This window comes from Nicotiana tabacum, chromosome 7 (genome assembly GCF_000715075.1).
Source record: "Nicotiana tabacum cultivar K326 chromosome 7, ASM71507v2, whole genome shotgun sequence".
Lineage (NCBI taxonomy): Eukaryota > Viridiplantae > Streptophyta > Magnoliopsida > Solanales > Solanaceae > Nicotiana > Nicotiana tabacum.
In genome coordinates this window covers 173306035-173366982 of record NC_134086.1, presented here as the reverse complement: position 1 = coordinate 173366982, position 60948 = coordinate 173306035, and the positions used below count along the sequence as shown (strand labels likewise).

The following is a 60948-nucleotide window of genomic DNA, read 5'->3' as shown; positions in this document are numbered from 1 at the left end:
CAGTTAAGGCGACTATAAATAACAGACAAAATTGGACCAAATAAAAGGTCCTTTGAAAATAAATAGAGTCAGTGTGACTTAACAACAACCAAAATCAACATAGTAAATAAACAGATACGTAAATAATGAAAACAAACACGAAGGAAAGAAAGAAAATACCTCATAACAACAGAATTATACGGACCCAGTCTTCGAAACTCTGATTCGAACACTTTGAAATCGAACAGACCTTAGTCGAAGTATTCTCAACTGAAAATACTTCGATTAAGGTCGATTAGACCTCAACCTTCTAATTAATTTGGGCAGATTCCAAGATTTGGGATTTTAGGGTTCTTGAGGGTCTGATTTAGGGCTCAACCACTTCTGGTCAGATTCGAACCAAACCAAGTTTGGTTTGGTTACGAGTGAGGTTAGGAGAGTGACTAGTGTGGGTTTGGGGTACATTGGGGTAGGTTTAGGTTATGCTCGAATCTTCGATTGAAGATTCGAGATGTTGTAGGGTGATTCGAGGTGAACAAACAACAGATCCGTAACAAGGGTAGTTAGGGGGTGCCTTGGTGTGAGTTTGGGGTTGATTGGTGTATGTTCCCGTTTGGCTCGAATCTTCAAATGAAAATTCGAGAAGATGGGGGAAGATTCGAACCACACGAATAACATATTTGGAACCGGGGTGGTCAGACGGTCCTAGGGTGTTAAGGTGGTGGTCACCGGCGTTGTTGCCGTCGGGTTTCAGGCGAGGGGGATCTAGGGCGGCTAAGGTTTGGGGGGGCATCGTCTCAGAGACGATGATGAACAGGAGGACGAGAGGGGGGTGTTTGGTTAGGGGGCTGGGTTAGGAATTCAATTTATATAGGGGAGAGGTGGTCTGATCTGGGCCGTTAGATCAGGCAAGATCGATGGCCAGGATCTCTCCACTTAAAGGAACGGTGCCATTTTGGTTTAGTGGGGATTGGGTCGGTCTCAGATGTGGATGGGTCGGGTCAGGAGGGAAAGCCTGGGAGCCATTGGATTAATAACGATGAACGGCTCCGATCAAATTCAACCATACGACGTCGTATGGTTTGCCTTTGAAATTAACTGACCGGGCATCATCAAACGGCGTAGTATTTGCCCTATACTACGTCATTTGATGGTCTTTGGGTTGACTGACCTGGGCCGGGTAAATGCTTTGTTTTGGGCCTGATTTTTTTATCAATTAAAATGGCCTAGTCCTATTTGCCTTATATTTTCAACTCTTTTCATTTTCTACTTTTATTCACAATTCTTAATTAAATTGTAAAATCAATTAACACTTTGACAATAAATATCATACAAATTAAACAAGTAGTTAAAAATCACAATCACACAAAGGCATAATTAAATGACAAAAATTATAACAATTACATATTTTCTTGTGATTTTCCTTCTTTTAAAATCAAACTATGGTTTATAATTTCCTAAATATATTATTTTTATTATTATCTTTTTATATAAACAAATGATTAATTAATTCTAAAAATGCAATATTAATTCCGGAACGCATATGCATCTACATTACCATTTTTTTGTATTTTTCCTTAATTAGAATAAAAATGAACATGCACAGACGAAATGCCACGAAAATTCAAAAATTGCATACAACAAAAAAAATTATTTGTGATTTCTTTTGGAGTAGTTCTTGTGAGGCAAAAATCACGTGCTCACAGCTGCCCCTCTTTTTCCGAAAATACGAAGAGTTTTCGTACAAAGATAAAGTGAGCGTATACGAGCGATTTTTGCCTGTTTGACTATTCCGTGTGAAGCATTTTTAAAAGATTTGACCGAACCTTGCTTCAAAGGTTTCCTACATATCCCTGGCTAAAAGGGAATCAGGTCAATGTAGTTCGGGAAGTTTTGGTAGCTGGGACTACCATGGGATTGTTGTTACTGTTGTTGCTTGCTGTTGTTACTGCCTCTCGATCTCCTTATTACACCGTGCCAAAAGAAAATAAGAAGCTAGACTAAGCTAGGAATTACAAAATTTTATCTGTCTTCCCTTGCTCTGGTTGCCTCGCTCTTGTCGGCTTGCGTTTCCTCTGGTGCCTTTCTTTCGAAAACTGCTGGGGACAACACTGGCCTTTTGCCTTTTGAGCATAAGCTTTATTCCGTTCTGTCTGCTGGGGATAACTGCTTCTTATACTAAAGCTTGTTATGCTGGAGATCTTCGTTGTACTCCCCCCGATTACTGATTTCTGCTTGATCTGGAAATGTATTCCTCTGTTCTGCAGGCGGGCTCCTGACTTCAACCTACAATGTCAAAAATAAATCGCCATTCTGCTCTTCAGGGGGGCTCCTGACCTCTTTTGAATTATATTCCCTTCTTCTCCAGGTGTACGTCTGATTGCTCATACTTCAACTGTTCTTCCTTGTTCTCCAGGTGGACGCCTGCTTGCTGACACTTCCATTGCTCTTCCTTGTTCTCCAGGTGGACGCCTGCTTGCTGATATTTCAACTGTTCTTCCTTGTTCTCCAGGTGGATGCCTGACTGCTGATATTTCAACTGCTCTTCCTTGTTCTCCAGGTGGACGCCTGCTTGCTGATACTTCATTGCTCTTCCTTGTTCTCCAGGTGGACGCCTGCTTGCTACTTCAACTGTTCTTCCTTGTTCTCCAGGTGTGGACGCCTGCTTGCTGCTTCAATTGTTCTTCCTTGTTCTCCAGGTGGACGCCTGCTTGCTAGTTCAACTGTTCTTCCTTGTTCTCCAGGTGGATGCCTGACTGCTGATACTTCAACTGTTCTTCCTTGTTCTCCAGGTGGACGCCTGCTTGTTGATATTTCAATTGCTCTTCCTTGTTCTCCAGGTGGACGCCTGTTTGCTGATATTTCAACTGTTCTTCCTTGTTCTCCAGGTGGACGCCTGCTTGCTGATATTTTAACTGTTCTTCCTTGTTCTCCAGGTGGACGCCTGTTTGCTGATACTTCATTGCTCTTCCTTGTTCTCCAGGTGGACGCCTGCTTGCTACTTCAACTGTTCTTCCTTGTTCTCCAGGTGGACGCCTGCTTGCTGATATTTTAACTGTTCTTCCTTGTTCTCCAGGTGGACGCCTGCTTGTTGATATTTCAACCGTTCTTCCTTGTTTTTCAGGTGGACGCCTGTTTGCTGATACTTCAACTGTTTTTCCTTGTTCTTCAGGTGGTCGCCTGCTTGCTGATATTTCAACTGTTCTTCCTTGTTCTCCAGGTGGACGCCTGCTTGCTGATATTTCAATTGTTCTTCCTTGTTCTCCAGGTGGACGCCTGTTTGCTGATACTTCCATCACCGGGTGTTTCCTGAAACAAATATTGTTTTTGCCCCTGTTTCAAATCAAGGAAAATCTTGTTAGTTTAAGGCATGGTGGTTAGTTGTGGCATTCTCGCTGGGGGTGGGGTTTCTCTTTGTCCTGTTTTACTGCCTTGAAGCGGTTGAAAAGACTGTTTTGTTCTCATGATTGATCCTTAACCGTAGGATCCCCAACTATTGTTTTCACTTCAAACCCTTTCAATCGTAATCATATGTCTCTCATGACATTACTGAACCACTTTTCTGATTCAACTTTTCTCACACCCATATCTTATTTTCATCCTATTACCTCCCGCCTACCATGGCCGTATTTTGCATTGTGCAATTTTGAATCTTGGTAGTATACCTTGACATTCCTTTTTATTTGCTTGGAACGAAACTTACCTCAAAAGCTTTAGAAGAGTAAGATTATTAGTGACGAAACATGACGATTTTGACAATTAAGAATGAAAAGAAAAATCCAAATTTGGATGACTGTTGGAGATAGGAATAAGGAACTTACTGATTGGAGTCACTGGCACCAATGATCAGGGTATGCATTTTGGATTAATCAGCCCAGTCTATTTAACCAATCTCCCTTTCAATTGTTTCACTTTGCTTTCCAAAATTTCCACAACCCAATTTTACTTTTTGCCAACTTACGGACCTTGTTCGACTTGCAGTGCCTTAAAGAGTTTTCACCGAAAAACCTCCCTCATTTGTTTATTTCTTAATTCTTTTTCGCCTTATGGTGCCTGCGAAGGTTTTCACCAATAAGACTCTCTTATTTTACTTTCTCTCAGCTTCCGTCATCTCATGGTGCCCGTGAGGTTTTCACCTATAAGACTCTCTCATTTTCATCGCTTTTTCTTGTTTGGACCAGAGTGTTATGAATCACCTCCATTTGCTCGACTCGGAATTTTTCTAAGATTGATCGAAAGGTCTTTTGGTATGTGGTTGGAATGAAAGGGTATCAAAAGTCAAAACAATTTTGATATGGGTTTAAAATTACAACTCTTGGAATCATTTTTCTTATTGCCAGCACAATTCTTGCCCCAGTTTCTTGCTTGGGGGTCTTTTTATGTTTTATTATATGCACATTATGCATATTATGCACCCTATGACTGAGCTGTGAGGCGCCTACGTATCCTCTTTGAGGAATCAGGTCAAACGTAGTTCACTTCTATAATTTTTTTTATTGATTCCAAAAGAGGGTAGGAAAGAAACAAATATGGCTCAAAAGGGGGAACAAAGGGTACAGTGTTTGGATAGCAGAATAAATTGCCTTCGTCATTCCAATCTTCGAAATAATGCCAAATACAAACATTCAATAACTATACCAAAGAAAAATCATGCATAATATCTCTTTACTGCATCAGAATTGATAGCCATGTCTATGCATTTTCCTTCAATATCTGTTAAACATAATGCACCATTGGACAATACTCTGGTCACAATGAACGGTCCTTGCCAGTTCGGGGTAAACTTGCCCTTTGCTTCAACCTGATGTGGAAGAATACGTTTCAACACCTGTTGACCCACTTCGAACTTTCAGGGACGCACCTTTTTGTTGTATGCTCTTGCTATTCTTCTTTGATACAATTGGCGATGACATACTGCTGCCAATCATTTTTCATCAATCAAGTTTAACTGTTCCAAACGGGTTTTGACCCATTCATCATCATCAATCTTAGCTTCGGCGACAATCCGAAGGGAAGGAATCTCAACTTCTGCAGGAATTACCGCCTCAGTGCCATATACCAACAAATAGGGAGTTGCTCCTACCGAAGTGCGAACAGTAGTGCGATATCCCAACAACGCAAATGATAATTTTTCGTGCCATTGTCTTGAACCTTCTACCATTTTCCGAAGTATCTTCTTTATGTTTTTGTTGGCTGCTTCGACTGCTCCATTCGCCTTGGGCCGATATGGGGTAGAATTGCGATGTATAATCTTAAACTGTTAACATACCTCTCTCATTAAGTTACTATTAATATTAGCACCGTTATCTGTGATGATCACCTTTGGGATTCCGAATCGACATATGATATTTGAGTGAACAAAATCGACCACAGCTTTCTTGGTCACTGATTTGAATGTTTTGGCCTCAACCCATTTGGTGAAATAATCAATGGCTACTAGAATGAACCTATGCCCATTGGATGCTGCCGGCTCAATTGGTCCGATAATATCCATGCCCCAAGCGACGAAGGGCCATGGTGCCGACATTGTGTGCAACTCGGATGGTGGAAAATGAATCAAATCTCCGTGTATCTGGCATTGATGACATTTGCGCACAAAACTGATACAATCTCGCTCCATGGTAAGCCAATAGTAACCAGCTCGGAGAATTTTCTTTGCCAACACATATCCGCTCATGTGGGGTCCGCAAACTCCCGAATGTACTTCAGACATGACAGCCGTAGCTTGTCTAGCATCTATGCATCTTAATAATCCAAGGTCTGGTGTTCTTTTATACAAAACTCTTCCACTTAAGAAGAATCCATTTGCCAACCGCCTAATGGTTCTCTTTTGATCCCCTATGGCTTGTGCTGGATATATCCTCATTTTGATATACTCCTTGATGTCGTGGAACCATGGTTCACCATCTAATTCTTCTTCAACCATGTTGCAGTAAGCGTGCTGATCGTGGACTTGAATATGCAATGGATCCACAAAAGCTTTGTCCGGATGGTGCAACATTAATGCCAGGGTAGCCAATGCATCGGAGACTTCGTTATGGATCTTTGGAATATGCCTGAACTCCACTGATCGAAACCGTTGACAAAGATCATGTAAACATTGTCGGTATGGTATGAGCTTCAAGTATCGTGTTTCCCATTCTCCTTGAATTTGATGTACTAGAAGATCCGAATCTCCCAAGACCAAGATTTCCTGGATATCCATGTCTGCAGCTAGCCTTAACCCCAAAATACAAGCTTCATACTCAGCCATATTATTGGTGCAATAAAACCGAAGTTGAGCCGTAACAGGATAGTGATACCCGGTTTCAGAAATAATCACAGCTCCTATCCCGACTCCTTTCATGTTAGCAGCCCCATCAAAGAAAAGTTTCCATCCAGGTTTTTCAATTTGCTCCATCTCACCGATATGCATTACTTCTTCATCAGGAAAGTAAGTTCTCAATGGCTCGTACTCTTCGTCAACCGGGTTTTCGGCTAAATGATCGGCCAATACTTGGGCTTTTATTGCAGTCCAAGTCACATAGATGATGTCAAATTCTGTGAGCAATATCTGCCACTTTGCCAGTCCCCCTGTTGGCATAGGCTTTTGAAAAATATATTTCAACGGGTCCAGACGCGAAATGAGGTAAGTAGTGTAGGATGACAAATATTGTTTCAATTTCTAAGCTACCCAAGTTAGGGTGCAACATGTCCTTTCCAGATGAGTGTACTTAACCTCATAAGCTGTGAACTTCTTGCTAAGGTAATAGATGGCCTGTTCTTTTCTGTCGGTGATGTCATGTTGCCCCAGTACACAACCAAATGAATTTTCCAAGACTGTTAAGTAAAGAATCAAAGGTCTTCCTGGCTCTGGCGAAACCAGCATAGGTGGGTTTGACAAGTATCCTTTTATCTTATCAAACGCTTCTTGACACTCATCAGTCCATTTGACCGCAGCATCCTTCTTCAACAATTTAAAAATACGCTCACAAGTTGTCGTGAGCTGAGCAATAAACCTGCTGATGTAATTCGACCTCCCTAACAAACTCATTACTTTAGTCTTGTTCCTTGGAGGTGGCAATTCTTGGATGGCTTTGATCTTTGATGGGTCCAACTCGATGCCTCGCCGACTGACTATAAATCCCAATAGCTTTCCAGATGGAACACCAAATGCGCACTTGGCAGGGTTAAGCTTGAGGTTGTACCTGCGAAGTCTCAGGAAGAATTTCCTCAAATCCCCAACGTGGTTGGCCTGATGCTTTGATTTTATGATCACATCGTCCACGTATACCTCAATCTCCTTATGTATCATATCATGAAACACCATGGTCATTGCTCTCATGTAAGTTGCCCCGGCGTTCTTCAAACCAAATGGCATTATCCGGTAGCAATAAGTTCCCCATGGTGTGATGAATGCCGTCTTTTCTGCATCTTCTTCATCCATTAGAATTTGATGATACCCGGCATAACAATCCACAAAAGATCCTATCTTATTCTTGGCACAATTATCGATCAAAATATGGATATTGGGTAATGGGAAGTTATCCTTTGGACTTGCTTTGTTGAGATTGCGGTAATCGACGTATACTCTAATCTTGCTGTCTTTCTTTGGCACAGGAACGACATTAGCCAACCAAACAGGATATCGAGTGACTCGAATGACCTTTGCATCCAACTGTTTGGTGATTTCTTCTTTATTTTCACACTCATATCAGTCTTGAACTTCCTCAGCTTTTGCTTGACAGGAGGCACCATTGGATCAGTGGGCAATTTGTGAACCACTAAATCAGTGCTCAAGCCTGGCATGTCGTCATATGACCATGCAAAAACATCTTTGAATTCGATGAGTGTTTTAATTAACTCTTCCCGGATCTTTGGTTCGAGGTGGACACTTATTTTAGTTTCTCGGATATTATTTGTATCTCCTAGATTGATGTCTTCGGTATCACTCAGGTTAGGTTTGGTTTTTTCTTCAAAATGAATTAACTCTTTACTAATCTCTTCGAAAGCCTCATCCTCATCATATTCTGATTCATAATCACAATATACTTCTTGAATTATTATTTCAGAATCAAATTGATTTTTAAGACTGGGCTGAGGATTCCTTATGCATGCCATATCACTAGAGCCAGCGTAAAAAGAACTGTACAGAAAAAGAAGAAAAAGAAAAGAAAACTATCAGGAATGATAATGAAAAGGAAACTGTATTTCATTGGATGATAAAAGATAACAAGGTTTGCACACTTCAAACAAACTGTAAGATAAAAATTTGGATTACAACCCTGAAGTAACCTAAACATACTGAAGGAAAATCAAAATAAACTACCAAGACTCCTTTCGAATGGGGAGAGGAGTGGCTTTCCAGTTATTAAGCTTTGTCTCTGGCCCAACGAATTGAACTTCTGTGTCGCTAGAACCTTCACCGCTTTCCACCATGTTCACATCGTCAAACAGCTTTTCAAATCTTTCAATTAATTCCTCCTCAGGATTAATCATGGATTTAGGAATTGTTGTTATCGGGTTATTTCTGGTACCGGACTTGACAAAAGATTTTGACAGATGTGGGACTGGCTTTGGAAGGACCCATACCTTCTGTTTTGGCTTTCTGGCCTTTCTTACATCTGTGAGAGTGGGTATAAATCCCAAACCAAATGTTCCCCAGTTCTCGGGAAGAGATACTGGTTGTATAATGCCTTGAAAAGATGAGCCCAAACCTTTGTCGGGTACAAAACCATTCTTCAACATTTCATAGGCTACCATGACTGATGCAGCGGTTATCTTTGGATTCAGAATGTATTTCCCCTCCGAAATTTTCTCTACCAACATTGTGTCGGAAACCTGGTAAACCCATGGTCCCTGGTCATTTTCTATTCCCTCGACCGGTACGATGGCACTGCTGTGAGCATTTAAACTGTCTTCCCCATGCACAACTATTTCTTGTTTATCTCATTCAAACTTGACCACCTGGTGTAGTGTTGATGGGACTACTTTAGCAGCATGGATCCATAGTCGACCCAACAGTAAATTATAAGAAACAACTATATCCAACACCTGAAACTCCATTGTGAATTCAACTGGCCCTATTGTCAGCTCCAGCACTATGTCGCCAAATGAATCTCTGCTTCCACCGTCAAATCCCCGTACGCAAATACTATTCTTGTGGATTCTCTCCTCTTTTATTTTCAACTTGCTTAGAGTGGAGAGAGGGCAGATGTTTGCGCTTGACCCGTTGTCAACCAACACCCGGGTCACTACGGAGTTTTCACATTTCAAGGTGAGGTAAAGAGCTCTGTTGTGCTCAGTACCTTCCACAGGCAATTCGTCATCAGAAAATGTGATTCTGTTTGACTCAAAGATTTTGTTGGCTATTTTTTCCAAGTGATTCACGGAGATCTTATCAGGAACGTGTGCCTCATTCAAGATCTTCATTAAAGCTTGACGGTGCTCGTCCGAATGGATCAACAATGACAATAATGAAATTTGAGCGGGCGTCTTTTTCAATTGTTCCACGATAGAATAGTCATGCAACTTCATCTTTCTCAAGAATTCTTCCGCTTCTTCTTCAGTCACGGCTTTCTTTATTGGTGTTGGATTATTTTTAGTTTTTCTTAACTCTTCGGGAGTAAAACATCTTCCCGAACGAGTCAAGCCTTGCACCTCACAGACTTCTTCCTTGACTTCTTTTCCTTTGTACATTACCGTCACCCGTTCGTAGTTCCATGGAATAGCCTTGTTGTTGATAACTGGTAACTGGGTTATTGGCTTGATAATAACCCGATCTACACGGGCTCCTTCCACGACTATGATGGGTTTGCTGGCCACCCCTGGTACAATAACCTTTGATCCTACCTGCTTCGTGGCAACTTTGCTTGAAGATCCCTTCTCAACTACCACAGATGGCTCATCACCATTTTTGTTCTGCTTAGGTACCGACTTCTCCTCTGCTAACTGTTCATCTGGCTTGGCTTCATGAGACCGAATCATCATGACGGTTTGTGATGGCTTCTTTGTTTCCCCATCAGCCCGTACTATTTCTATCATATTGGCCTCCTGATGGGCTGGCATTGGATTTCTGTTGATATTGGGAGTTTCGGGGGTTTGAACTTCAATTTTATTAGTATCAATCAGCTCTTGTATTGCATTTTTTAAATGCCAGCACTTTTCTGTATCATGGTCTGGTGTACCAGAACAATACTCACAGCTAACGGTGTAATCCAGATTCTTTGGAGGAGGATTTGGCAGCTTGGATTGTATTGGCCTTAGCATATCTAGCTGTCTTAGCCTGTGGAACAGACTAGTGTAGGATTCTCCCAATGGAGTAAAGGTTTTCTTTTTCTTCAACCTTTCACCCCTGAGTGCTTGATTAGGCCTGAAACCTGGTCCGAAATAGGTTCGCGGATAAGGGTAGGTACTTGGTATGACAGGAGCACACCAATGAGCGTGGGCAGGTGGCTGATTGTATGATTGCGCATGGTTGACGGAAAAATGGGGTTCCGACGGGTGATAGTAGTGTTGGGGTGAATTGTGGTGATAAGTTGGTTGGTGGGATCGATGTTGATTGTAGTAATGAGGTGAACCTCTGGATCCCGACCAAGTTCCTGAATCGACCATTGCCGCTTCCTCTCTTTTCTTCTTTCCAATTCCTCCTACTCCGCCTTGAATAGCTTGAGTAGTTGCTTTAATAGCCGAATAGCTCATGATTTTATTCGACTTGAGGCCTTCTTCCACCATACCTCCCATCTTCACCACTTCGTTGAATGATTTTCCTATCGCTGAAACCAAATGGGCATAGTAAGTAGGTTCCAAGGCTTGTAGGAAGTAATCTACCATCTCACTTTCCTTCATTGGGGGATCCACCCTTGCTGTCTGTTCCCTCCACCGGAAACCATACTCTCTAAAGCTTTCATTGTGCTTTTTCTCAAATTTTGTCAAGGATAGTCGATCTGGGATGATTTCCAGATTGTATTGGAAGTGACAAGAAAATGCTTGTGCCAGGTCATCCCAGGTGTACCATCTCCCATGGTCTTGGCGGGTATACCACTCCAAAGCCGATCCGCTCAAACTTTGACTGAAGTAAGCCATTAATAATTCGTCTCTTCCCCCAGCTCCCCGCATCTTGCTGCAAAAACCCCTCAAGTGGGCTACTGGATCGTCGTGCCCGTTGTATAGGTCGAACTTGGGCATCTTGAAACCAGCTGGTAATTACATTTGGGAACAAACATAAGTCCTTGTAGGCCACACTGACCTGCCCTCCTAACCCTCGCATGTCTCGGAACGATTGTTCTAAGCTTTTGACCTTCCTGAACATCTCTTCTTGTTCGGTATTTTTGACTGGCTTGTCAATTTCTGTTGGGAGGTCAAAACGGGGAGTAAATGAATGAATTTCGGAAGCTTTGAAAGTGGGCTCTGGGGGGTAGTATTGGTTGTCATGGGCCTGGAACATAGGCTCACTAGGAGATTTGTGGAATGTAGCCGGGGGAGGTGCTACGAAGACAGGAGTTACTGGTGGAGGAGTGTATGGAACTGGTTTAGGAGGTGGAGACTGTGGTGTATGAGAGGTGGTGCCCCAGTAGTGCTGGTAGATGGGGAAACTCGGGGATAGTTCAGTGGCATGATTATCCTGAGTTTGGGCTAGTGGTGGGGTGGAGGCAGGGTTAGCTGGGTAAGATGGGGGTGATTGCCCTGTAGACCAAGCCCGATACATCTCGGCCATTTGTTGCTTAAGTTTAAGCATCTCTTCTTTCATTTTACCGACGTCCATCTCCTCTATCTCAATACCTGTGTCGACATCCGGGATAGTCATGCTTTCGGGTATCGGTCCTTTTGATCTGGTATGATAATGATAATGTGCCAGTATACTCTTAGAAAAACTAACTGCTTGAATTCTGGAAATGAGCAAACTTGTTAGTTTTGAGAGTTTAACACATATATAATTACACGTCGAGATGCAATGTTCCTAGACAAATAACCATTTTCTATCATGTATTTGCTCGGTTGCTTGTGTCATCCCAGCTTTTCTTGATATTTCTTTTTATTGTCACTCACTCTTTATTTTATTCCTTCTTTTGATTGTGGTCGAATCTTATAGAGATTGCCTACGTATCATGTCCCCGCATGAATCAGACCTTGCGTAGTTCGGACGTAAAGCAATTGTCAACACTTTTATTTATTCTTGAAATAATACAAAGATGGAACGGACATTACATTTGGAAAAACATTATAAGAAAATGGTTTAAAAACTCGACACAAACCCAAATCAAACAAAAGACATAACTCTTAACAGCTGTGAACATGCTCCACTCCCCACTTTTATTTTCAATCATTGGATCATCCGCTCACGGTGGGGCTTGACCCGGCTGACCTCCTAGCGTACGATACATTCTTTCTAACTCCATTGCCAGATGACGGGCAAAAATAGGTGCATGCTCTATAAACCTTTCATAATCCACCCCTTGGCAATTCACATAACTTTGAGAGGTGTAAACCGCCAAATCATGGATTTGTGCCCTGAAATCTTGGAGACGTTGGTCTTGGTTTTGCAGTTGTTGTTGGTGAGTGGTGGCTATATCTCTTATACGGTCTTCGTGATCTAAAGCTGACTCTAATTGAGCTCGAAGTCTGGCCTGATCGAGTCTTGTCTGTGCTTTTTCTCTGTTGATGTCTGCGTGCTGATGTTCTCTATTGTACCTTCTCGCTTCTTCCAATTATGCATGGAGTCGAGCTTCTGAATGTATCCAACGGTCTTTCTCTTTCTTGAATTGTGACCTGTCTTCTTCGGCTTGCATTACTTGGCGTTCCTTATTATATTTGGCCTCCTCGTTTAATTGTATGATTCTTTCTTTAGCTTTGCCTAACGCTTTTCGGTTTTTGCCAAAATGGAGTCATGATCTTGCATTTTTTTAAAAGATTGGCGATGATTTTTTGATCTTTCCAACTTCTCATTGGTGTTTCAGAAGCTTTCTTCATTTTTTGAAATTGAGCGTGAAGATTTTTATTTTCACAAGCCAGACTCTTCTTTTCACCTTCTGCTTCTTGTGCTTGTAAGTCTTTCTCCAAATTGAGGTTCCTCAGACTTTCCTTTAAGGCATGAATAGTTGCTTTGTATACCTTTTCCTTTTCTCCCCAAACCAATCGTTCTTGGATTTTATCGTTAAAGGTTTGAACGTAGGGCCTTTTTATAGGCCTTCTCAGATCGGGTTCTGGTGCATCATCCACGCGGGATCGTTTCTCAAACCACCTTGCATATCCTGGATTTATCTCTCCCTTTGTAGTATCTGGAACTTGAGTATCATCTTTCAAGTATCGACATCCATTCCACATCTGCTGAATTAAAGCCTCGAGAAGAGTGGCTTCGGGGTGTAACTCGATCACTTGCATACTCAAATCCTCATCATCAGGCACCACTTGGTATCTCCCTAGTTGTCTTAGAACTCTCTGTGGCGCATATGGCTGGACGCTTCTCAATCCCAATAGCAGCAAATAACTATTCAAGGTTGACATGTGTATCATTTCTCTTACCGGGAGCCATCCCAAAGTCCACTCAATTTGACTTGCCGTTAAAGATCTTAGATGAGATACCCAGGCTTCCACCCCTTCTGGAGATTTATAATCTTTTATTCTTTCTTCATAACTCTCGATGAAATTGTCATTGCTTGGACCATACTGCATGAACTTGGGGTGATGTTGGAGATGTTCAATCATCCACATTTGCAACAAAATTTTACACCCTTCGAAGACCTTTGCCCCTGATTTACGTAAAGTCAACGCCCGATAAATGTCTGAGAGAATGATCGGGGCAAGGGTGTGATTTTCCTTGGTAGTGAGGACCTGTACGAATTTCGCTGTGCGAATATCAATTGTTCGTTCTTTGTTTGGGAAGACCATGATTCCCAAAAAAGCCACCATGAAAGCGAAGCGACGGTGAATCTGCCAGGTGTCTTTGTTCTGTTTGTTAGTAAGGCCCTTTTCATGAATTTCAAATCCGTCCGGCTTTCCGAACCTTGAATATAGGAAGTTGTAAGAACAACACCCTTTGACAACATTGCTTTTTCTGATTTGATTACTGATGTTCAGAAGACCAAAGAATCGATGCACTGAGGGAGCCTTTGGGAATATCAGATTTTGATTTCTTAAATCTCCGTCAAAACCAGCATATCCAGCTATCTCTTCTAATGTAGGAGTAAGCTCGAAATCAGAGAAGCGAAAGACATTGTGAACAGGGTCCCAAAAAGTTACTAACGCCGCAATCAAATCATCACGTGGTTTAACTTTCATAATATCTGTGAGAGTTCCCAAATGCTTAATGACCCATTTCTGACCATCTTCTCCTAACTCATGCCACCATATCTGAAGCCGAAATAGAAACTCATCTACATTTGCGAATGGTGGGTTTTGGGTAGTGCTCATTTTGTATCTACGATTAATTTTAACAAAATCAAGACTCCTTTTGAAAACAGACACTCATAAAAAGAAAATCATTTTTTTTATTTATTTAACAATTCTTCTTCTTCTTTTTTTTCAAAATGTAAAACTATTTTGGGAATTTTCTAAAACAACCCATTTTATTTCTCGGCTCTCACAATGATTTTTTTTCAATTAAGCTGGTCAACATACAAATCCGAGGCAAATGAATGCACAAGTAGCAAGTAGGATGCATCAGGATGGTCTTTTCATTTCGGGTTCACCTGTCCTAGACAGACCCAACCCCTGTGTTGAGTCTCCAAGGTCAAATGTACATGATGCAAATAGACGTTCCTACTAGGGATCTGGTACGAGGCTGAGTTATTCTAAGTGAAAAACCTGAGTCAGATTGTTCTAGACCTGTCTTACCCAAACGGACAGCTTGAACCGAAATAGGGGCAACGTACCGGGAGCACGAAAGTCTACCCGGCCTAGTTACTTGTCCCAACTTCGTCTTATTTGGTATGACTTCTAACAAAAAGGTGGGCCACGCGCACGTGTGCACCATAAATTCAGAAGACTCAGAAAGAAGAAGGGTTTCGTAGCAGTTTTATATACACAATTCAGATAATATTGAAGCGGTAAAAAGCAACATTTAGTACATTAAGCATAAATATGTGAAAAAAATCAGATAACAAACAAAGCCAACTATAACAGTTATTTTAAGCTCGAATTCTTGAACCCTGAACCTAGTGGTTCTGGGTTCGCAGTGCAATAATCCCCAGCGGAGTCGCCAAAGCTGTCACACCTCTTTCTTTACATAACATTCTGGAGGAGAGCGTAGTGTAAAGGGAGTTTTTTCAATTAAAGTACAATCGAAACGGGATTCTTTATTAATTTCAGAGTCGCCACCTGGGAATTTTATGTCGTCCCAAGTCACCGATTTTAATCCCAAATCGAGCAAAATATGACTCTGTTTGTCATTCTGCGAACCAAAAATCCGAGTAAGGAATTCTGTTAATCCGGGAGAAGGTGTTAGGCATTCCCGAATTCCGTGGTTCTAGCACGGTCGCTTAACCATTTTATACTTGGACTAATTATCTTGATTTACTAAATACATTGTTTCTTGTTGCATGATTTTGTTACCGCTTTTGGTTATATTGTTTATAATTATAGACCTACCTTGAAACGAATCACGCGTACGTATATTCGTATTATTGTTTTTTTTATAAATGTAAAGAATCGTGTCACGCATACGTGTACACAATAAGATTGATAGTATTTTTTTTATATTTTTTATTATAAAAAAAATGAATTTATGGCCGAAATTGCGCGTGCTTAAAATAAAATTACGAACATTCGTCACTCTTGTATGATTAAATAGTGAACTGCACATCTTGGGTTATATTAATTTAATAATCTCCGAAAAAACAAAACCCCTTTTATTAAGAAAGTTTGCTCGAAGTTGCGCGAACGCATACTCTGAATTGTTTTTAGAAATGTAATCATGTCACGCGAACGTGTCCCCAATTACACAAAATATTTTTTAATGGCAATATAAATTTTCTACAAATGTTTATTATGTCCATCTATTTTAAATATGAAATCCATGGGATGAAAGATAAATGAATAACGTGCAGCTAAAATTACCATTTTTTATCGTGAATACGGTATTCGTATTTTGTTTACGTATTTTTAGTACTTGATAATTATATGCACAAGTTATTTATTATTTTCCTAAGCTTAAGGCTAAGTGTATATGTTTGAAAACCTACCAAAAGCGAATTACGTGTAAAATTAGGAAAAATTTAATTGATAAGCGAACTAATAGTTTTCGAGGAATGTCCATTATTCTATTCGGAGCGAACTCTACTGTGTATATCTTTGACTTAAAATGTTGCAATTAGTATTTATAAATACGACCTTCTTCTACACAACTTGTTTTTAGTCCAAAGGTCTAATTATTTGGTTAATTTGCTTACGATGATTGAGTTTGGGATAGATAAAATCAAACCAATTTTTACCTCGGCTTATGCAAGCTATTTGCAAATACTAAATCCGTACTTTGTAAAATTATTGACGTTATTTTTTATAAACTATTTTATAAGGAAATGGGTTAATCGCATTCCTAAAATAAATGGCCATTTGTTATTAAGAAAGAAAACTAATTTACAAATTTGATTAAATGAATTGACATTATATACCGCGAATACACATCTAAACCTTTAGGAATATTCCAATATCTTAAACGTAACGGATTATGTCAATTTTCCTCACTTATGGTTATTCACGTAATCATTAACATGCCATATACAAACAAGAAACCCTTACATCAACTAAATTTAACAAAAATCTGATGCTTGACGAGATAAAATGTGCAGAAATAAAAAAAATAGCTTCTATTTGAAAGAACAAAACAACAATTTCAGCTTGATTTCAAGCTTTGATCTAGATTTACTTCAAGGTTCAAATGTCTTTACGTACCTGGAAATGAAAGTCAAAGGAAGTAAGATCAATAAGCATAATACCAGCTATCACCAGCAGCAACAAAACAGCCCCGATCAAACAATATCTCGCACAGCTTTAACCCAAATTTGAAGACCAATTCTAAAACCTTTCTCCATCAGGTGAACTGAGATTGTTTCAGAAGTTTTTTTTTAAAACAAAAAACAATTCTCAATCAGTAAAAAAAAACTTCAATGGAACAGCAGAATTGTCTTCCTGTGTGTGTATATCTGTGTATGTCTTAACCCTCAATTTTCTTCTCTGTGTTCTGTATTTTTGTCCTCTCTTTTCTGTGTGTGTGTGTGTGTGTGCTCTTTTTTCTGTTTTTTTTTTCTCTTTCTGTTTTTTCCCTTCTGTGTCCTCTCTTTCTGTCCAGTCCCAACACACCCTTTTATACAACTTGTTTCCCCTCCTTTCCTACTGCCCGGACCCCCTTTTGTTATTCAAAACAGATTTTTTCCACTAAAATCTGCCACTAAAACTGCTTTTCATTTAATCAGCCACTAAGGACATCTTTTCCCTTAATTTCAGCCCCCCCATCTTCTTTTGTTCCCCAGTATTCTTTAAACAAATACATTATTGAACCCTACCATTAGTTGTCTATTATCTTTACACAAACCCACTTAGGAATGTCTCAAATCAGTCCACTAACAGGTTTAAAATATTCAGCAGTCTTTAAACAAGTATTCTTGTAGTTTATTTTCCCCAAACTAACCTTTACTAACTCCTGAAAACTCTCAATAATACTGACCCTATTACAAAAATCAGAATCCAACACAAAACAGATTTTACAATCTGTTCAAACTTAATTATCATCACTAGTTTCTGATTGAACAGCTATAACCAAATCCTAAGGTTTTAATGCAGAAAAACATTAATTTCCAATTCAGAACAATATTTACAGAATTTTAACTAATCGGGCAATTAACAATCAGAATTAAAACCAAACAGAATGTTGAATGATTCAGTCTATACAAACAGACTAATCAATGAAGCTTAATCAAATGATTGCGTATTATAACTGACATTGATCAGCAAACAATGAAAACAAGCAATTCAAATAATTTCAGGATTATTGCCAGAATCAAGGATTTAATGGAAACTAATTAATCGACACCACTTATTAATCGATTACACATTACAATTGACACTTAAACAAATTAGTAACAAAGCAACTATCAAACAGTGTTATTGACGAATTTATAGACTAACAGGGAATTAAGTAAGCGACGCAATTTAGGACTCGATTTCACAATTTATAACACATACAGTTAAGGCGACTATAAATAACAGACAAAATTGGACCAAATAAAAGGTCCTTTGAAAATAAATAGAGTCAGTGTGACTTAACAACAACCAAAATCAACATAGTAAATAAACAGATACGTAAATAATGAAAACAAACACGAAGGAAAGAAAGAAAATACCTCATAACAACAGAATTATACGGACCCAGTCTTCGAAACTCTGATTCGGACACTTTTAAATCGAACAGACCTTAGTCGAAGTATTCTCAACTGAAAATACTTCGATTAAGGTCGATTAGACCTCAACCTTCTAATTAATTTGGGCAGATTCCAAGATTTGGGATTTTAGCGTTCTTGAGGGTCTGATTTAGGGCTCAACCACTTCTGGTCAGATTCGAACCAAACCAAGTTTGGTTTGGTTACGAGTGAGGTTAGGAGAGTGACTAGTGTGGGTTTGGGGTACATTGGGGTAGGTTTAGGTTATGCTCGAATCTTCGATTGAAGATTCGAGATGTTGTAGGGTGATTCGAGGTGAACAAACAACAGATCCGTAACAAGGGTAGTTAGGGGGTGCCTTGGTGTGAGTTTGGGGTTGATTGGTGTATGTTCCCGTTTGGCTCGAATCTTCAAATGAAAATTCGAGAAGATGGGGGAAGATTCGAACCACACGAATAACATATTTGGAACGGGGGTGGTCAGACGGTCCTAGGGTGTTAAGGTGGTGGTCACCGACGTTGTTGCCGTCGGATTTCAGGCGAGGGGGAGCTAGGGCGGCTAGGGTTTGGGGGGGTTGGGCATCGTCTCAGAGACGATGATGAACAGGAGGACGAGGGGGGGTGTTTGGTTAGGGGGGCTGGGTTAGGAATTCAATTTATATAGGGGAGAGGTGGTCTGATCTGGGCCGTTAGATCAGGCAAGATCGATGGCCAGGATCTCTCCACTTAAAGGAACGGTGCCATTTTGGTTTAGTGGGGATTGGGTCGGTCTCAGATGTGGATGGGTCGGGTCAGGAGGGAAAGCCTGGGAGCCATTGGATTAATAACGATGAACGGCTCCGATCAAATTCAACCATACGACGTCGTATGGTTTGCCTTTGAAATTAACTGACCGGGCATCATCAAACGGCGTAGTATTTGCCCTATACTACGTCGTTTGATGGTCTTTGGGTTGACTGACCTGGGCCGGGTAAATGCTTTGTTTTGGGCCTGATTTTTTTGTCAATTAAAATGGCCTAGTCCTATTTGCCTTATATTTTCAACTCTTTTCATTTTCTACTTTTATTCACAATTCTTAATTGAATTGTAAAATCAATTAACACTTTGACAATAAATATCATACAAATTAAACAAGTAGTTAAAAATCACAATCACACAAAGGCATAATTAAATGACAAAAATTATAACAATTACATATTTTTTTGTGATTTTCCTTCTTTTAAAATCAAACTATGGTTTATAATTTCCTAAATATATTATTTTTATTATTATCCTTTTATATAAACCAATGATTAATTAATTCTAAAAATGTAATATTAATTCCGGAACGCATATGCATCTACATTACCATTTTTTTGTATTTTTCCTTAATTAGAATAAAAATGAACATGCACAGACGAAATGCCACGAAAATTCAAATATTGCATACAACAAAAAAAATTATTTGTGATTTCTTTTGGAGTAGTTCTTGTGAGGCAAAAATCACGTACTCACAATGATTATTACTCACTGAGTTGGAGTACTCACTTTACTCCCCCTTGTGTGCAGATTCAGGCGTATCTGGTCCCGCTCCCGAGTGTTGATCATTTCCGGCTCAGGCGGATCCGAGGAGTCTTTAGGTAGCTGTTGGCGTTCGCAGCCCGGAGTTCTTCCCTATCTTAGTCCTTCATGTTCTTAGTTTTCTGGATTAAACTCTATAGTTATATTTGGAGTATTCTGTTTTTGCTAGATGCTTTTGACTAGTGAGACCCCGGTATCGGGCTGTGTTGGGTTATTTTCCGTGAATTATGCTAATATTTGTTAACTTTGGATTATCTTATTATGCTTTAGATTTATTTCTTATGGTTTAACTATTAATAATTGGATATGGGAAGTGTCGGCTGACCTTGTATTCACGAGAGGCGCCATCACGATCGGGTCCGGGTTTAGGATCGTGACACTTACTTCGGATCCAGATAGATTTTAGCATCTACAATATCTTCCTGATCCAGATAGATTTTAGCATCTACAATATCTTCCTCTTCCATTTAGTAACTTGATCTTCTATTGTTTCTAATCTGCAATTTTTAGGGGCAAACTTTGCTGCAAAGTCTAAAATTTTATGACAACCAATCAAGTCTGAAAATTTCATTTGCTGAAAATCTTATTCTTTTATTAATGTCCCGTTACTGGAAAGAAAGCTAGACAAAAGTTAACGGCAATAAGAGACAAGATACATGCAAATATTAGTGCACATACAAGTAACAAGAGACATGGGTGGCTAAGGGGAAGGCTAGTAAAGCCTTTGCTAATATTTTTAACGGAAAAAAGGGCCTAAAATGCTCCTAAACTATCCGTTTTGGTACAATAATGTCCTCCATCCACCTATTGGGCCAAATATGCCTTCCATTAATGTTTTTGGCTCACAAATGCCCTTTGAGTTAACGGAGGACACGTGTCATCCTCCTGTTGGCTCATTCTAAATATTTCTTAATTAATTAAAAAGACCCAGTATTCATACCCGAAAAATAATTTTCTAAAGCAATTTTTCTAAAACCTTTTTTTACTAAAAACTGAAGAAAAAAAGGAATTTTTTTTCCAGTTTTACAAAAAAATAGATTTTTTTACTAAAATAATGTTTTTGTAAAAACAAAAATAAAATTTAAAAAGCAATTTTCTAAAGCAATATTTTTGTAAAAATTGGGAAAAAAGTAGATATCTTTTGCTAAAATCAAAAATAAATAAAAAAATCCAGTTTTTAGAAAAATATTTCTTTAAAAAACTGGAAAAAAACATGTTTTTTTATGTGCATTGGTCCTATGTCAACCATTTATATACACAGATTACAAGCTTCCACAACAGCAGAAATGATCCTATAATGTTTGTTCTTTTGGTTCAATATTTTCACGTTATGGCTTCCAAAAAAAATCCAACTTTGTAAAAAACTGGACTTTTTTTTATTTTGATTTTAGCAAAAAACATCTACTTTTTTACATCTACTGATTATTTTAGTAAAAAAATCTATTTTTTTGTAAAAACTGGAAAAAAATTCCTTTTTTTTCTTCAGTTTTTAGTAAAAAAAAAGTTTTAAAAAAATTGCTTTAGAAAGTTATTTTTCGGGTATGAATAATGGGTCTTTTTAATTAATTAAGAAATATTTAGAATGACCCAACAGGAGGATGACACGTGTCCCTCCGTTAACTCAAAGGGCATTTGTGAGCCAAAAACATTAACGAAAGGGCATATTTGGCCCAATAGGTGGATGAAGGGCATTATTGTACCAAAAAGGATAGTTCAGGGGCATTTTAGGCCCTTTTCCATATTTTTAATTGTGGATTTTCCATCTTATTTTTGCTTAGACAATATTGAAGTTATGCAAACTCCTTATAAAATTAAAAAAAAAAATGTCTATTTTTTAACAATAAAAATATTTTATAACTTTGAATTAAACTACTCAAATCTTTATATTGGTAAATAATTTTTTTACAATAGGATCCATGGTAACACATTGTAAATACTTTGTTAACATCTTAGTAAATTGAATTTTCTTACCAATGTAAATATTGATACTCTGTATTATATTTTGTAAGATAACTAAATTGCAGACAAAAAAAAAGAAAAAAGAAACCAATATAAATATTAATATCAATATTATATTTTGTAAGATAACTACAATATAGAAAAGAAAAAAGAAAGCCCTTTACAAGAAATAAGGCACTACTGAAAGTTTTACAGAAGGCTACTGCCAAAATGGTGATAAAACAGCTCACATGCATCTATTGCTGTGATTTCTGAGCCTTAATTGACTTTGACGATATACATCAAAGAGAATATGTTAATTGTGTTAAAAAGGTTAATTGTTTGGTATGTCTAAAATCCCAATACAGTCTTCCTATGTCACACTGATGTAGCCAACGCAATTGAAGAATTTCAGTGTTGAGCACTTCAGCTAGCTACTCGCTCACCTGGATCACTCAGGTGAGCGAGAACATTGTGAGAGTTGCGTGATACATGATGTTCTATGTGCAGAAAATGCTCTATTACAAGGCTAGTGAAAAACAGGTTAGCTAGAAGGAAACCAACAGTAACTTTACTATTTTTGCGAAGTACTGATGCAGCACATATTCAAATAACCTATGAGTTCGAGGTACACACTCACACATACACACATATACGAAAAGAGTGACATATTCGTGGTGTCTATAGGCCTTTATGTAACTCGTTCGATGTGAAGCCCTGGACCTATATGAAGCATTTCCTCTTGGTATTAACTGGGACGTTATAGCTTGAAACAACCTGTTCGTTTTTGTGAGTAGAAGACCAAGCTGATAATTTTTGTCCAGAGTGCTGCTGCTTTCAGTTTTCAATTCTCAGTTGGAGTGTAATCTTTAGCCTGAAATTTTGGTAACGTAATATATTATCCCTTGCAAAAAAGAGATAATTACTGAAAACTTTTTATTTTTTGTGGCTAATCATAGAAAAATAATAGTAGTAACTTCGAGGTGAAGAATCCTGTTAAATTTTTTCAAAAAACAAAAAACAAAAAAAATGTTAGAACTCTTTCTGCTCTTACTTGTCTTTTCAAAAATAACTTCTTTCTGCCGGTGTATTGGTAGAGAGACAACTCAAATGCTAGTACAGAAAGAGAAAGAATCGTGTTTTAAATTTGAATTGTTACATATATGCATATTGAATTGTTGATGTTCCTATAAAAGCCAAATTCTTTGAAAGAACTTGTATTAGTATTTGTCAAACTTTTCTCCGAGATCTTCTTGTCCTGCCTGTGACTAATGTACAGGTGTCCAACTTCTTTGCAAGAACTTGTATCGTTTCTGGATCTGAATCCCATTATATAAGTATATTTTTATGACAACAAACCAAGTCTGGTACTTCCATTGCTAGAAAATCGTATTGTTTTATTAAGAATCCAAAGGTACATCGGAAAAACAGGAAAAGATACATGCAAATATGAGTACGCATACAAGCAATAACAGATAAGGCACTAGAGAAGTAAAAGCTACAGCCAAAATGGTGTAGCTGCTCTTTCACAGCTCTTGTACAGTTGCAATTTTTGGAACCCAAACTAGATTATCGGATGGAAAAAAGTGACAGATAGGTGATGTTCCTGGTAATATACCGAGGACACGGAAAGATACATGAGATGGACTCCACTCTGAGGTATCCAAATGACAAACAGCAATTGCTTCCACTCTATCACCATTTTCACCACCTAATGAAACCCTGAACACCTTGCTCTTACTAGTTGTGTAATGACAGTAGAAAATCGCGTAAGCGTAAGGCATGGTATGACATGCCACCATCTTAGGAGCTGCAACTTCTTGTGGAGCATCCAAAATAGTATACTTTTGAAGCAGAGGAGTTGAATTTGAGAAATGAGTTGTCGATAGAACTTTGAATTGAGTATTTTCTCCCATAATTCCTTGTACAAAATCAAGCATTCCCTCTGAGGATGTAGCACAATACTTTGTCTCTCCCTTTATAGGTGGAACCTCGCATTCTTTTAATGTATCTTCCATAGCTTTAGCTTGTGGAGAATTTTGAGAGAACGAGAAACGTTGAAGAAGGTTTGGAAGTTTTTTTAGTGAAAATGGAATTGAATCAGCTTCTTCTTTGGGCAAGAATTTAGGAGAAGAAGAAGAAAGATCCCTTCTTGGGAAGGAAACAGTCATTGATTTCCCTAACTTTAGATCATCCATAAGGAAGAAAACTCTTAGAGAAGGATCAATGTGATCCATGTGGGAAGAGGAATGGATATGGACATTCTCTTTTTTGGCTTTCTGCTGATTATTTTCTCCTTGTTTATCATATATCCAAATATAATTATCAACCTTGTTTTGGAGATTCATATCATTTGATGATAAATGAACCTGGCCATTCTCTTTCTTGATCTTGCCATTTTGCTGCTGAATATTTTCACCTTGGTTATTGTATATCCAGAAATAAGTGTCATCCTTATTTTCAAGATCCTTGTTATTTGATAATGAATGAACTTGTGCATTTTCTTTAAATGTTTTGTGATAACCATTTTCTCCTTGGTTATCATAAATCCAGAAAAAGACATTAGTCTTTTGGACAACTTCATTGTTTCCTTCAGCCATTTTCCTAGCTTCAGTTCCATAAGTAACCTATATATAATGAGGTGAGCAGCCAAAATTTTATCAGAGTTTATATAAGAAGTATACAATTGAACAAACTTACTTGAAAATAATATTTGAGAATGAGAAGAATAGATTGAGATTTACCAACAGAATCAGGAGATTCAGGGAGAGAATACAAGCACCAAGCTTAAGATCCATTGTTTTTTCTTTTGTTGAGTTCTTCAGAAAGTTTCTTGAAGTAAATAATAGTAGAGATATAGACTGAACAAACAAGGATAAGAATGCAGAAATTATTGGACGATCATATCACAATTATTTAGTACAAGTTGGCATAGTTTAGTCTATTCGTATATGGAGTGATATGATGATATTTTATATGACAGGTTATCAATTAACAGGAAGCTTCATAATGTTATTGTCAATTATTGAGAACGTCCAATTGGAAGATATCTTAAAATAATACATGAATCTAGCTATCACTTACTCTATTAGGAAGCAATTATTTTACTCTAACCATATCATGGCTCACGTTAGAGGGGTTTTAAGTGACTTAATTTTGAAAATAACATCAGGGACGGATCCACTTTGGGATCTACGGGTTCACGTTAGAGGGGTTTTAAGTGACTTAATTTTGAAAATAACATCAGGGACGGATCCACTTTGGGATCTACGGGTTCACGTGAACCCAGTAACTTTTGTCCAAATAGTATAAATGCATTCGAAAAATTCTCTAAATATTTATATATGTTTTAGTGTGAACCTAGTTACTATTGAAAATTTACTCTAGATCGTTGCAAAAACCCACAAATATTAAATCTTTGATCCGCCTCTGAATTAGATGTACTGCTTTTTAAAGGTGTGAGGTACGTGGGGCATTTCCCTATCATGGGGTAAGGCATTAGCCCCAAAGCATTTTATTATTAATATTTTGTCAAAATAATAAAAATTTAAAATAATTATAAAAATATATTTAAAATTTTCATAATATCCAAAACCAAAAGATTTACTTATAACTGATAAATTATTTAGGCGTGACAATATATGTGCATAATGATAAGTCATGAAATCTTACTCGTAGAATAACAAAATATTATTTCTAATCAAATACTACTATTTAAAAATAATTCTTTATTTAAAACCCGCGTAGGGCATTGAGAGCAAAGTATCAAGGGGTAAAACGGGAATAAAACTTTCCACTAGCATGTGACTAGTCGTCATCAGCAAAAGGTGTTAGTTCCGTGAGATTTTAATTCCTTAGGTCACTTCAGCAAATTTAGTGGTTGAACCATCAAAAAATGACTTTAATTTTGTCTTCAAAAGATTGCTTATATAAACTATTTCTCCTCTAGATTATCACGTGAATCATGGTTATGATAGATAGAAACTCAATAGATATGTGGAGGTTGAAGAAATTTTTGTTAAAATTACAAAAAAAAAAATTATTAAAATTACTGCGTTCTGCCGAACTTGTGGTTAGAATTCTAGCTCCGCCATTGCTAATGATTTTACTCTAACGCAATATATTTGCAAGTGAAACCTACATAAAAGTCTCTAGTTAGGAGATTCGATAAGTAACACTATATGACAACACCAACACTACATGACAGTAAGAAAAATTACAAACTCAGTGTTTACATAAACCAATTGCATACATAATAGTATATGTCTTCATATATACTGTTGTCAATAAATCATAATTAAGCGATACTTATTTTTCACTTAACAATTAATACAGTATGATAGAAACACCAAGTATAAATAACTTTTCTATTACTGTACTTTGCTTCTACCATCTTTATTTGGTACCGAGAAAATCATGGGTTGCAGGTGAAACTAACACAAAATTTTCCCTGCCTTCCCCACCCAAAAAAGAGAAAAGAGAAAACAGGGTCAAAACCAGGCTGACAATTGCATGATACGTGGGATACATCTTTTGATCCACGGGAACAAATTGACCATATTAAGAAAGTCACTTGTGTGATGTTCGAATTACTGATATAGGAGCTAATGCTTGTATAGTACAGTCATGCATGTATATAGGGGTGTACAAATGAAAGTTTGAAACCGACGAATCGCACCAACTCAATAATCCGAGTCAAATCGATAAAAAACCTGACTATGATTTGGTTTGGTGTTAAAAAAACGATCATATTTGGTTTTAACTATAAAAAAAAGTCAAATCGAAACCAAACCAATCCGATATTATATGTATAGAAGTTTTAAATATATTTAATACATAAAAATGTTTATTGTAGTGTAGTTTATAAATATTTCTTAAATTTTTTCATAGTTATCTTTGACGTATTATTTCAAGTTTGGACTTATAATTTTTGGATGCTCCAATAAGTTTTATAGTCCATAAATATTAGGAGCTCAAATAAATCCTAAACCAAAATCAAATCAATACTAATATTAATAAAAGACATCCAATTCAATTGTACTATGAATGAAAATAGTGTTGGATATCTATTTTTTAGTTTTTCTCTCGTTTAGATAAAATGCATAATTTATTTTTCTTTTAGTGTTTAATCATGTAAATAATGTAGTACTTATTAGCCGTACTTCTTTTAGCAACTTATTAGTAATTTTAAATTATATTTATTTTCATTATGGCTTATTAATAATATTTATTTTATGTGATTTTATTATCTTTATTGTTGAAAATTTTAGTACAATGCCATGATTCATCTAATATTTATGTTATTTTATTGAAAAACACCTTATATAGTTCTGTCTTACTAGGATTAAAGAAATATTTAGAGCACAAATTCTATGTATTGTGCTATAAAGACTTTATAAAAAAAATCTGAAAAACTCGAAAACTCGAAAAACCCGAGAAAAATCGATATTAAAAAAAATCAATTTTTATTGGTTTGGTTTGGTATTTAAATTTAATAACCCGATACAATTAGTTTGATAATTAGAAAATTCGAACCAATCCGACCTATGTACACCTCTTTATATATATTTCAAACTAATGACCCCTTACACTTATTCCACCATATAACTTCAGATCCATTTTATTTCGTATTGTGAATTTCATTTAAGAGGATTTGTTAGAAACATGTCTTTTAAGACAAATGAAGGGCCATATAACCACTACTATATGTGATTCACGAAATAATAGAAGCCAATAAGTTGGTGCTGATTGAAGCCAATAATTAAATTGGAAGAGTATGATTAACTTAACTTATTGTCGATGGGTACAAAAGATAAATAAATCCAAAACTAAATTGAAGTTGAAATCGTTAGGTAACATGCGAAAGAAGAAAATAAATTGTGACTGTATGATTACATATGGCACCCTTAAAATTAAACCCAAAATCACCAATTTATTTGAATATTGATCGTATCTAGGAATAGGCGTGTAATCACCAAATGTACCTTTTATTTCCTGCTCAATAATTCGCCTTTAAGATATTAGTAAAAGAAAAAAAAGTTCTTTAATTATAAGAGCTCTCTAACCACTAAATGTGATGCATGAAATGAAAGTAATAGAAGTTACTCCCCGGTCCATTTAAGTGATTTTTTTGGATTTTTTACGCATATTAAAAAATTCACCTTTTAGCATTAATTAACAATAAAATTAACCATATTAACCTTAATTTGCATTGAAAATATAACAAACTACTTTTAAGCTCTTTAATCCATTAATTGTAACTTTGAAAAGAAGAAATTAATTCCTTTTTTATCTCTGAAAAAATCAAATAGTATGATACACAAAAAAAGCTAAATAATCACTTGAAGTGGAATCAAATATTGTGATACACAAAAAAAAAACTAAATAATCACTAAAATAATAATAATAAGTTGGTTCACGTACCTACTAAATGTTGCAACAAATTGGGATAAGCCAAATCAAACAAGGGGAAGAAAAGTGGACCTGAGACCAGAATCCGAAATATAGAAGTGAATTTGCTGTGGACCTGATGAGACTGATCTTTTGCTCTTCTCTTGGCACTAAGATGATTGTCTTCACTGATTTTTTTCTCTTATGATTCTGATCTGTGACATCCTCGGTTTAAATAGGGAGCAAGCGAGAGTAATAGTCGCCGCATCGAGAAAATGATCCGTTGGATTTAGAATTTAAGTTCGATGGGTTCAAACCCATTATATTTTAAAGTTATAGATTTATACCCACCATCTTTTGCAATTCTAATGAACTTTTACACTTAAATTTATACGTCGCGTCAAAAATATTACGTTCATATGAATCAGATACTTTCAAGCTACATTCGCCCCTGATCCGAGCGGCACGAAAGGTGCACTCGGAAAGAAGAAAAGGGAAGATGTCGCAACAGTCGAGGCAGGTGCTTGGTCCAGATCCAGAGGTCCCCCCCTCACCACCAACCTAGACCCCATCACTCAAATTACCCACACATTCCATACGGCCCTCCACAGCCCTACTACCCACCACAAGAGCCACACTTCTCTGTCCATCACGCCCAAACTTACACCCAGTCTCCGGCTCGTTCGCAATGGCGTGCGCTGGCTCCCCAGAATACATATCCACCTCCACAAAATACATATCCACCTCCACAAAATACATATCCACCCCTACAAAACACATATCCACCTCCACAAAACACATATCCACCACCAAGGGCCTACAGGAATCCTTCGGGACCAGGCTTCCGTGGGAATCAGACTTTCAGGAATGAGAGGGTGAAGAGGCAGAGAACATTCACTCCGCTGGGAGAAACCTATACTACTTTGTTCCACAAATTGAGGCAGTTAGGCCTATTGAGTCCTGTGGAGCCCAAATTGCCAAATCCCCTTCCCAAAAATCTGGACCACTCGGTAAGTTGTGAATATTGTTCGGGGGCTCCCGGGCATGATACTGAGAAGTGTTGGAAGTTGAAGACTGTCGTACAAGATCTTATTGACACAAATAAGATCGAGGTCCAGGAGCCAGAGGCACCTAACATCAATCAGAACCTGTTGCCAGCACACCATGAAGCCCACATTATCGAACTAGTGCACGAAGGAGGGAAGCTCAAGAAGCCCTCATAAACGGTAATGATGATCCGTGCCAGTCCGAAAGAAAGTTGATCAGTGGAAAAGCGGTAGTACAGTCGGAAAGGGTAGAAGACAAGCCAATGGTGGTGATGGGGAAAAGTTCGTCTGATGTTGCCAAGAATCCAGAGCCGATCAAAGTAACGGTGCAAGAGATATCAAGCAAGCCAGTAGCCGTGAAGGGGGCATGCACAGGACCAGTTGTTATCAGGCCAGTAATGCAGTTGCCGATAATCAGCGAGAAAGCTGTGCCATGGAGCTACAGTCAAGTAATGGTAATGCATAAGGGGAAGGAAGTCGTGGAGGAAATATGTGAGGCACAGGGGTTAACTCGTTTTGGAAGGTGTTTTGCTCCCGCAGAGTTAAGAAGGGCCAATCCAGTAGCAACAAAGAATCCAGTTACCGAGGAAGAGGCGGAAGAATTTTTAAAGAAAATGAAGGCACAAGATTACTCCATTGTGGAGCAGTTGAGGAAGACCCCGACACAGATCTCATTGTTATCGTTGTTGATCCATTCAGACGAGCACCGCCGGGTATTGATGAAAATTCTTAATGAAGCCCATGTTCCGGATAATATCTTTGTGAACCATCTGGAGAAAATAACAGATAAGATTTTCGAGGTCAACAGGGTCACTTTTTCAGACGATGAGTTGCCCGTGGAGGGTACAGAACATAATATAGCCCTTTATTTGACTGTGATGTGGGAAGACTCGGTAGTCACTCGAGTACTGATCGATAATGGGTCTAGTGCCAATATCTATCCTTTGGCCACATTGAACAAACTGAAGGTCGATGGTGACAGGATTCACAAGAACAACATCTATGTTCGAGGGTTTGATGGTGGTGGTACAGACACAGTGGGGGACATCATACTTGAATTAACAATTGGTCCAGTCGAGTTCACCATGGAGTTCCAAGTGTTAGACATGGCAGGGTCATATAATCTTCTATTGGGGCGACCCTGGATCCACGCCGCCAAAGCAGTGCCTTCTACATTACACCAGATAGTCAAATTTGAGTGGGATAGGCAAGAGATCGTAGTACATGGGGAAGACAATGCAAGCGCCGTAAGTGATGCCATCGTGCCCTTCATAGAGACTGATGATGATAAGGGACCACGGGTTTACCAGGTTTTCGATACGGTTTCAGCGGACAAAGTTCCTGAAGGTGAAAGCATCCCACTTCCCAAAATAGCAGTTGCAACTGCCATGGTAGCCTCGGAGATGTTGAAGAACGGGTTTGTGCCAGGCAAAGGTTTAGGGGCTGATCTTCAGGGTATTGTTCAGCCGATTTCTTTGCCCAAAAATCTGGATACCTTTGGTTTGGGGTTCAAGCCTATAGCGGCGGATATGAGACAGGCCCGTAAATTGAAAAAAAGAGTTTGGGTTCTTCCCAATCCAGTTCCGCACCTATCCAGATCATTTGTCAGAGCAGGTATCAGAAAGTTGTCGGTCCCGAAAGTTCTCGGACCACTGATTGGGCCAGATGGAGATTTGAATGAGGACTTTGAAAGGCTGTTCGCCGATGTCAACATGATAGAAGCTGGAGAAGGGTCCAGTAGGTTAGATGTACAGTTTGTGGGGCCTAGGGCAAATATCAACAATTGGATGGCTACTCCCCTTCCTACCCGGAAGGAGTCTTGGTAGTGGGCTCTGATTTTTCTTTCTTGTCTTTTTGGATTATTCCAGGGTTGTAATCCAGTTTTGTTTTGTATTCGGCAAAGTGTGAAACTCTGTTATCCCGTATTTTAATAAAGTGAAAGCTTTTGTTCTTCTTATTTTGTTTTAACTTTGTTTTCTTCTTTTCTCTTTCTGAACAGTTCTCTTTATATTGGTTTTAATGACATGGCATGCACAACGGATCTTCAACCCAGTCTAAAAAATCAATCTGATTCTAGACTAATTGTACAAGAGGTTGATTATGATGATGAATCGGAATACGACGAGGATGAAGCCTTCGAAGAGATAAACAGAGAGTTAAGCCAGTTTGAGGAGAAATCCAAACCCAACTTAAATGACACAGAAGCAATCAATTTAGGGGATGCAGATGATATCAGGGAAGAACTAATCAAAACACTTATTTAGTTTAAAGACTTTTTTGCATGGTCGTATGATGACATGCTGGGGTTAAGCACGAATTTAGTGGTTCACAAATTGCCCATTAACCCGGCATGCCCTCCCATCAAGCAGAAATTGAGGAAGTTCAAAACAGATATGAGTGTGAAGATTAAAGAGGAAGTAACCAAGCAGCTGCAAGCAAAGGTTATTCGGGTCACTCGATATCCTGATTGGTTGGCTAATGTGGTGCCAGTGCCGAAGAAAGATGGGAAGATCAGGGTGTGTGTCGATTACCGCAATCTGAACAGGGCAAGCCCAAAGGATAATTTTCCATTACCCAACATCCATATCTTGATCGATAATTGTGCCGGACGTGAGATCGGGTCTTTTATGGATTGCTATGCTGGGTATCATCAGATTCTGATGGATGAAGAAGATGCGGAAAAGACGGCTTTCATTACGCTGTGGGGGACTTATTGCTACTGGGTAATGCCCTTTGGTTTGAAGAATGTTGGGGCAACGTACATGAGAGCAATGACTACTGTGTTTCATGACATAATACACAAAGAGATTGAGGTATACGTGGACGATGTGATCATAAAATCCAAGCATCAGGAAGACCACGTAGCAGACCTAAGGAAGTTTTTCCAAAGACTTCGAAGGTACGATATTAAGCTCAACCCGGCCAAATGTGCATTTGGTGTTCCATCTGGAAAGTTGTTGGGATTCATCGTCAGTCGGCGAGGCATTGATTTGGACCCGTCAAAGATCAAATCCATCCAAGATTTGCCACCGCCGAAGAATAAGATAGAAGTAATGAGTCTGTTGGGAAGGTTGAATTATATCAGCAGGTTTATTGCTCAACTCACAACAACTTGTGAACCTATTTTTCGGCTACTGAAGAAAGATGCTGCAGTAGAATAGACGGGAGAATGTCAGGAAGCATTTGACCAAATCAAATGATATTTATCAAATCCACCTGTGTTGGTTCCACCTGAGCCGGGAAGACCGTTAATTCTTTATCTAACGGTCCTGGAGAATTCGTTTGGCTGCGTACTGGGGCAATACGACATTACAGGAAGGAAGGAGCAAGCCATCTATTATCTCAGCTAGAAGTTTACAGGCTATGAGGTTAAGTACACTCAACTCGAGAAGACATGTTGCGCCCTAACTTGGGTGGACAAGAAATTGAAGCATTATCTGTCATCATATACTACTTATCTCATTTCACGCTTGGATCCACTGAATTATATTTTCCAGAAGCCTATGCCCATAGGGAGATTGGCGAAATGGCAGATATTACTCACAGAATTCGATATCGTCTATGTGACGAGGACGACCATGAAGGCCCAAGCATTGGCTGATCACTTAGCTGAGAATCCTGTTGATGAAGAATACGAGCCCTTGAGGACATATTTTCCTGATGAAGAAGTGATGCATATAGATGAGTTGGAAATAACCAAGGAACCCGGATGGAAGCTTTTTTTCGATGGAGCCACAAATGCGAAGGGAGTTGGAATAGGAGCGGTACTTATTTCTGAAACAGTACATCATTATCCTGTTACGGCTCAGCTGCGTTTCTATTGTTCCAACAACATGGCTGAGTATGAGGCATGCATTTTGGGTCTACGACTAGCTGCAGACATGGATGTCCCTGACGTCTTGGTCTTGGGAGACTCGAACCTCCTGGTGCATCAGATTCAGGGTGAATGGGAAATAAGGGATTTGAAGCTCATACCATATCGACAATGTTTGCACGATCTGAGCAAGCGATTTCGATCAGTAGAGTTCAGACACATCCCAAGAGTTCATAATGAGGTTGTCGATGCTTTGGCCACCTTAGCATCGATGTTGCACCACCCAGACAAAATTCATGTTGACCCGTTGCATTTTTAGGTTCGTGATCAACATGCTTATTGCAACATGATAGAGGAAGAAATGGATGGCGAGCCATGGTTTTATGATGTCAAGGAATACCTCAGGATGGGGATATACCCAGAGCAGGCCACCGGAGATCAAAAGAGAGCCATTCAGCGTTTGGCAAATGGATTTTTCCTTAGTGGGGGAGTGTTGTACAAAAGAACACTAGATTTGGGATTGCTGAGATGTATAGATGCTAGTCAAGCCGTAACAGTTATGATAGAGGTACATGCTGGAGTTTGAGGGCCACATATGAGTGGATATGTATTGGTGAAGAAGATTCTTTGAGTAGGGTACTATTGGCTCACTATGGAGCGTGATTGTATCAGTTTTGTGCGGAAATGCCATCAGTGTCAAATACACGGAGATCTGATTCATTCTCCGCCGACAGAATTGCATACAATGTCAGCACCATGGCCATTTGTTGCATGGGGCATGGATGTCATTGGACCGATTGAGCCGGCAGCTTCCAACGGTCATAGGTTCATTCTAGTCACCATCGATTATTTCACTAAGTGGGTTGAAGCTAAAACTTTCAAGTCGGTAACCAAGAAGGCAGTGGTAGATTTTGTTCACGCCCATATCATCTGTAGATTTGGAATCCCGAAGGTGATCATCATAGATAATGGTGCTAATCTTAACAGCAATTTGATGAAAGAGGTATGTCAGTAGTTTAAGATTACACACCGCAATTCCACCCCAAATCGTCCCAAGGCGAATGGAGTAGTTGAGGCAGCCAACAAAAACATAAAGAAGATACTTCGGAAGATGGTAGAAGGTTCGAGGCAATGGCATGAAAAATTACCATTTGCACTATTGGGTTATCGCACTACTGTTCGTACTTCAGTAGGTGCAACTCCTTATTTGTTGGTATACAGAACTGAAGCAGTGATACCGGCATAAGTTGAAATTCCACCCCTTCGGATTGTCACTGAGGCTGGGATTGATGATGATGAATGGGTCAAAGCCCGATTTGAGCAGTTGAGCCTGATTGATGAAAAGAGATTGGCAGCAGTATGTCATGGCCAGTTGTATCAGAAGAGGATGGCAAGAGCATACAACAAAAAGGTGTGTCCCCGGAAGTTTGAAGTGGGTCAGCAAGTGCTGAAACGCATCCTCCCACATCAGGCCGAAGCAAAAGGCAAGTTCGCCCCGAATTGGCAAGGGTCATTCATTGTAACCAGAGTGTTGTCCAATGGCACTTTATGTTTAACAGATATCGAAGGGAAATGCGTTGACATGGCTATCAATTTGGACGCAGTTAAGAGATATTATGTATGATTTCTTTTGATTGTAATTGTTGTTTGTTTGTACTTTGCATTTATCGGAGAATGTAATGACGGAGGCAATTCTTTCTTCTATCCAAACATTTTAACCTTTGCTTCCCTCTTTGAGCCTTATTTATTCTTTCATACCCCTCTTTTGGAATCAGTAATGAAAATGAAAGAAAAGAGAAGAGAAAATAATGATAATAAAGACAGAAGAAAAGTCACAAGTAAAACAAAGGAAGTGGGAACCACGTTTGACCTGATTCCTCAAAGAGTATACGTAGGCGCCTCACGGATCGGTCATAGTGTAACAAAAACCCAAAAAAATCCCCAAGCGAGAAAAACTGGGGCAGAACTTGTATTTATAATTTTGGGAAAGAAAGTTGATTCCAAGAGTTGTAATGTTTTACCCATCAAAATTATTTTGAACCTTTTGATACCCTTTTTTCTTTTAGCCATACACAAAAACCCATATTAATGTCCAAAAAAGACCTCCCGATCAGTAACCGAGAAGTGCCAAGTCATGCAAACGGAGGTCGGGAATAACACTCTGATCCCCAACAGAGAAGAGGATCATAAGCTGGAAATGAATTGATAGCCAAAAGAATCCCCAGCAGAGAGAGTCATATCGGTAACACTCCAAGCCCCAGCTGGGAAAAATAAAATAAAATGAGAGAGTCTTATCGGTGAAAACCTCCACAGGCACCATAAGGCGACGTAAGTTGAGAGAAATAAAACGAGAGAGTCTTATCGGTGAAAACCTTCACAGGCACCATAAGGCGACGGGAGTTGATAGAAATGAGAGAGTCTTATTAGTGAAAAACCCTCGAAGGGTGCTATGAGGCGACAAGACAAGATTGGCAGGAAGGATCCACATTTGGCAAAGAGTTGAGTGCCTGTTTATCCCCAGCAAGATGAGGCCGTCCGAAAGATTGATTGATACAAATAGACTGGGTTGATTAATCCGGAAGGCACGACATGATCGTTGGCATCGGTTATATCATTCAGATAAGTTATTTTCTTTCTTTTTCCCCAGCATTTGTTCAAAAAGATTTCTTCTTTTTCTATCTTTTGAAATCATCACTTTTTCATTTCTTGGTCTAAAGACTTTATCTCCCAGCAGTTTGTTTTTGAAAAGGATTTTCAAAGCTTATTGCCAGTTTCCAAGACGTTGCAAAAGCACAATGTGGATAGGACGGGACAAAGATAATGCAATGGAACGAGAAAGACGTTCATTCCAAGACCAAATGATGGATTGGTCTAGGATTCCAGGGGAAGTTGGAGAAAAACAGAAAAAACAACAGTGGAAAAGTTATGGATCAAACTCCAAGAGGATCCCCAGCAGATTTGCGAGATGCAGGAACAACTCTGACAGACTATACACCAAGTTTTGCGATGATCGGACAACACAGAGCGGGGAAGGAAGAGAAAAGAAAAACCATCCCCAACAAGTTTTGTAATAAAACGCAAAGCATGGAAAGGAAAAAGGGAAAAACCATCCCCAGCAGGAGTGGCACGACCACTCACCACGTTTTAAACTAACAAATTTTTTTCTTTGATTTGAAGCAGGGAAAGGAAATGTTATTGACAGCGGGAAGACATGGCCACAAAGAAGATTATCAAACTGGGGCAGAAAATTTTCTCTCATGGCCAAATTTTTTGAAACCAGATACCCACTTGGGGAGGAGGGAAGATAACACAAGTTTTGAAGGAAGTGGAATCCCCAGCAGTTTACGGGAGAAGGCAATACAAGTTTTAAAGAAAGCAATCTTGGAAGAAGCAAGATAACCCGAGTTTTAAGGGTAGTGGTCTCTGAATCAGTGTCATCCCCACCATTGTTAAAAGGAGGAAAGTAACTAGTCTTAAAGAAGGAAAATAATTCCCCAGCAGTGTTATCCCCGACAGAAGTGAAAACACCAGTTTGAGGGAAGTAGTTCCAGTGGAAGGAAAGCGCCAGCTTTAAAGGAAGTAGTCTTTAAAGTAGGAAAATAACATATTTGGGAATAAAATATCGGTGTTATCCCCAGTAGTTTTTAGAGGAATAAAACACCAGTTTTGAGGGAAGCAGTTCTGAAAGAGGATGATTCAAGTTAGAAGGAAAATGGTTCGGGAGGTAGGAAGGAACAACAATAAAACGCATTGTTTAAGAAGTAGTTGAAGTCAGGAACCCGCATGGAGAATGAAGGTATTACATTTTACGAAATAGTTGAAGTCAGGAGCCCGCTTGGAGAATGTAGGTGTTATATTTTAAAGTTTATTGAAGTTAGGAGCCCGCTTGGAGAACGAATGTGTTATAATTTTAAGAAGTTGTTAAAGTCAGGAGCCCGCCTGAAGAACGGAGGTGTTACATTTTAAAGTTTATTGAAGTCAGGGGCCCGCCTGAAGAACGGAGGTGTTACGTTTTAAAGTTTATTGAAGTCAGGAGCCCGCCTGGAGAATGGAGGTATTATCTTTTATTTTTTTATTGAAGTCAGGAACCCGCCTGGAAAATAGAGGTTGTTATATTCTCAAGTTGTAGTTGAAGTTAGGAGCCCGCCTGTAGAATGGAGGTATTACGTTTTGGAAGTTAATTGAAGTTAGGAGCCCGCCTGAAGAACGGAGGTGTTACGTTTTAAAGTTTATTGAAGTCAGGAGCCCGCCTGGAGAATAGAGGTATTATCTTTAAATTGTTTATTGAAGTCAGGAACCCGCCTGGAAAATAGAGGTTGTTATATTCTCAAGTTGTAGTTGAAGTTAGGAGCCCACCTGTAGAATGGAGGTATTACGTTTTGGGAAGTAGTGAAGTCAGGAGCCCGCCTGGAGAATGGAGGTACTACATTTCGAGTTGTAGTTGAAGTCAGGAGCCCGCCTGGAAAATGAAGGTTGTTGTCATGTCAAGTTGAAGTTGAAGTCAGGAACCCGCCTGGAGAATGGAGGTGCTATGTTTTAAAGTCAAGTTGGAGTCAGGAGCCCGCCTGGAGAACGGAGGTGTTACATTTTAAGTCATAAATTGAAATCAGGAGTCCGCCTGAAAAATAGAGGAGTTATATTTTTAAGAAGCTGTTGAAGTCAGGAGCCCGCCTGAAAAATAGAGGTACTATATTTTTAAGAAGCTGTTGAAGTCAGGAGCCCGCCTGAAGAACGGAGGTGTTACGTTTTAAAGTTTATTGAAGTCAGGAGCCCGCCTGAAGAACAGAGGTGTTACATTTTAAAGTTTATCGAAGTCAGGAGCCCGCCTGGAGAATGGACGTATTATCTTTTTAAATTGTTTATCGAAGTCAGGAACCCGCCTGGAGAATGGAGGTGCTATATTTTTAAGAAGTAGTTGAAGTCAGGAGCCCGCCTGGAGAATGGAGGTATTATCTTTTAAGTCGTAGTTGAAGTCAGGAGCCCGCCTGGAGAATGGAGGTATTATCTTTAAATTGTTTATCGAAGTCAGGAACCCGCCTGGAGAATGGAGGTGCTATATTTTTAAGAAGTAGTTGAGGTCAGGAGCCCGCCTGGAGAATGGAGGTATTACGTTTTGAGTCGTAGTTGAGGTCAGGAGCCCGCCTGTAGTATGGAGGTTGTTAATTTTAAGTCGAAGATCGAAGTCAGGAACCCGCCTGGAGAATGGAGGTGATATATTTTTAAGAAGTAGTTGAAGTCAGGAGCCCGCCTGGAGAATGGAGGTATTATCTTTAAATTGTTTATCGAAGTCAGGAACCCGCCTGGAGAATGGAGGTGCTATATTTTTAAGAAGTAGTTGAGGTCAGGAGCCCGCCTGGAGAATGGAGGTATTACGTTTTGAGTCGTAGTTGAGGTCAGAAGCCCGCCTGTAGAACAAAGGAGTACACATTCAAGTTGAAGTCAGGATCCCACCTGCAGAACAGAGGAATACATTTCAAGATCAAGCCAGAAGTCAGTAATGCGGAGGGTTGCAACAAAAGTACCCCCAACATGAATCCCATTTCAGAAATCTGAAAGAAGACTACAAGAGCAAGTCGAAGATAGATAAGATTCTGTAATCATTAGTCTAGTCTAGCTTTTTGTTTTTTTTCTAGCAATGGTGTAGTAAGGAGGTCGGAAAGCAGTAATAACAGGATGCAACAACAGTAACATTGCAGTTCCATGGTAGTCCCAGCTACCAAAACTTCCCGAATTACATTAACCTGATTCCCTTCTAGCCAGGGATATGTAGGAAACCTTGGAAGTAAAGGTTCGGTTAAATCTTTTCAAAAATGCTTCACATGGAGTATTCCAACGGGCAAAAATTGCTCGTATCCGCTCACTTTATCTTTGCACGAAAACTCTTTGTGTTTTCGGACAAAGAGGGGCAGCTGTGAGCACGCGATTTTTGCTCTATGATAACTACTCCCAAAAATTCAAAATAAAATGGTTTTGTATTGTTTGTGATTTATTTGTATTTTTGTCTGTGCATGTTTATTTCTACTCTAATTAAGAAAAACACAAAAATATATATTGCATGCACATTTAAGATTTAATTGTGCACTTAAGAATTAATGGAACCATGTTTTGTTTTTAAGAGAAAGAAAATCACAAAATAATGTTTTTTTTTTTGCATTTTTAGCATTTCATGTCCAAGTTATGTGATTTTATTTGATTGTGTGTGTTAATTGTTATTAAAAGTTAGTTAGTACTTTTATAAATTTATCTAGTTCTATAAGTTAATTTAGGATTTTTGGAATTTTTAGTTTTATTAGTTTAAGAAAAGAAAGGCAAAGTAAAAGAGTGTTTAAGTCATATTTGGGCCAAATCAATTTAAAGTCCATCATCCCAAACAATTTTTCTTCCCCTTTGAAGTTGAAACCAGGATACCCAGCCCATACCCCATCCCCGACCCGGTCTGCCCCATAGCCCAAACAACCAACCCCCCATTTTCCCCATTTTCATTTTCATTTCTAAACCCCTAACAAAAAACCCTAAACCACCCGCCCCCTCTTCTCATCTTCTTCTCCAAATGACCCCTCCAGCTCCAAACAACCCCCATGGCTGCCCTTTTCTCATCTTCTTCTCCAAACGACTCCTCAAGCTCCCTCGACCTCCATGGCTGCCCTCCTTCTTCTTCTTCGAACCAACGACCACCCCACTGCCATCTCCGAGCTCCAGCCAGTCCGCCAGTCGCGAGCTCCAGCCTTCACACCAGCTTCTCCAAACGACCACCTCCCTTCACACCAGCTTCGTCCAAACGACCACCTCTCTTCACGCCAGCTTTACTACCAACGCCCACTGCCATCTCCAAGCTCCCGTCGCTGCACTGCTGACCACTGGCCAGCCTTCTCCATCGACGTCCAACGCCACCAACAGACCCAACGTCGTCACTCGTCAACCAGTCACCAACAGTCCGCCCCTCCAGCTCCACAGTCGTCGACCAGCAGCCTTCACAGAAAATGACCAAACACTCCGTCGGTCTTCATGCTCGAGCATCCATGAAACTCTGGCTCAAAATCTTCAAAACCTTCCATTAAAAAATGACTCATTTTCAGTCCGCAAGTTCGAGTTTTCGAAGGGGTCTTGGTTCCAGATTTGCTCGAGTTTCTTGGAACATTAGCTTGAAGTTTTTGTTCGTTATTTGCCTTTGCCGTACAGCTCTGCTCAAAGAGTTTTCTGTATTCAATCACTTGGAAAATCCATTTTTTGGCAACAATGAAGGTCCATCTCCTTTTTCTTTTCATCTTGTCTTTTGGTTAAACTAATATCAATGAGCTGCGTGTTTCCATGATCGAACTTAGTGAGCAGCAGTACAAGTTCATGAATCTGTCGTTCTTCTTGCTTGTTTTAATTATCTTGCCTCGTTCTAATTTCTATCTTTTCTTAGTTATGTTATGTTGTTTCTTTTCTTGTAGTTGTTCATCATTTCTTGCATATGAAGTCAGTTTATTTTCATTCAGTATGTTGACAGTATTCATTTGTTCTTGTTTAGGTTTAATCTGGAAGTGTATTAGTTTAATCACTGAATCTTTATTTTGATGATATTTGGTCTGAATTGAGTTTCAAGCTTAAATTGTAATATGAGTTTGATGAATCTTAATGTCATTGTAAGCACGTGATTTTTGCTTTACGAGCAATCGCTCCAAAAGAAAATAAAAATAGTGACAAATGATTTCGCTGTACAATTTTTCGATCTTTCCGTGACATGTGTTGTTAGTCGTTTGTGAGTCTGTCCATTTTGCATCTAGTCCTTATCAAACAAAAATACAAAAAATATATGTGGCGTTAAGAGAAAATTAAAAAAAAATAATATAAATATACGTGCATCGTCCGTTTTAGGTTGTGATTTAACTTACTTGGTATGATAATTATGTTGAAATGCCATATTGTTATTTGTTTTAATTTCATTTGTTTTATTAATTATTTTTATTTTTATTTTTATTTTAAATTGGAAAACAAAAGAAGTTGAAATCAGTTGGGCCCAAAAAATAAGACAAAAACAGGCCCAAACCAACGATCTGACCCGGTCCAAACCCAGCCTGCCCAGGCACGGACTCAAACGACGTCGTATCGGCGTCCCCATTTGAAGCCGTTGATCTGATTCAAAGGAACGGTCCAGATCAGGTTGTCCAACTCACCTCAACGACGCCGTTTCAGGCAAGTTGAATCTGAGCCGTCCAACCTCATTGATCCAACGGTCCCTGGTTCCCTCATGACCCGACCTATTTAGCCAGTTTAACCCAACCCCTCACCTAAACCAAAACGACCCCGTTCCCATACCAAACGACCCCGTCCTGTTACCCACCAATAGATCTAAGCCGTTCAGATCACTTGATCTAACGGCTCCAATCTCTCTTCCCCTTCCATATATAAACTTGACCCTTTACCCCGCACCCCCTATCCGAACCCCCCCTTTCAGTCATCTCCTTCCCCGAACCCTGAAACCCCCAAACCCTAACGCCGCCCTGGTTTCCTTTCCACCAAAACCCGGCGGCACGAACGCCGGTGACCACCCCCTTCACACCCCTAAAGCATCCAACCACCCTGAACACGAATCCACTAACCACGAACCTCGAATCACTTTCGTTCGTCTCGAATCTTCATTTGAAGATTTGAGTCGAACCCGGATCTATGCCAAATCATCCCATCTTCATACCAGACACTCCCCTGACCTTCCTCGTGACCAAACCAAACTTGGTTTGGTCCGAATCTACCCACAACTCCCAAAAATCCAGATCTGGAAATCCAGACTTTAGAACACATGCACTTGGGGAATCCGGCCGGTTTGGACATAGGTTTGAGGTCTAATAGACCTTAATCAAGGTGTTCTCATGTGAGAACACCCTGATTAAAGTTTGTTCGGCCTCAAAAGTTCGAAGTCGAGTTTGATTTGAGTCCGTTTGATTTCAAACTTTTTCAGTAAGTTTCCTTTTCTCTTTGTTTGGTTCTAATTAAGTTGTCAGCATATTTCTTTGTGTTTGTTTGTTATTTTGTTATTTTTCATTCGGATTTCTTCCATCTCTGTTAAAGGCCTTTTATTTGGCCAATTGTCTTCTGTTTGTGTTCTGAATATACCCTATGATATACGTGTTCATCAATTAGATTAATCGTCAAGCGAGTTTAATTCATATAAGTTCCCAGTGTTTGAACAAATTTATCTGAGGTCATTCGGGACTCTATACGTGTTGTTTATATGAACGATTGATTGTTATGTGTTACGATTAATATAGTCGAGTCGATATATGTCGTCAATTAGTTTCAATCGTTAATGGTAACAACTTGATTCGTATTGCTTATTTCTGCTGTGATCGTATTTGAGTCTCATTAGGAACTGAATTGTATTGCCTGTTGATTTTGTTCAAATTAAATTAAAAGAACATCTAGGGGAAAGGTTATAATGGCAGATTCAGATTTTGGTTTTTAAACACAATGCCATTTGGTTTGGACTGTGGGCAGCATGTGTATGGTTTGCTTTAAGGAATTAAAATAATCGGACAGCATGTGCTGTCAGATTATATTCCTACTGCCCATACTTTGTTTAAACAAACAAGTGATCAGTACACTTTAACAACCAAAAAGAGAGAGGGGCTGTCAGGGATTTCATGGGGGCTTGGTTATTTAAAACAAGTGAGTGGAAAAGCAACATGGGGGGGGGGGCAATTTTGAGTTGTAAAACAGACTGTAAAGTGTTAAGGTTAGGCTATAAAAGAGGAGACCATCCGTTAGAAAAGGGGGTTGATTTTCGAGTCTTGAGAGAGTCTATGAGTAAGAAAACTGGAAAAGGAAAAAAACAGGAATAAATTTCAGAACATTGTGAAGGAGTATTGCCTAGAAGAAACTGTGTAAGAATCCAGTTTGATCAGGTTGTCTTCGTGGCTTTGCTTTTTCTGTCGTTTGCCAAGTTTTCTTGTGGTCATTGGATTTCTGTTGCTGTTACATTCAACATTCTGGGCTGTTATTTCCTACTCTGTTTTACTGGGATTGTCCATTTGTTGTTCGACTCTTTGCTGAGCTTCATCATTATTGGCTGGTTGTTTGTTGCTGTGTTGTTGCTGTGAATCTGCTGATTGCTGTTGTTTGCTGTGTGCTACTCAGCTGACCCTTTTCCTTCTTCTTCTGTTCCTCTACATCAGGTACACAACCAAGGCACTATCAAATGTAATTAGAACATTGAGCATGAATGCAAAAGAAAGGAAAAAGACTTGAAGTTGATTTTCATATATATACTGTTATATTAGATATCATGTATTGTATGATAATTTTCATTCTTGTATTGACAATCGAAGCAGCCTATATGCCTAATGTATATTAATATAAGTTAGCTAAATGGTAGCTTACATATGTATGCTGATAGGTGATAATATGTTCAATGAGATATGTTGCATTTCAGATTCTAGTTTACTTTGCAGTATATGTTGATATGTATACCAAGTATGAACACTGTACATCCTGGATTAAGTTCTTCCTTTTTCGGATTGATGGTCTCATATAACTAGTAAACCACCTGTTAAGACAAAGAATACCAAACTTGCAATATCAACCCCGTAAAGGTCGAGTTCAGACCAAAACAGGCCTAGCCGGCCTGCTTCGAGCAAGCAGTGGCCCAGGTTTGGCCCATCACGCATGGGTCGAATTTGGGCCCATGACTACTTATTCGACTGACTGTGCGCGCAGCCTTGTTCCTGATTTTAGCATTTCCGAATTCTGTCATAAAATAACTTGCAAGCATTAATTAATTAGGATTATCTACTGCTTTCGATTGATAGAGACAAACACGACAAGAAACGTAGTTGCTATAGGATATCCTTTAAAAATAAGAATGAGATGAGCCTCGCCGAATAAAAACACAGATTGCGGGGCCCTCAGTAAATACTTGTTTTAAATTACTTAGAATTCAGGAGGGCCGCTTAGTGAATTCCGTGGCCTTTCCAAAAATAATAACGCGATAGTCTTTTTAGGCGCGTGTTTAATAATTTATTTTCTTAAGACTTAGGGTGTGCATTTCATGCGACCCAAATCCAAATCCCAAAACGTCAAGTAAGATATGTTCCGGATTGTGGGTGCATTTCATGTGACGCAATCCAAAGACATGTTTTAAGCGACGTTCACATTCCTAATAATGATAATTAATAAAGTGGTTAAAAGATAAAATTTGCACATGGTTCATAATTGTATTTAAAAATCAGAAAAATAAGCCGAATATAACAGCTGAGCGACCGTGCTAGAACCACGGAATTCGGGAATGCCTAACACCTTCTCCCGGGTTAACAGAATTCCTTATCCGGATTTCTGGTACGCAGACTGTAATATAGAGTCATTATTTTTTCCTCGATTCGGGATTAAAATTGGTGACTTGGGACACCCTAAATCTCCCAAGTGGCGACTCTGAAATAATTAAACCAATCCCGTTTCGATTGTCCTTTAATTGGAAAAAACTCCCCCTGCGCCCTCCCGGGCGCGGAAAAAGGAGGTGTGACAGCTTTGGCGACTCTGCTGGGGACATGGACCCAGAACCACTGGTTCAGGGTTAAGAATTCGAGCTTAAAATAATTGTTATTATTTGGCTTTATCTATTATCTGATTTTTACATGTTTGAGCCTAATGTGTTAAATGCTGCTTTTACCGCTTTGATATTATTTGAACTGTATATAAACTGTGCCGAAACCCCTATACTTTCTGAGTCTTCTAAATCATGAAGAAGGGCATACTTCGTATGACTTCTTTTCTGTATAGTGTCAAATCCCAATTTAGAACGAGGTTCGGATAAGTTGCTAAGCCGGTGAAGCTTCTGTATTCCCGGTACGCTGCCCCCCTCGGCTCGAGCTGTCCGCTCGGGTAAGCCAGGTCTAGAACAAACACCCAGGTTCTGAACCTAGTATAACAAAGCCACATGCCGGATCCCTAGTAGGAGCGTTTATTTGCATCACGTGCATTTGACTTAGGGGACTCAACACAGGGGTTGGGTCCGTCTAGGAATAGCAACCTGAAATAGAAAAGGGCCATCCTGATGCATCCTACTCACTGCTTGTGCATTTATTTGCTTCAAACATGCATGATGACCGGTTTTGAATGTTGGGAAAATTTTACAAAAAAATTATATATATATATATAAAATAAAATAAAAAAAAGAAAAAAGAAAAAAGGTCACCCTAATAAATGTCGGGTCCAACTCTTTTTCCATTTTTACCAAAAAAGATATACCATAAAGCATATATGTATATATGTATACACATGTATATAAATAATTTTTTTTTGTTTTTGTCCAAAGATTTTGGTTAGAGGCAAAATAAAGGTTTTTGTTTTCACCTAAAAGGTCACCCTAATAAGTGTGCAGGATGAACACAGAGCAAAATGAACCATTCTCAGCCCTCAGCGAGGTCCCTCTACAACTCCACATGTGGTGGAATGACTTGGAAGCCGATAGCAAAGGGGTAATAGGAAGAATATTGGGAGGTTTTGTAAATTTGTTGGGTGTTGAGCCGAGGACAGATATTCTTGAAGCTCTAATACCATTTTGGGACCCCACCTGCAATGTATTCCGTTTTGCTGATTTCGAACTTTCACCGACACTTGAGGAAGTTGCCGGGTATGCGGGACTGAATGAGAAGTTAAGAGGGCAATATTTGCTTTCGCCAAGGCCAGTGTCCCCGCATGCGTTTCTGGATCTACTAAGCATTAGTCGGAAGGTACAACATGACGATTTGTCGAGAGGGTGTTGTGATCTCCATTTCTTGTATCAGCGGTACGGGACCCCGCAGGGTTTCGAGGAACCGAACCTTGGGCTAACTCACGGCGGGAACAGAAACAAATGGGAAGCAAGACGTACTTTGGCTTTTATCACAGCATTCTTGGGAGTCATGGTCTGCCCAAGGAAGGACAAAAAGATAGAGATAGGTCTGGTAGGGATGGCCGACGTGGCAATCAAAAGAACCAATAGTACCGTGGTTCCTTTAATTTTGTCCGAAATCTACCGGGCTCTGACTATATGCCGAGAAGGAGGCAAGTTCTTCCAAGGTTGCAACCTGTTACTTCAGCTATGGATGCAGGAACACCTCCATCACCGAGTAGGATACATGAACCACGGGTTGACCGAGAGGAACTGTATCAGCGGATTCAAGGAGCGCATGACAGGCGCCAGATTTCCTGAAGGTGTCGAAGAATGGTTTACACGGTTAAGGTCAACAACATCTGACCAAATTGAATGGGCATTTGGTTGGTTGACTGATACTGAGGTTATCTACATGTCGGCTGAAGAATGTCATGTTCTCTTAATGGGGCTTCGCAGCATCCAGCCATATGCCCCTCATCGGGTATTACGACAACTGGGCAGGTTTCAAGTAGTCCCTAATGATGAAAATCTGAGCAAGCATGCCTTGGAATTAAGCCCGGGAGTCATATTCCCCGAGGGGAAGATTAGAAAACTGTGGCATGAATGTAGATTCTTGGAGCCCAAAACCATGGTACGAGAGCTAGCTAAAGGTGAGGTAGACCCAAAGTACGATGCTTGGTTCGAAAGAAGGTTTCAGACTCGGCAAAGACCTGCTAAAAGGGCCCACGTCCAACACTTCACCAATGATTCACAAGAGCAATGGGGATGGTTAAAAAGGGAGAAAGGTTACCGGGTCGAAATCGGGAAGCTAAAGCAACAAGTTGAAAGGCTTGTATTTGAGAACAATGTGCAAGTCGCCTCGGAGCAGGCTGAAAGAAACAAGTTAGCCCAAGAAAACCAAACCTTGAAGGCCCGCCTTCGCCAAGCCAGTAAGAGTAACGTTGACCGACAGAAGCGTCGCTCTGATGAAAGATTGATAGCAAGTTTGAGAAATCAGGTCATCCAAGGCCAAGAAGAATTAGAACAATCAAGAGCTTGCATAACAAGGATGAAGGTCAGAGGGGCAAAGTACGCAATGGCCCGGAAGCAGCATTTGCAACAGGTCATAAGGGATTATGAAATGAGCGTCAGAATATTAAGGGAAACGAGCTCCACTCTACATGATCGGATCGTCAAACAAGCACGAGACGCCCAGGCCGACAGAAGACAGTGCTATGATGCAATGGCCTGCATGGAAAGACAAATGGGGTTGTTTCAGGATCGAATTGCTGACGATGCTCAGGCACTGGGGTTAAAAAACCAACAAATCAGGCAGTTGCTCAGTGAAAGAGATGACATCCGAGCAAGGATTGATGAAATAGGGCATTACATCTACATGAAATGCTTGGCATGTGAGCAAACACCTCGGAAGACCCTCCTTGTTTCCATCATGGGCTGCGTCCGCCGGATTATGAGCGAGTTGAAGAACCTGCAAAGAGACCTTACACCTAGAGCCGCGGAAAGGCCGAATGATGCCTCGCGGGCCCTTAAATTGGAGAATTAGTTTTGGTCGAGTCCTGTTTATTTGGCTTTGGTTGTTTTTCCATATGTTGTTTTCTTTTCATCAAACCAAGTTTAAAACCGTGGAGTCTGTACTTCTGCTATTTTTATTTAAGTACTGTGTAATAGCAAATTTTGATAATGAAATTAAGTGACTCCAGAAGAATTACTGTGTGTCTTTGCTTTAAGGCAGAACTACGCCTGGTCTGATTCACGCGGGGACGTGATACGTAGGCAATCCCCATAAGATTCGACCGCTTTCAATAAATAAAAAAAAAGAAAATGTAAATAGAATAAAACGCAGGGTTTCGCAAAATACTTTAAAGAGACGAATGAACAAACCGGGATGACGCATGTGGATTGAAGCAAAGCATGTAGAAACGGTTAACTGCTTAGGTGCATTGCATCCTCTATGTGTTATGATCAAATCTGTTAAGCTCTAACACTAACAAAGTTTGTTGTTGTCTGACATCAGACAGTTAGTTGTTAAAGAATTCTGGCAACACATTCATACCAAACCAGATCCAAAGGACCGGTAGCAACAAGCATGACTACTTCAGAGAATAGTAATGAGGAAGAAAGGCCGATGAGCCAGTTGCTAAAAGAGGCAATGGAAAAGATTGAAAGGATGGGACTAGAGATGCATGCAATGCAGCTAGCCCTGGCCAAAACGCAAAAGAGCCCTGAGACAGTGGGACACGTGCCGGAGTACCCTCACTCTGGCCCTTCCACAAGCCGCCCAAATCCCCTCTATCATCAAGAAAGAAGCCCTCATGATTCCCAAGCTCCACCACCCCATCAACCTCTCCCAACACCCAATATTCCCATTTTTGTGGGACCTGCATCAGCCCCTTTGCAGCGAACGACCAGTGAGCCATTGTTTCAGGCTCACGATACACAATACTATCCCCCTGAGCCTACATTCCACGCACCGGAACCACAGGCTTACAATCCCCATTTGGAAATACCGGCAGAGGTTGAGAAGCCGGTTAAGGCCCCTGAACAGGATGAAGTGTTAAGAAAGTTCAAAAGCCTGGAGCAGTCCTTCAGGAACTTGCACGGGTTGGGCAATCAAGTCAGCGTGGCATACAAAGATCTGTGCCCTTTCCCAGATGTCCAACTCCCGGCTGGGTTCAAGATGCCCAAGTTTGATTTATATGAAGGGCACGGTGATCCCATGGCACATTTGCGGGGATTCTGTAGCAAAATGAGAGGGGCAGGAGGCAAGGATGAGCTTTTGATAGCTTATTTCGGCCAAAGTCTGAGCGGATCTGCACTGGAATGGTATACCAGGCAGGATTTCAGCAGGTGGTACACGTGGGATGACCTGGCGCAGGCTTTTGCAGGTCATTTCCAGTACAATCTGGAGATAGTTCCTGACCGTCTCACGTTACTGAGAACTGGGAAGAAACCCGGGGAAAGTTTTCGCGAGTTCGGGTTCCGCTGGAGAGAACAAGCAGCTAGGGTCGATCCTCCCATGAGAGAGGGAGAGATGGTAGACTACTTTTTGCAGACATTGGATCCAACCTACTTTGGTCACTTGGTGACAACGGTTGGAAAATCTTTCAACGAGGTGGTCAAAATAGGGGTCATGATAGAAGAAGGTTTGAGGTCGGACAAGATCTTAAACTATTCGGCACTTAAGGCCACAACCCAGGCTATTCAAAGCGGCACGGGAGGTGCGTTAAGAAGAAAGAAAGAAGAGGTTGCCACGATCGAGGCAGGCAGTTGGTCCAGGGCTGGCAGGCCGCACTACAACCAACCCAGGCCTCACAGGTCAAACTACCCATACAACCCACCACAAAATTTCTATCCACCTCGAGAACCACATTGTTCCGTACACCAAGCCCAGGTATACACTCAGCCTCCGGTTCGCCCACAATGGCGCGCACCGGCTCCCCAGAACATATATGCACCACCACAAAACACTTGCCCTCCACCAAGGGCATATAGAAATCCTTCAGGGGCAGGTTTCCGGGGAAATCCAGATGCCAGAAATGACAGGTTGCGGAAGCAAAGAACCTTCACCGAACTGGGAGAAACCTACACCGCTGTGTTCCACAAGCTGCGGCAATTAGGTTTGGTTAGTCCTGTCCATACTCGGGAACCAAATCCCCCGCCTCAGAATTTGGATCGTTCAATCAGTTGTGAATACTGTTCAGGGATGCTCGGGCACGACACCGAGAAGTGCTGGAAGTTAAGGCATGCCATACAGGATCTTATTGACACCAATAAGATCGAGGTCCAGACACCGGAGGCTCCTAACATCAACCAAAACCCACTGCCAGCGCACCACGAAACTCACATGATTGAGTTGGTGTGTGAGGAGGAGAATTAAGAAAACCCTCACAAACAGTGATGATGATCCAGGCTGCCCCAAAAGAAGTCTTAACCAGTGGAGGAACAAATGTACAGTCGCAGGAAGAAGGCGTCAAGCCGGTAGTAATATGGGGGAAGAGCCCGTCCGTCATAGCAAGCAAACCCGAGCCAAGCAAGTTGGTAATACCAGGGATCCTGCCCACACCGGCAGTCATGTTGAAAGGGGTATGTGGAGAACGGGTGACCATAAAGCCGGTGGTCCAACTGCCAATGCTTGACAGCAGGGCTGTGCCCTGGAAATATGAAAAAGCAGTGGTGACGTACCAAGGAAAACAGGTGGAAGAAGTCAGTTGTGAAGCGCAAGGGCTGACTCGATCAGGTCGGTGTTTTGCTCCGGTGGAGTTAAGGAAAAACCAACCCAGTGGCAACCAAGAAGCCAGTGTCAGAAGAAGAGGCTGAAGACTTCCTGAGAAAGATGAAAGTACAAGACTATTCTGTAGTCGAACAGCTGAGAAAAACACCAGCCCAGATCTCACTGTTGTCATTACTCCTCCATTCCGAGGAACATCGTCGGGCCCTGTTAAAGATATTGAACGAGGCCCATGTACCCAGTGATATTTCTGTAAACCACCTGGAGACCATCGCCAGCAAGATTTTCGAGGTGAACAGGGTAACATTCTCAGATGATGACCTGCCGGTGGAAGGTACGGAGCATAACAAAGCTCTATACCTAGCTGTCAAATGTGAAGACTCGGTGGTAACTCGAGTATTGGTGGATAACGGCTCAAGCGCCAATATTTGTCCATTATCCACCCTGGACCAGTTAAAGATTGACCGTGGAAGAATCCGGGAGAATAGCATCTGTGTCCGGGGGTTTGACGGAAACGGAACCGCCACTGTGGGGGATGTTTTACTTGAACTGACCATTGGTCCGGTCCTGTTTACCATGGAATTCCAGGTATTGGATGTCGCGGTATCTTACAACTTGCTGTTAGGACGACCCTGGATTCATGCAGCTAAAGCGGTGCCTTCCACCCTACATCAGACAGTGAAGTTCGAGTGGGAAAGACAAGAGGTCGTGTTGCACGGCGAGGATACAACATGCACCATGAGCGGAACCATTGTGCCTTTCATAGAGACCACTGATGACAAGGGTCCCTGGGTCTACCAGATTCTCGATACAGGGTCGGCCAACAAAATTTCTGAAGGAGAAATCATCCCGCACCCTAGGGTAGCTACCACAACGGTAATGATGGTCTCGGAGATGCTGGGTAACGGATTTGTACCGGGAAAAGGCCTGGGAGTTGAACTTCAAGGGATAGTCCAACCTGTTTCCCTTCCTAAGAATCTGGAAACCTTCGGGTTGGGGTTCAAACCAACCGCAGCAGACAGGAAGGAGGCGCGAAGAATGAAGAAGAGGGTCTGGTTTCTGCCTAAACCAGTGCCACGCCTCTCAAGGTCTTTTGTTAAAGCAAGTGCCAAGGGGTCAGCGATCCCAAAGATTCGAGGACCTTTGATCGGTATAAATGAAGACCTGAATCAGAGTTTGGAGAGGCTATTTGCGGATGTCAGTATGGTGGAAGCTGGAGAAGGTTCCAGCAGAGCAGAGATACAATTTGTGGGGCTTGAGGCCAAGACCAACAATTGGACGGTTACTCCTCTTCCTGTCCGAGGGGAGTCTTGGTAGTAGGCTTTGATTAATGTTTTGTTTGTTTGTTTGTTTGATTGGATTATTCAAGGGTGTAATCCAAATTTTACTTTCGTTTTGTAAAAGTGTGAACCCTTTTTATCCCGCAAATTTAATAAAGTTCTTTTCTTTTGTCTCATTTTAATTTTTGTCTTTTTCTTTCTGAACAGTTCTCTTTTTACTGGTTCTAATGACATGGCATGCACAGCGGATCTTCGACCTAGTCTAATAAATCAATCTGAAACTGACTCAATGATGCAAAAGGTCGTTTGTGACGATGAATCTGAATGTGACGAAGGTAAAGCCTTCGAAGAAATAAACCGAGAACTGTGCCAATTTGAAGAGAAACCCAAGCCTAACCTAAATGACACTGAGGCTGTGAACCTAGGAGACGCTGATAACATCCAAGAGACCAAAATTAGCATCCACATTGAGCCAAATGTCAAAGCAGAATTGATCGAAACTCTCAGGGAATTCAAAGATGTTTTTGCATGGTCCTATGATGATATGCCTGGATTGAGCACCAATTTAGTGGTTCACAAACTACCCACTGACCCGGCATACCCTCCGGTCAAGCAAAAACTAAGGAAATTTAAAACAGAAATGAGTGTAAAAATCAAAGAAGAAGTGATCAAGCAGTTGCAATCGAAGGTCATTCGGGTCACTCGGTATCCCGAGTGGTTGGCCAATGCGGTACCAGTCCCAAAGAAGGATGGAAAAATCAGGGTGTGCGTCGACTACCGCAACCTCAACAAAGCAAGTCCCAAGGACAATTTTCCGCTACCTAACATTCATATCCTGATCGACAATTGCGCTGGGCGCGAGATCGGATCCTTTGTGGATTGTTATGCGGGTTATCATCAGATCCTAATGGACGAGGAGGATGCTGAGAAGACGGCGTTTATTACGCCATGGGGCACCTACTGCTATCGGGTAATGCCGTTCGAGTTAAAGAACGTCGGGGCAACGTACATGCGAGCAATGACTGCTGTGTTTCATGACATGATACACAAAGAAATAGAGGTGTACGTCGATGATGTGATCATCAAATCTTGGTGTCAGGAGGACCATGTAGCAGACCTGAGGAGATTTTTCCAAAGACTCCGCAGGTATGATATCAAGCTTAACCCGGCCAAATGCGCATTCGGGGTTCCATCGGGAAAGTTGCTAGGATTCATCGTCAGTCGACGGGGGATTGAATTAGACCCATCCAAAATTGAATCCATTCGATATTTGCCACCGCCAAGGAACAAAACAGAGGTAATGAGTTTGCTGGGTAGACTCAATTATATCAGCAGGTTCATCGCTCAACTCACAGCAACTTGTGAGCCCATATTTCGGCTGCTGAGAAAGGATGCTGCAGTAGGTTGGACAGCAGAGTGTCAGGAGGCCTTCGACCAAATCAAAGGGTACCTGTCTAATCCACCCGTATTGGTCCCGCCTAAGCCAGGGAAGCCTTTGATTCTTTATCTAACGGTCCTGGAAAATTCATTTGGTTGTGTATTGGGGCAACATGACGACACAGGAAGGAAGGAGCAGGCCATCTACTATCTTAGCAAGAAATTCACAGTGCATGAGGTCAAGTACACTCAACTCGAGAAAACATGCTGCGCCCTGACTTGGGTAGCTCAGAAGTTGAAGCACTACCTGTCTTCATATACTACTTATCTCATATCCCGCTTGGACCCATTGAAGTACATCTTTCAGAAACCTATGCCCACGGGAAGGTTGGCAAAATGGCAAATTCTGCTCACAGAATTTGATATCATCTACGTAACGAGGACGGCCATGAAAGCCCAGGCACTGGCAGACCATTTGGCGGAGAATCCCGTTGATGAAAAATACGAGCCCTTAAGAACGTATTTTCCTGACGAAGAGGTGATGCATACGAATGATTGGGAGTTACCTGAGGAACCGGGTTGGAAGCTTTTCTTCGATGGAGCTGCAAACGCAAAAGGGGTTGGAATAGGAGCAGTACTCATTTCTGAAACAGGACAGCATTATCCTGTTACGGCTCAACTACGCTTCTATTGCACCAACAATATGGCCGAGTATGAGGCTTGCATTCTGGGTCTGCGCCTGGCTGCCGACATGGATGTCCAGGACGTCTTGGTCTTGGGAGACTCGGACCTCTTGGTACATCAAATTCAAGGTGAATGGGAAACACGAGATATAAAGCTCATACCATACCGACAATGTTTGCATGATCTGAGCAAGCAATTTCGATCGGTGAAGTTCAAACACATCCCGAGAGTTCACAATGAGGTTGCGGATGCCTTGGCCACCTTAGCCTCAATGCTGCACCACCCTGACAAAATGTATGTGGATCCTCTACACATCCAGGTCCGGGATCAGCACGCCTACTGCAATGCCATAGAAGAAGAAGCAGATGGCGAACCCTGGTTTCATGATATCAAGGAATACCTCAGAATGGGGATATATCCAGAACATGCCTCTGGAGACCAAAAAAGAGCCCTTCGGCATTTGTCGAATGGTTTCTTCCTCAGTGGAGGAGTATTGTACAAAAGAACCCCGGATTTGGGATTGTTGAGATGCATAGATGCCAGTCAAGCAACGACGGTTATGGCAGAGGTACATGCGGGAGTTTGCGGACCGCACATTAGCGGATATGTATTGGCAAGAAAGATCCTTCGAACAGGGTGTTATTGGCTCACCATGGAACACGACTGTATCACTTTCGTGAGGAAATGCCATCAGTGCCAAATACATGGAGACTTGATTCACTCTCCGCCAACAGAGTTGCATACAATGTCAGCACCCTGGCCGTTTGTAGCATGGGGCATGGATGTCATTGGGCCCATCGAGCCAGCAGCGTCCAACGGTCACAGGTTCATTCTAGTGACCATTGATTACTTCACCAAATGGGTTGAGGCTAAAACCTTCAAATCGGTAACCAAGAAGGCAGTGGCGGACTTTGTTCACTCCCATATCATCTGCAGATTTGGGATCCCAAAAGTGATCATCACGGATAACGGTGCGAATCTTAATAGCAGCCTGATGAAAGAGGTATGCCAACAATTCAAGATTACACACCGCAATTCCACCCCATATCGTCCCAAGGCGAATGAAGCAGTCGAAGCAGCCAATAAGAATATCAAGAAGATACTGCGAAAAATGGTGGAAGGGTCCAGACAATGGCACGAGAAATTACCCTTTGCTTTATTGGGGTACCGCACTACCGTCCGGACCTCCATAGGCACAACTCCTTATTTGTTGGTATACGGAACTGAGGCCGTGATACCAGCGGAGGTCGAAATTCCGTCCCTCCGAATTGTCACTGAAGCCGGGATTGATGATGATGAATGGGTAAAAGCTCGATTGGAACAGTTGAGCCTGATAGATGAGAAAAGATTGGCAGCAGTGTGCCATGGTCAACTGTATCAGAAGAGAATGGCAAGAGCATATAACAAGAAGGTGCGCCCCAGGAAGTTTGAGGTAGGGCAGCAGGTGTTAAAGAAGATCCTCCCACATCAGGTCGAGGCAAAAGGCAAATTCGCCCCAAATTGGCAAGGGCCTTATATCGTGACCAGAGTATTGTCCAACGGTGCTTTGTGTTTGACAGATGTCGAAGGTAGATGTGTCGACATGGCTATCAATTCAGATGCAGTCAAGAGATATTATGCGTAATTTCTTTAATTATGGCAATTTTTGGTTTATTTGTTTGTATTTGGCATTTGTTGAATAATGAGATGACGGAGGCAATTCTTTCTTCTATCCAAACACTTTTAACCTTTGCTTCCCCCTTCGAGCCTAAGTAATTCTTTCATACCCCTCTTTTGGAATCACTAATGGAAAAGACATGGAAAAAGAGAGAAAGAAAAGAGAAAGATAAATGAAAAAAAAGAGAAAAAAAAGAAGACGAAATCATAAAGAAATACAAAACCGTGGGAACTACGTTTGACCTGATTCCTCAAAGAGGATACGTAGGCGCCTCACGGCTCGGTCATAGTATGCATCATAGCAAATATAGGATGCATAATGTACATAGTGTGCATAATAGGCACAATGTGCGTAACGCACGTAGCTCAACATAAGCATAAAAGATAAATTCCCCAAGCAAGAAAACTGGGGCAGAAGTTATGTTTTAAGTTCCAACAAAGGTTTGATTCCAAAAGTCGTAGCCCATCACCCTTCAAATTTGTTTTCATTTTTATAGCCTTTCTTCAAACCCACACCAAAACCAACGTCAACATCCAAAAGACCTCCCGATCAATGTTCGAGAGATGCCAAATCCGGCAAATAAGACCGAGAATGATACACTGATCCCCAGCAAAGAAGAGGATCGTGAGACTGGGAATGAATTGATAGTCAAAGGAATCTCCAGAAGAGAGGGTCGTATCTACAACGCCCCGATTCATCGAAAGAAATAAAATGAGAGAGTCTCATTGGTGAAAACCTTCGCAGGCACCGAGAGGCGACGTAAGACGAGGGATATGAAATGAGAGAGTCTTATTGGTGAAAACCTTCACAGGCACCATAAGGCGCCGGGAGATGAGAGAAAAGAGAGAGTCTCATTAGTGAAAACCCCTCGAAAGGGACTATGAGGCGACAAGATAGAGTAGCAAAAGCTACCACATTCGCAACAAGATGAACATCCATTTATCATCCCCAGCAAGTCAAACCATCGGACAAATCGATTGATACAAATAGACTGGGTCGGGAATCTATGGTGCACGCCATGATCACGGGGACCAGTCATGTCCTCCAGATAAGTTCTTTTGATTAGCTCCTCCCACAAAATATTGGTTCACAAAGTTTTTCTCTTTTCCATATCTTTATTTTCTTTTCCTAAAATGTGTCTTTAAAGGATTTTTCAAAGCTTACTACCAGAAATCGAAGGGGAATTCATCCAATGCAGGAGAATACAAACAGTCCTAAAAGCCGGCCCCAGGCAATGCAGGGATTGTGCTCAGAAATTTTGAAAGAAGTAAGCTCCAAAAGGGAGTGGTTTCGGGAGGTAGAAGCAGACTCCCACAGAATATGCTTAAAGAGAAAGCAGAAAAGGGGATAAACTGAAAACCGATCCCCAGCAGGCTAGAAACCCCCCAACAGGCAACTTTGCCCGCCAACCAATTATGGGGACAAAGAGCAAGAGAAGGGGAAGAGAGAAAAATGGCTCGCCAGAAAGGCACCCTCTACCACCACGATTAAAACTGATTAAATCCTTTTGTCTGCTGCAGGAAAACAAAGGATTGATGATGGCAGCAAGATGCACCGCCATGGAAGTCACCAAAAACCGGGGCAGAAAATTTTCTGCCAATTGTCGAAAATTTTCTCGGAAGAACGGAAAAGCAATTTCAATACTTTTAAGTTCTAGATCGCCCACCAGTATAATGCGGGAATACATTTAAGTTCTAGGTCGCCCACCAGTATAATGCGGGAATACTTTTGAGTTCTAGGTCGCCCACTAGTATAATGCGGGAATACATTTAAGTTCTAGGTCGCCCACCAGTATAATGCGGGAATACTTTTAAGTTCTAGGTCGCCCACCAGTATAATGCGGGAATACATTTAAGTTCTAGGTCGCCCACCAGTATAATGCGGGAATACTTTTGAGTTCTAGGTCGCCCACCAGTATAATGCGGGAATACATTTAAGTTCTAGGTCGCCCACCAGTATAATGCGGGAATACATTTAAGTTCTAGGTCGCCCACCAGTATAATGCGGGAATACTTTTGAGTTCTAGGTCGCCCACCAGTATAATGCGGGAATACTTTTAAGTTCTAGGTCGCCCACCAGTATAATGCGGGAATACATTTAAGTTCTAGGTCGCCCACCAATATAATGCGGGAATACATTTAAGTTCTAGGTCGCCCACCAGTATAATGCGGGAATACATTTAAGTTCTAGGTCGCCCACCAGTATAATGCGGGAATACTTTTAAGTTCTAGGTCGCCCACCAGTATAATGCGGGAATACATTTAAGTTCTAGGTCGCCCACCAGTATAATGCGGGAATACTTTTGAGTTCTAGGTCGCCCACCAGTATAATGCGGGAATACTTTTAAGTTCTAGGTCGCCCACCAGTATAATGCGGGAATACATTTAAGTTCTAGGTCGCCCACCAGTATAATGCGGGAATACTTTTGAGTTCTAGGTCGCCCACCAGTATAATGCGGGAATACATTTAAGTTCTAGGTCGCCCACCAGTATAATGCGGGAATACTTTTAAGTTCTAGGTCGCCCACCAGTATAATGCGGGAATACATTTAAGTTCTAGGTCGCCCACCAGTATAATGCGGGAATATATTTAAGTTCTAGGTCGCCCACCAGTATAATGCGGGAATACATTTTAAGTTCTAGGTCGCCCACCAGTATAATGCGGGAATACATTTAAGTTCTAGGTCGCCCACCAGTATAATGCGGGAATACATTTAAGTTCTAGGTCGCCCGCCAGTATAATGCGGGAATACTTTTAAGTTCTAGGTCGCCCACCCGTATAATGCGGGAATACATTTAAGTTCTAGGTCGCCCACCAGTATAATGCGGGAATACATTCAGCTCTAGATTTTGGAATCAGTCACCCCACCTGAAGACAGAAGGTTACAACAGAGATCCCCAAACGGGAAACAATAAAATCCCCAGCACCAAGAAGCAGACAACTGCAAAAGCAAGCGCACATTCAAAGGGAAGAAGGAACGCGTCTCAAAAGAAGTAGTTTGGGAACGTTGTAGCATGCCAAGTATAACAATTCTGATGAAAAGCCATACCACTGAAGAAACCATTGGAAGATCTAAAGAAGAAAGCCGTGTCCCCAGCAAATCAAGCAAAGTGATGAGAACTGACATTCAGAAAAGGTGAAGGACCAGCATCATCTCCAAGTTCACAAAATAAAGGCGTCGAAGGAAAGCATTAGCCGACAAGAAAGCAAGGCAACAAGAACAAGTTGAAGATGGATGAAATTTCAGGATCCTCAGTTTAACTTAGCTTCTTGTTTTCCTTTTAGAGCAATGTAATAGGGAGATCGGTTGAGCAGTAGCATCCTACAGCAGCATACAACAGCGCACAACAACAGCAAACACTACAGTTACACGGTAGTCCCAGCTACCAAAATTTCCCGAACTACAATGACCTGATTCCTGTTTCAGCCCAGGATATGTAGGAAACCTCTGAAGCAAAGGTTCGGTCAAATCTTTTTCAAAAAATGCTTCACACGGAGTATTCGAACGGGCAAAAATCGCTCGCTTATCTTTGCGCGAAAACCCTTCGTGTCTTCGTGAAAGAGGGGCAGCTGTAAGCACGTGATTTTTGCTTTACGAGCAATCGCTCCAAAAGAAAATAAAAATAGTGACAAATGATTTCGCTGTACAATTTTTCGATCTTTCCGTGACATGTGTTGTTAGTCGTTTGTGAGTCTGTCCATTTTGCATCTAGTCCTTATCAAACAAAAATACAAAAAATATATGTGGCGTTAAGAGAAAATTCAAAAAAAAAATAATATAAATATACGTGCATCGTCCGTTTTAGGTTGTGATTTAACTTACTTGGTATGATAATTATGTTGAAATGCCATATTGTTATTTGTTTTAATTTCATTTGTTTTATTAATTATTTTTATTTTTATTTTTATTTTAAATTGGAAAACAAAAGAAGTTAAAATCAGTTGGGCCCAAAAAATAAGACAAAAACAGGCCCAAACCAACGATCTGACCCGGTCCAAACCCAGCCTGCCCAGGCACGGACTCAAACGACGTCGTATCGGCGTCCCCATTTGAAGCCGTTGATCTGATTCAAAGGAACGGTCCAGATCAGGTTGTCCAACTCACCTCAACGACGCCGTTTCAGGCAAGTTGAATCTGAGCCGTCCAACCTCATTGATCCAACGGTCCCTGGTTCCCTCATGACCCGACCTATTTAGCCGGTTTAACCCAACCCCTCACCTAAACCAAAACGACCCCGTTCCCATACCAAACGACCCCGTCCTGTTACCCACCAATAGATCTAAGCCGTTCAGATCACTTGATCTAACGGCTCCAATCTCTCTTCCCCTTCCATATATAAACTTGACCCTTTACCCCGCACCCCCTATCCGAACCCCCCCTTTCAGTCATCTCCTTCCCCGAACCCTGAAACCCCCAAACCCTAACGCCGCCCTGGTTTCCTTTCCACCAAAACCCGGCGGCACGAACGCCGGTGACCATCCCCTTCACACCCATAAAGCATCCAACCACCCTGAACACGAATCCACTAACCACGAACCTCGAATCACTTTCGTTCGTCTCGAATCTTCATTTGAAGATTTGAGTCGAACCCGAATCTATGCCAAATCATCCCATCTTCATACCAGACACTCCCCTGACCTTCCTCGTGACCAAACCAAACTTGGTTTGGTCCGAATCTACCCACAACTCCCAAAAATCCAAATCTGGAAATCCAGACTTTAGAACACATGCACTTGGGGAATCCGGCCGGTTTGGACATAGGTTTGAGGTCTAATAGACCTTAATCAAGGTGTTCTCATGTGAGAACACCCTGATTAAAGTTTGTTCGGCCTCAAAAGTTCGAAGTCGAGTTTGATTTGAGTCCGTTTGATTTCAAACTTTTTCAGTAAGTTTCCTTTTCTCTTTGTTTGGTTCTAATTAAGTTGTCAGCATATTTCTTTGTGTTTGTTTGTTATTTTGTTATTTTTCATTCGGATTTCTTCCATCTCTGTTTAAAGGCCTTTTATTTGGCCAATTGTCTTCTGTTTGTGTTCTGAATATACCCTATGATATACGTGTTCATCAATTAGATTAATCGTCAAGCGAGTTTAATTCATATAAGTTCCCAGTGTTTGAACAAATTTATCTGAGGTCATTCGGGACTCTATACGTGTTGTTTATATGAACGATTGATTGTTATGTGTTACGATTAATATAGTCGAGTCGATATATGTCGTCAATTAGTTTCAATCGTTAATGGTAACAACTTGATTCGTATTGCTTATTTCTGCTGTGATCGTATTTGAGTCTCATTAGGAACTGAATTGTATTGCCTGTTGATTTTGTTCAAATTAAATTAAAAGAACATCTAGGGGAAAGGTTATAATGGCAGATTCAGATTTTGGTTTTTAAACACAATGCCATTTTTGTTTGGACTGTGGGCAGCATGTGTATGGTTTGCTTTAAGGAATTAAAATAATCGGACAGCATGTGCTGTCAGATTATATTCCTACTGCCCATACTTTATTTAAACAAACAAGTGATCAGTACACTTTAACAACCAAAAAGAGAGAGGGGCTGTCAGGGATTTCATGGGGGCTTGGTTATTTAAAACAAGTGAGTGGAAAAGCAACATGGGGGGGGGGGCAATTTTGAGTTGTAAAACAGACTGTAAAGTGTTAAGGTTAGGCTATAAAAGAGGAGACCATCCGTTAGAAAAGGGGGTTGATTTTCGAGTCTTGAGAGAGTCTATGAGTAAGAAAACTGGAAAAGGAAAAAAAACAGGAATAAATTTCAGAACATTGTGAAGGAATATT

General features: G+C 40.6%; 1 protein-coding gene across 1 annotated transcript; it reads right to left on the bottom strand.

The window, feature by feature from the left end:
• Nucleotides 1-23202: 23202 nt before the first annotated feature.
• Nucleotides 23203-28406, bottom strand: LOC107772076 (BURP domain protein USPL1). Its single transcript, XM_016591566.2, has 3 exons — nt 28310-28406; nt 24571-24687; nt 23203-24453 (listed from the first exon to the last, which is right to left on the bottom strand). Exons 2-3 carry the CDS (start codon nt 24622-24624, stop codon nt 23353-23355), a joined length of 1155 nt encoding a protein of 384 aa, XP_016447052.1. The 5' UTR covers nt 24625-24687; nt 28310-28406; the 3' UTR covers nt 23203-23352.
• Between the last annotated feature and the right edge of the window lie 32542 nt (nt 28407-60948).

Bases quoted from the DNA above. Each gene is read 5' to 3' on its own strand.
- LOC107772076 (XM_016591566.2), bottom strand. From the start codon at position 24,624: ATGGATCTTAAGCTTGGTGCTTGTATTCTCTCCCTGAATCTCCTGATT. The intron at 24,454-24,570 runs GTAAATCTCAAT...CATTATATATAG, and splicing joins TGAATCTCCTGATTCTGTTG to GTTACTTATGGAACTGAAGC.